Here is a 72,089-nt window from a genome sequence, read left to right as displayed (position 1 = left end):
AGATTATAAGGGAGGTAAAGCACTAAAGGAATATACCTTCACTCCATCAGTAAGACGGTAAAGGCGATAGTTCCGGACCGAATTTTGTTAGGGCAATGTTCCCAGTACTGTGTCCAAACCTATTCATTCAGCGATAGTTGTGGGGATTATTAAGTCTGATACTATGCAACAAAATGTTCATTTACTCTGAATCCTGTCCTTGGTCAGAGTTTGGAGGTGAGAGAAGGTGGACGCCGCTGAGGATTTCATGACGCAGCGACGTTATATTTAAAGAGGTTGAATATTAATCTGCGGACAATACAAAACATCCAGCGTCCATTTCCTTTAGACGGTAAAAGATTTCTTAAATGTGTGATTCTAATTATAGGTGATCTGTGAATTGTTCAACACTTAAATTTATGCCATGTTCTGCAAAAGTTTAAAATGTGAATGCATTGAGAACCTGAAATATTGCACAGGCACTGGACATTTTTGTTAAAAGAGAGGTAATTCGCGCGCGAATGAACGGAAGACAGTCGTGTGTTCGTTAGGTTTGTATTGACAGAATGTTTGAATTAATCCTCTATTTCACAACACGATATGACTACCTGAAAATGTCTGTTACGTTGACTGAAATACATTTCTAGGAACAGATGTGAATTTCAGAGGGTGGGTTTCTTTCCGAAACTCTTACTGTAGCTGGGCCACTGCCACCCTCATCTACCTTCTCTGTGCACTTTAGAGTATTTGATAAGGAATTTCACCTTGGCAATTAACTGTTTATTCTTCATACTGTTAATTGGAACTATTTTGAAGATAGAGAAGTGAAACTTTGTATTGTTATCTTACTTTACCCGCGTATTTAGATTATATTCTATTATTTGTCTGTATTTTTATTGATTTGAAGAGGGAGACGCGGATTTCACACCGGCCAAGTGGAATCAGGGTTAAAGGGATCGCAATATGAATGTTTCTATTCCGGGTACGACAATCCCACTGTTCAGGGAGGAGTTATTTTAAGGACAGATTCATGTATACTTGAAATTGGAATTGGAAATTCGCTTTTTTGGAGATTGGTTGATTTGGAGAGCACAAACAGATGCTGTTGAAGACTTTGAAATGTTGACTGTGAGGGCTTCATTGGAAAAATTTGCTTCAATATAATTCAAGCATCAGCCCTGTAACATGCAAGCGGGAGGTCGGATTATATAGCGTGCAGTTCCATTCTGAAATTCAGCAGTAATTCGTCAACAGTAATTCAATAAAATTTCAAAGTGCTGCAGAATGGTCAAATAACAGTCGGTCTTTCAGAAAACTGTAATAGCGGAGTGGAGACATAGTTGTAAAGTCTACTGAAGTGTATACCTTCCTTGCGGAACATCACCGGCCATTGTCGGCCAAGCAGAATTCCCTACTTTTATTATCTAATCTGCTTTCTGTTAATAAGCCAATTCTGAGTGTACGCAACCAGGTTTCGCTCGATCCAATTCCGTCTCAGTTTCTGAATGTGCCGACCAGGCATAACCCGGTCAAACACTTTACAAAATTAATACACACTGCATCAACTGTTCTGTCTTCATCTGTATATTATTTTCATTTTTTCAAGGAATTCAATCAGTCTCATTAGAGACGACCTGCTCCCACAACTCCATGCTGTCTGTTCCTATCCAGAATGCGTTTCACCAGATATTCATCAATCCCCTCTCTAATAATCCTCTCCAATTGCTTGCCCGCTACTGACGAAAGACTCACTGTCCTGTAATTCTCAGGAACATACCTATTGCATTTCTTGAACAATGAATTAACATTTACCTTCCTCCAATTCCCTGGTAGTATCGTTGTGGCGAGCAGAGACTCAAGTATCATGTCATAAAGTGCAATAATATCTTCGCCCGCTGTCTCTAATTGCCTAGGGTATATACCTTACGTCACTGGTGAATGGCTTTTTTTTAATGTTCTACAAGTTTCCAACGCAGAATTCTTAACGTAGGCATGTACGCGCCGTTTTACGCTGGATCCACATTCATCAAGGACGCGCTCACTGGTGAATACCGAAGCAAAGTGTCATTGAAGACCTGCACTGACTCTTTGCAAGCCAGACACATGATCACATTTATTTTATCTCTGATATGTTCCACCCTATCTCACGTCACCCTTCTGTTCTTTATGTACCTTAATGCAACTCTCCATGTCATTCTCATGTCCCTATCTAATCTAACTTTAGTTAATTTCCTTCCTGGCTACTTTGTGACTTTCCATAGCCTTGCCTGATCTTTTCTTCCTGTATCTTAAGTATCTTTCTTTCTTCTTCTTGACGTGGTGTTCCATATCTTTTGTCAACCAGGGTTACTATGCACTACATTCCGTTGCTCGCCTCAATAAGACAAGTCTATTCTGAACCCCAATCAACTGTTTCATTAACAATCACTTGTTGCTTATTTCAAGGAGACAGCATTTTCCAAATTCGAGTCCAAGTGCTTACCTAATAGCACCAATAAAATAAATTCCATACTGTCAGCCCCTACCCTAATGTAAGGTTATGGTAAATGTCGAACAGTTGACCCGCGAGGAGATCTGTGTCAATTTCTGGAACTAGATCCTGAATGGACTGTTCTCTAGTCCACCTGCCCGCTTATTGAGACATTCTGTCATGTAATCCCTTTTAACCTGAGGAGGTGCCAATGGCGATTAGGGAGGTTTAAGTTGCTGTGACAACAACCTTGTTACTATGGCACTTATCCAACATCTATCTCCCGATCAGGTCCTCGCTGTCTGTGATTTTTCTCTTTGTTTAGTTTTGGAGATAATGTGCGCAGTGTGAGGTCTCTACAGGATACTCCCAAAAAAGTGAATGCTCCCTTTCTACTTCCGAGTTCTAATCACAGTCTAGCGATAGACAGTCTGTCTTCTGTTTCTTCCCTTTCTTCAGCAGTGTCACTATCATACACTTCGTGTGTTTCAAAGGCACTCACTTTGCACTCTTTTACCCGACTCTGTCAGTTTTGAAACATCTGAACCCGGGCATGATCGGAAGCCATTCCTGCCCTTGTGTTTGTCAAGTTTCTGCGATAGTGTGGAGTAAATCAACCAATGTAACAATCACGCCAGCCCATTGAACGTTTGCCCAGTTTCCTACCTTATCTGCACGAAGTATACAACCTTCCGTGATTTTGCCATTTCAGGATGTCCAGGCAAACTATTGTTTGAATTCGTGAGCTACTCATTTGTAAAAGAGTTTTATTAGAAAACTCCGTTGAATTGCAATTGGACGTATAGCTTACTTACACAGACGGCCATTTAATGTAAACACGTTCTTCATTCCATTCTTCAGCTCTTTTCTGAATTTCCTCTGTGTCAGTGTATAGACACAAGTATTGGTGCACATACTCAGAATTTGAAACATGAACCCAAATTCTTGTAGTATATATACCGGGGAACTCAAATACCTGTCCTGATACATATAGTTTTCCGGTTGCCATTTCAGGGAATGGGCTACATAGGGCATCCAAAATAAAATGAAATTAGCTGATATAGCAAACAACAAAATCATTGATTTTCTGCGGGTTTCTATCTCGGTATCCCGCTGATTTTCACTGCTTTTCCGAAGTCCTCTGCGGACTCTATTTGCGGCAATGATATGTCTTACCGTTAACCCATTGAACACTAGAATTAAGCCGATTGGTAGCAATGGTGTTAAAATGCTATCCAGCAATTCGTATCCTCTCCACACGGGTGAAGTAATGTATTGATATGTGAGGGCGCAGCGCCACGGTATGTTGTCAATGATGACGTAAGGTTCAAAAATAAAGTAAAACGGGACACATCTCCCGCAGCTCACTATAACCACGGTCACGATAACCACCGTTGCTGTTCTCTCGGTGCAGTATCGCTCCCGCAGCTTTTGACAACATATTGCGATGAAGCGATCAAAGGTAAAACTGACCGTGAACCAAACAGAACAGTCTATCGTTACAACCCTGAATACAAGTGTCAGAGCGCATACAGGAGTGATAAGTAGAGATCTCGAATACATGTAGATGTTGTTAGTCTGCTCCACTAAAGAGTAAACGATAACCACCATCATATCAGCTGATGCCATTCCAACCAGGTAACGAGAGATACATTTGGAGAGTCCGCACTTTCCCCGAGATAGGATAGCAATCGCCGTTAAATTAACTACATTTGCAGAAAAAAACACAGAATTATCGTTAGCTGCAGCTGTCTGAATGTAGACCATTCCTCCAATGCTATGCAAGGCCTAGTATTTTTTTGGAAATCAAAGGCAGAAATCCACCGGTGCGGACTCCGTCGGTGCACACCGGCTGGAGGACAATGATGGACTGGAGTGGCAGTGGCTGGCGACCGTCCGACAGCTCAGAGTGAGGATCTGATTTCCACCGTGCACCAACTGCTGAACGGTAGATCCTCCACAAATAACAAAATTTCAATTATTAGAGGTGCAACAGCAGAAGGGTTTATTTGTAGTGAAATTAATGAGGTTCAAAACATAACTTATACTTTACTGATTATAGAAGAACCGACCTGCGTGTCGATATTCGACTGGACGGTCATTTGTAAAAGATGCCGATTTGCAAAAAGAACCGCTGCCGCTTAAGAAAGCCGAGCAAGATCAAACTATGAAATATTGGCAACAGCGTACTTGACAAAAGAGAAAAAAAAGTCATCATGTCGGAAAGATATGGAAACTGAAATTGAGTGTAGCATTCGTGCTGAGTAAAAGTTCGAATAGCGCAGCAGAGCAAAAGCAAGAAGACGGCACCGTACATATAGTGGCCAGCTCCAGTGTCTTACCGGGGACACCAACCGCTACAATTGCAGGATAGAAAATGGCCGCGATTTGGTAAATTGCCGGATATCCCATATTCCGTCAGAAGCAGCGTTCAGTTGGACGGAACGTTCTAACTGTTCATATGGACCGGTGATCGGTTGTACAGAGTTTTATGCAATTCAGATTAATTCCTCCGAGACAATTAGTGTGGTTATGACATCAGTCACATAAGGGACAACCAGCTACAAAACACTGATATTAAAATGTTTTTTTGTTCACTCAGAAACCGTGCCATAAATTCGTCTCCCAAGAGATGTTACAGGTTATTCACCTTACAGCAAAAGATAATACGAACGTTAGCAGTATAATTTCCGAGACACCAGGCTTCAGCTGCTGAAATGGGATATCAGCCGTTCCGTATGAAGCACAGAACATGAACTCGTGAATGGCTTGATCACTTTACTCCATTGCCCTGACGTGTGGTGCATGCCACAATTCCACCGCCATTTCTCAAGATACAAGATTCAAAAACTTTATTGTCATTCCAAACATACATCCGCATACATTCTGCAGGGCAGAATGTGACAGCGTTTTCCAGGGGCAAGTGTAATCATAACGTAACAAACGCAACAATAAATAGCAAACACAACAATAAATAGTTAAACACAACAGCCACATGTCGGTTAAAATCAAGTTATAAGTGTCCAGTGCAAGTTAAAAGTGTCCACAGCAGAGTCAGGTGGAGCAGCTATTTAGCAGTCTGACTGCCTGTGGGAGGAAGCTGTTTAGTAAACTTGTGGTTTTAGTTTTGATACTCTTGTAACGTTTGCCTGATGGCAGAACAAACAGTTTACGGAAGGGTGTGAGGGGTCTTTAATGATGTACCGTGTCTTCTGGAGGCATCGACTCCGAAAGAGGTCTTGGACAGAAGGTAGGGAGACCCCGATAACCTTCTCTGCTCCCCTAATCACCCTCTGAAAGGCTTTTTTTTTGTCAACAGCACTGCAGCTGGAGTAACAGGTTGTGATGCAAAAGGTCAGCACACTCTCACCCACACCTCTGCGTACCATATTCGGTTTGACCAAAAGTAGAAACTAAAATATATGATCTGTCAGCACGTTCCCAGGCTGGTCTATTATTTGTCACGAAGACTGAATTAAACACCACAGAATACAATGCATTATATCGGCACTGAATCCGAAAATCCAAAGTGCCGATTACGTCCCCATGAAACACTGACGTCGCCACCTGCTTTTGTTTCGTCAATTTTGGTTTTGTTTCGTAAGTTGTCTTTCAGTTTTCAGTCAGACACATCAAACTAAAACGACTGAATCCAACACGTTTTTAGCGTAAAAGGCCAGAGAGATGATGGTTGCTTCTTTGACTGTGACGAGTCTGCTCCAGGGATTGTTGTTGGGTCCGCTGTTCTTTATCATGCCTGTCATAGGATATTGCCCAAACACAAAGATTGCATACAGAATTGTTTTGGGTACATGCCTGTACAGTCACATAAAATGCATGGTCAGATATGCAATCAGATCAAAGTGTATTGATCAATCTGATGGCCTGGTGAAAGGGATTTCCAGGAGCCTGTTAATCCTGGCCTTCATGCTGCGGTACCGTTTGCCAGACGGAAGTACCTGATATAGTTTATGGTTGGCGTGGCTGAAGTCCTTGTTGATCTTTCGGGTCCATTTTGCGCATCTGCTGATGTACATATCCTACAGAGAGGAAGGTTCACATCCACAGATGCGCTGGGCTGTCTGCACCACTCTCTGCGATTGATGGTAGAAACATCGAAAACCTATAGCTCAGTACAGGCCCTTCGGCCCACAAATCTGGCCGAACATGTCCCTACCTAAGAACTACTTACGCTTTACCCATTGCCCTCTATTTTTCTAAGCCCCATGTATCCATCTAGGCATCTCATAAAAGACCTAATCGTTTCCATCTCCACGACCGCCAGTGGCAGCCCATTCCACGCACTCACCACTCTCTGCATAAAAAATAAAGCTGACAGCTGACTTCTCCTCTGTACCTACTTCCAAGTACCTTAAAACTGTGCCCTCTCGTGTTAGCCATTTCAGCCCTGGGGAAAAGCCTCTAACTATCCACACGATCAATGCCTCTCATTATCTTGTACACCTCTATCAGGTCACCTCTCATCCTTCGTCGCTCCAAGGAGAAAAGGCCGAATTCACTCAACGTATTCTCTTAAGGCATGCTCCCCAATCGAAGCAACATCCTTGTAAGTCTCCTCTTCAACCTTTCTATGGTTTCCACGTCCTTCCTGCAGTGAGACGAACATAATTGAGCACAGTCCTCCAAGTGGGGCCTCACCAGGATGCTATATAGCTGCAGCATGACCTCTCGGCTCTTAAACCCAATCCCACAGTTGATGATGGCTCTCTGAACCGCAGAGTCAACCTGCGTAGCAGCTCTTGAGTGTCCTATGGACTGGTACGCAAATATCCCTCCATTCTCAACACTGTCAAGAGTCTTCCCATTAATGCTATATTATCCCATCCTTATTGACATACCAAAATAAACCACCTCACACTTATCTGGGTTGAACTCGATCTGCCACTTCTCAGCCCTGTTTTGCATCCTATCGATGTCCCGCTGTAATCTCTGACAGCCTCCACAGCACCCCCAATCTTTCTGTCATCAGTAAGTTAACTAATCCATCCGTCAACTTCCTCATTCAGGTCGTTTATAAACATCTGGAAGAGAAGGGTTCTTAGCACAGACCGGTGAGCAACACCACTGATCACCGACCTCCATGCATCATATGACCCGAATACAACCACTCATTGCTTCTGTGGGCAAGTCAATTCTGAATGCACAAAGTAATAAGGTACACTTCGCAAGGCTTATTGGGAAAGTAAGCAGGCATTGGATCCAAGGGGGCCTTGCTTTGTGGATCCAGAACTGCCTTGCACCCAGAAAGTAAAGAGAGTTTGTCGATGGGTCATATTCTGCATGGAGGTCAGTCACAAGTGGAGACCCTCAGGGATCTGTTATGGGACCATTACTCTTCGTGATTTTTATAAATGACCGGATGAGGAAGTGGAGGAATGCGTTAGTAAATTTGCTGATGACTCAAAGGTTGGAGGTGTTGTGGATAGTGTGGAGGGTTAACAGAGGCTACAGCGGGACATTGATCGGATGCAAAACTGGACTGAGAAGTGGCAAATGGAGTTCAACCCAGATAAGTGTGAAGTGGCTCATTTTGGTAGGTCAAATATGATGGCAGAATATAGTATCAATGGTAAGACTCTTGGCAGTGTGGAGGATCAGAGGGCTCTTGAGGTCCTGGACCATAGGACGCTCGAAGCAGCTGCACAGGTTGACTCTAAGGTCAACAAGGCGTACGGTGCATTGGCCTTTATAAATCGTAGATTTGAATTTAGGAACCGAGAGGTAATGTTGCAAGCTATATAGGACCCCGGTCAGACCCCACCTTGAGTATTGTGCTCAGTTCTGGTCGCCTCACTACAGGAAGGACGTGGAACCCATAGAAAGGGTGCTGAACAGATTTACAAGGATGTTGCCTGGATTTGGGAGCATGCTGTATGAGAATAGGATGAGTGAACTCGCCTTTTCTCCTTGGAGTGAAGGAGGATGAGAGGTGGCCTGATAGAGAAGTACACGATGCTGAGAGGCATTGATCGTGTGGATGGTCGGACGCTTTTTCCCAGGGCTGAAATAGTTGCTGCAAGAGGACACAGGTTTAAGGTGCTGGGAAGTAGGTACAGAGGAGATGTCAGGGGTAAGTTTTTTACTCAGAGAGTGGTGAATGCGTGGAATGGGCTGCCGACAACGGTGGTGGAGGCGGATACGATACGGTCTTTTAGGAGGCTTTTAGGTAGGTACAAGGAGCTTAATAAAACAGAGGGCTATAGGTACGCCTAGTAATTTCTAAGGTAAGGACATGTTCTTACTTTGTGGGCCGAAGGACCCGTATTGTGCTGTAGGTTTTCTATGTTTCTATGTTTCTAATGTCCATTTGAATCCCATGCCTCCTTACTTTACTAAAGTTCTTATACACTACATCTACAGGTCCAGCTTGAACAATGTGTTTAATCACGTCTTCAAAAAATTCTATCAGGCTCGTAAGGCACGACCTGCCTTTCACAGAACCATGCTGATCATTACTAATCATATTATCTCTCTCCAAATGTTCATAAATCCTACCTCTCGAGACCTTCTCCGTCAACTTACCAAACTCTGAAAAAGACTCTATGGCCTATAATATCCTGGGCTATTCCTAATCCCTTTCTTGAATAATGGAACAACATCTGCAATCTTCCAATTGTCCGGAACAGCTCCCGTCCTCATTGATGAATCAAAGTTTATAGACAGAGGCTCAGCAATCTCCTCGCTCACTTCCCACTGTAGCCTGGGGTACATCACGTCCGGTCCTGGCAACTTATCCAACTTGACGCTTTCCAAACGCTGCAGCACATTTTCCTCCTTAATATCTGCATGCTGAAGCTTTTCAGTCCGCTGCAAGTCATTCGTAAAATGGGCAAGATCCTTTTCCGTAGTGAATACTGAAGCAAGGTATTCATGAAGTACGCCTGCTGTCTCCTGCGGTTCTATACACACTTTTCCAGTGTCACACTTCGTTGGTCCTAATCGCTTACGTGTTATCCTCTTGCTCTTCACATACTTGTGAAATGCCTCGAGGTTTTCCTTAATCCTGCCCGCCCCTTCCTAATTTCATTCTTAAATTTCTTCCTGCTATCCTCTTAATTTTCTAGATTTCTATCATTATCTAGTTTTTCACCTTGTGAAAGCTCTTCTTTTCTTCTGGACTAGATTTCCAACAGCCTTTTTTCACCATGGTTCCTGTACCCTAACATCCTTACCACGTTTCTTTGGAACATATCTACGGAGAACCCCACACAAATGTCCCCTGAACACTTGCTACATTTCTTCTGTACGTTTCCCTAAGAAGATTTGTTTCCAGTTTATGGTTCCAAGTTCCTGTCTGAGAGCCTCATATTTCCCCTTACTCTGATTAATCGTTTCCCTAACTTGTCCGTTCCTATCCCTCTCCAATGCCATTGTAAAGGGGATAACATTATGATCACTATCTCCAAAATGTTTTCCTCCTGCGAGATCTGACACCCGACCAGGTTCATTTCCCAATACCAGATGAAGTACAGCCTTTCCCCTTGTAGAGTTATCTACATATTATGTCAGGAAACCTTTCTGAACATACAGAGCAAACTCCATCTGATCTAATCGCCTCATTCTGGGGAGATGCCAATGAATATGTGGGAAATGAAAACCTCCCGCCACATCAAACCTGTTATTATTACACAAAATACACTGCAGATGCTGCGGTCAAAGCAATACGTACAACACGCTGGAGGAACTCATCAGGTCTTGCAGCATCCGTGGAAACCATCCGAAGTTCATCCAGCTCCAGCTCCAGTTCCCTAACATGGTTTGTCAGGAGTTGCACCTGGATGCACCTTTTACAGGTGTAGTTATCAGGGATAATTGTGCTCGGCCTGACTTCCCACATACTGCAAACGGAGCACTCAACTGCCCTAACTGCAGCCCCCATTACCTACTCTAAAACTAATTAGATTAATTAAAGATTACCTGGCCTTACCTCACCTGGAGTAAAGCTCGTCCTCAGCCTCTGCTCGCTTTTTTAATTCTTCCACTGATCTCAGAGACCGACTTTCACGCGCTTGCACAGTCGTGCCCCGTTCAAACCTCGCATCTGCCTGTTCTTGCCGCACCCTGATTGAGCCAAAGCTGTCCCACTCTGCCTCAGTCCATTCCGCTGTATATGGTGTTTTTTTTAAACCTTTTGCGCGCTACGTCACGCGCCTGCGCAATCTAACCTCTTTGCCCCGATCAGTTAAAAAAAACGGCTGCTCTCCGAGTTGCCTTTACCTCTTCCCTCTCCGCCTCTTGTTTCGATTTAAAAGACCGTTTAAAATTCCTCTCCTTTTTAAACCTTTAATATTACAGGATAAACAAGCGAGAACAACTTATTTAACAGATATAGCCATTCTAAAACCTGAGAATATACGGAACACAATAAGTGAAAATTATCAGAAATTAAAAAAGGACATAGAAAAAAATAGAGGCTGAACAGGATATACATTTTTAACATAATGTAGAAATTTAGCCCATTATAAGCTCTTCGACCCACAATGTTGTGCCGACCATGTAACACACTCGAGAAACTGCCTAGAATTACCCTGCAGCATAGCTCTCTATTTTTCGAAGCCAATCTCTGAGGCTCTTAAAAGTCTCTATTGCATGCGCTTCCACCACCGCCGCCGTCAGAGCATTCCACGAACCCACCATTCTCTGGGTGAAAATCTTACCCCTGACATCTACCCTGTACCTATGTCAAGCACCTTAAGACTATGACCCCTCTGTTAGACTTTTCCACCTTGGGAAAAAAATAGCCTCTGGCTATCCAAACGATCAAAGCACTGAATCATCTTATAAACTTTTATCTGATCGCGTCTCATTCTCTGTCTTTCCAATGAGAAAAGGCCAAGTACATAAAACCTATTCTCATAAGGTACACCCTCAAATCCAGGCAACATTCTTGTAAATCTCCTCTGCACTCTCTCTCTATAGTATCCACATCCTTCCTGCAGTGCGGTGACCAGAAATTACTATTTCCAATAGTGATATCTGCAAACGGTTTCATCCTAAAGTCACTATGCAACAGCATTAAACTATTCCGCTTACACAACAGTAATTATGTAAATCTGCAGAACGCCACGATACTAAACCACTAGAATAGTCCAAAAGCTCCCGGAAATTTATAAACAGGATGCATAGGTGCGTCTGAACCTCCGGTTTTACCAGCACCAAGTACAGAATTTCTAAAGTTGAAAGTAAATTTTATAGTTGCCACCACACACAACCCTGAGATCCATTGTTCTCAGAACATACTCAGGCAATATAAAGAGCAGTAACTTATAGCAGGATCAGCTAGAGGACCACCTACTGTGCAGGTGCAAAAGTAAATAAATAGCAATAACTAACAAAAACATCTTTAAAGTGAGAAGGTCAGTAATGGGAACATCTCAATCGATGAGCAGGTGAGTGTGGTTATCCCTTTATTTGCAAGATTCTGATGTTTGATGGGTAGTAATTGTTCTTGAACCTGGTGCTGCGAGTCCTCTGGTGCAGGTGAGATTCTCGTTCCGATGAACGACAAGAAATTTGGTGCTCTTAACGATCTGAACGGAGGAGCCGTCAATGTTCAGCGGAGAGTGGTCGCTAAGTGTTCTCCTGAAGTTAACAGTCATCTTTTTTTTTTGTTTTGTCAACATTCGGAGACAGGTTGTTAGCTCTGCACCAGTCCGTTAGCCGCTGCACCTCCTCTCTGTAAGCTGACTCGTTGTTATTGCTGATGAGACCCACCACGGCCGTGTCATCGGCGAACTTGATGATGTGGTTCGAGCTGTGTGTTGCAGCACAGTCATGGGTCAGCAGAATGAACAGCAGTGGACTGAGCACACAGCCCTGGGTGCGGGGGCGCTCTGTGTGATGGTGTTGGAGATGCTGCTCCTGATCCGGACTGACTGAGGTCTCCCAGTCAGGAAGTCCAGGATGGCAGCAGCTAGAAAGGAACGTGGGCTGTGTGGTGGAAATGCCTGATGATGAATGCTGTTTTCAGGCGGCAGCGTTTCATGCCGATGTACTCAATGTTTGGTAGGGTTTTTCCTCTGATACACTGGGCCGAAATCACAACACGTTCGAGTGCATTGGTGTTTACCTAGCACGCCGTGATGCAACCAGTCAATACACTATCTAGTGTACATCTGCAGAAATTTGTGAAATGTTTTCTTGCCTTGCAAACTTGTGCGGACACCGAAGGAAAAGTAGGAGCTGTCGTGCTGTCCTCGCAATTGCATTTACGTGACGTGTCCATGACAGCTTCTCTGAAATCGTAACACCCATGAATTTATATTTGCTAATACACTCTACGTCTGATCCTCCGATGAGAACAGGCTCATAGCTCCTTGGATTTGCTGACATTGACTGAGAGCTCCCATCACAAAGAAGAGAAAACATGCAGGTGCTGGAAATCCAAGCAACACGCACAAAATTCTGGAGGAACTCAGCACCCTTGAGAGAGAGCTTGTCGATCCAACACAACTCAGACAGATTTTCAATCTCCCTCCTGTTTATCGATTCATCTCCAATTTTGATACAGCCAACCGCAGCATGAACCGAGAGACTTCTATTGTTGTGAGTGCTCTCATTTATCAATGAAGCACGGGCTTAACGAAACACACTCATTTGTAAATTGCCGGGCGTTTTCGGACTTTTCTAGTAGTGTTTAGTATTGTGGTTTTCTGATGATTTGCATTCATATGGCTGTGCGGTTCCAATTGATTAATGCTATTGTGTAGCGCCTCTGGGACGATACCAGTTGTAGATATTACTATTGGAACAATGTATACCTTGTTTATGTTCCATCGTCGTTCAATTTCCTCTTTTAATTCAGCCTATTTCTGATGTTTTTCATTTACTGATTTCTGTATGTTTCTGTGTTTGGAATTGCTGTATCTATTAAGCAAGCTGTTCTTGCTTGTTTATCCTATAATATTATATACGGACTTTTATTATAGATTGTCCTATCTGTAACAACAGACTGGTTATAATGTAATCATAGGGCTCTATATTGAAAAGCAGGATTTTGGAGAATGACACGCCACTTGCTGCATAGAGCTTAAACTTTTCTGTGAAACACCTCCACCTCTGCTTCAAGGCGAGATAGACACATCTTCCGTTGATATCTGAAACGTTGCATTTTCAGCAAGTCCTGGTGAATTCCTTCTGCAGGAGCTCCACAACCATCACATCGTTTACTGATGGGGATCAGAAAGGTTAAGATACTCTGATCTGACCGATATTATATATTATTGCATCATGATCTTTCCCGTCAATGGAGGCAGGTATTCGGAATGTATTCAACACCACATTATCAATCCACATTCAGAACTCCACTGATATTTGAACTTCTATCTCCTTCTCTGTCTCTGCATCAGCGCCCTCGAGAACCCCGTCACTCTTTCTGAATATCCAAGCCCTACTCGTCATGTAAGGTAACCAGCACGTACATCAATATTCACTCCGACCTGCCCTTCGCCGTCCATCTCACAAACTGACCAATTTCATCCCAAAACTGATAACCGAGTATCCAGACACAGCGAAAGGTATTCTTATGAGCCATTCAGTTCAGTCCATTCAATACACCATTACATCGAGGAAGCACGTCAGGAAACAAAGTAATCAGGATAAACAACGTCGTGTTATATTTACAATGGAAGTGCTGTTCAGATTCTCACACAAGTAAATACGACTCTCTGCCTCAGTGACAACAACGCTACCAATCCAGTGCATCTGCAAAACAATTGATATTGTTGGTACAAATGTAATGAATGCTGATGCTCTGTCGGTTTAAGCATTTGCACCAATTTGATGGTCATGTGTACGGTGATTGAATTACATTGTTTCAAACTTGTTTGAAACTTCATGGCGGATGTTTCATCAATAACGATCACGAAACTCAGTGGCGAACCTGAAAATATTTCGCAACAACACTCACTGACTTCTCGCAACGTCAGTTCTTTGTCTTTGAGATTTTGCAATATCTTGTCAAATTAACGATACCACATCACAAGTGGGATTTAACCTGAATGACATCTTGTTTATTTTTACCCCAGCTGTTGGAAGACACGTCAGTCTTGTGTAGTATTGAATACTCAGTGTGCTGGAGCGAGTATAAATGATTGGCCGTGGAGATTCATCAGCTCAGAGTTTCTTCAGCGAGATCTCGGGCAGCTGGAAGACAGGCTGCATCTCACACAACATGCTTGAAACGTTTTACCGTGTGAGAAAGATATGGTACATGATCATTGCCACTATTGGTGTTCCTGGTAAGAACATCGGCGAACTAACGTTTGCAGTTTTATGTGCGCCGTCTTTGGACTCATTCTGTTACCGACAGCGTTGTGATGCCGGTGTATCAGTGAGTGCGGTGCAGACGTGGTGTCAATACCCTGTGTTCATTCAGAAGTTCCCTTGCAGTTTAATCCGTGACCTCGGCTGAATATAAATTGGCAGTTCCAACACGGGTAGTGTGGCACATCGGAGACAAGGATTAATTTCCCAGATTAATGGCAAGCAGTTTTGATTCATCATTGCAAAACCGCTGTTAAAGTGAATCCGATAATACAGAGCTCTGTGGGCTGGTTGATGTTATTCCGCATCAAGAGCGTAATATGCTTCAAAGTGAAATTTAAAGGTATTTCAATGTGTTTAAAGGACATTGTTGCAAGTTTGAAGGGAAGTCGTCAAGGGAATTGCCGGTGAGATTCCGGAAATCATTATAACTTGGACTTCACACCATCGGGAGGTCCGAAAATTCAAGTCAGTGTCTGTGTGCGTTTTGGTGATCCAGGGTTTGTTTCCACGTTCCGTTATCAGATAAGTGAAGCTGGAGTTAAGAGATGACACATCGGTTTCCGTTGGAGATGAGAAGGGGTAAAGTACATTTGATTTCCCGCTCTAGAGCAAGGAGCATTTAGAGTAACCCTACAGTAATTTGCACACTCTCAAAGCGACAGATGTTCTGAAGTACAGTTTTTGAAAATCAGATTTTTTCAGCACTGTGCAAAATATCTGCAACGTTCATCGAGTCAGTGAGAATATGTAAATGGTAAGAATAGGACCATTTTGATCCGATAAATTAACGTAGTGTGAAAGGTCCCCGACGAAGAGTAGTTGCAGAATTCAAAAGAAACGAGAGAGTCAGGGACCCTGTTGGCGAGTTACAAATAGGAGCATAAGAGGAGACGAAGATAACGTAACGGGAGAAATAGATTTGCTTTGAAATTTGTAAATAGGCTGTGGTAGGGAGATCGGCGTTAGAGGTAAGCGGATAATAGGTGAACGCAGCAATTATCATGGCTGAGAGCATCGCTGACCCCACCAAGGATTACATTTGAGACGAGGACCTGATTGTGGAAGACTTCTCCACAGTACTCTCGGTGATCAGCTGAAAATGCCTCCTTCCCAAATCCTGCTCCTCTTCCAGTACTGAGCACCGTGCCGTTTTACACCGTTTACAATTCCAGAAATGATTGGTTTGCCAAGCTTAATTGTTCTCAATTTCCAACTTATCTCTTCCCTGACATCCAGGGAACGGCGAGAGAGTTATTCCCTCATTCTTTTGGTTTCTCCCCAGTGAATTTAGCGGCGATTGCGATCCTGTCCCGGGGAAAGTGCGGCCTCTCCACCTGCACGACTCGCTGCCTTGTGGCCATGGCAACGGCGGATCTACTAACCATCATATTTCAGGTCATATTGTGGCGGATCAGTTATTACTACTTCCCCAGGACTTTCATAGACATCACCCCCGTATGCAGTGTGATTTCTGCACTGGGACTGGCAGCTACAGACTGCTCTGTCTGGTTCACCGTCACTTTTACATTTGATCGGTCCGTCGCCATCTGTTGTCACAAACTGAAAACAAGTTATTGTACCAGAAAAACTGCAGCTGTGGTTCTGACTACGACCGGCGTTCTGTTCTGTTTTAAAAATGTGCCCTACTTTTTCATATATCATCCTGCTAAAGTGATTGACAATATACCCTGGGACTGTATTCGAAACCCAAGCTACTACACGGATCCCGCGTGGGTGGGATACAGATGGTTTTCCACGATCCTAACGCCATTACTCCCGTTCGTGTTAATACTCCTGCTCAACGCTCTGACTGTCAGACATATTTTAGTGACTAGTCGCGTCCGTAAGGGGCTGACGGGTCAGAGCGAGGCGGAGAACCGCAGTGACCCGGAGATGGAGAGCAGGAGGAGGTCTGTGATCTTACTTCTCACCATCTCCGGAAGCTTCATCATCCTGTGGTCGGTGATGTCGCTAAATTTATTTACTACACCATTGCCGGATTGAACCAAAATATTTACAACTATTCGGAATACATATTTGGACACACTGCAGACATGCTGGTGATATTAAGTTGCTGCACAAACACGTTTATTTATGGGGTGACTCCGTCCAAGTTCAGGGAGCAGTTTATCAGCGCAGCGAAGTTTCCTTTCGGGACAGTTTTTAAAAATATATAATTAATAAACAAAATATTTAAGCTCTTCTCGGAGGCAGTCGCAGTGCTTTCTATCTCGACATTGCCGAACAGCGGTCATCGTAGAACGTGGGAGAAGGGAGAATAAACACGGTTTAGTGTCCGAGAGAGAAACAGCTCCGGAACAGCTCGGCAGCGGAAGCTCTCGACAATCACCACCGACCAATTATTAAACTCACTTTAACTTTCATACTTAATATCTTTCGCCATATTGCAACTCTCGTCACAGCCACACACTTTTCGATAATAAATCTCACACTCCAGCGTAAATCTCCACCATTTAAGTGACCTAAAATTCCGTTTCCTCTCGGTGACGGAGAAAAAATTGGAGCAACGAGCGGAAATACAATCGTCAAGACCAGAACGAGTGGAATTCACACTGAGCACCCCGGGGATCAGATCGGGTATGGTTCATGCTCTGAGTGATCAGGAATTCACACTGAGCACCCCGGGGATCAGATCGGGTATGGTTCATGCTCTGAGTGATCAGGAATTCACATTGAACACCCCGGGGATCAGATCGGGTATGGTCCATGCTCTGGGTGATCAGGAATTCGCACTGAGCACCCCGGGGATCAGATCGGGTATGGTCCATGCTCTGAGTGATCAGGAATTCACACTGAGCACCCCGGGGATCAGATCGGTTACGGTCCATGCTCTGAGTGATCAGGAATTCACACTGAGCACCCCGGGGATCAGATCGGGTATGGTCCATGCTCTGGGTGATCAGGAATTCGCATTGAGCACCCCGGGGATCATATCGGGTATGGTCCATGCTCTGAGTGATCAGGAATTCACACTGAACACCCCGGGGATCAGATCGGGTATGGTCCATGGTCTGAGTGATCAGGAATTCACACTGAGCACCCCGGGGATCAGATCGGGAATGGTCCATGCTCTGAGTGATCAGGAATTCACACTGAGCACACCGGGGATCAGATCGGGTATGGTCCATGGTCTGAGTGATCAGGAATTCACACTGAGCACCCCGGGGATCAGATCGGGAATGGTCCATGCTCTGAGTGATCAGGAATTCACACTGAGCACCCCGGGGATCAGATCGGGTATGGTCCACGCTCTGAGTGATCAGGAATTCACACTGAGCACTCCGGGGATCATATCGGGTATGGTCCATGCTCTGAGTGATCAGGAATTCACACTGAACACTCCGGGGATCAGATCGGGTATGGTCCATGGTCTGAGAGGTCAGGAATTCACACTGAACACACCGGGGATCAGATCGGGTATGGTCTATGTTCTGAGAGATCAGGTATTCACACTGAGCACCCCGGGGATCAGATCGGGTGTGGTCCACGCTCTGAGTGATCAGGAATTCACACTGAGCACCCCGGGGATCAGATCGGGTATGATCCAAGCTCTGAGTGATCAGGAATTCACACTGAACACCCCGGGGATCAGATCCGGTATGGTCCACGCTCTGAGTGATCAGGAATTCACACTGAGCACCCCGGGGATCAGATCCGGTATGATCCACGCTCTGAGTGATCAGGAATTCACACTGAGCACCCCGGGGATCAGATCGGGTATGGTCCATGCTCTGAGTGATCAGGAATTCACATTGAACACCCCGGGGATCAGATCGGGTATGGTCCATGCTCTGAATGATCAGGAATTCACACTGAGCACCCCGGGGATCAGATCGGGTATGGTCCATGCTCTGAGAGATCAGGAATTCACACTGAGCACCCCGGGGATCAGATCGGGTATGGTCCACGCTCTGAGTGATCAGGAATTCACACTGAGGTCCCCGGGGATCAGATCGGGTATGATCCATGCTCTGAGTGATCAGGAATTCACACTGAGGTCCCCGGGGATCAGATCGGGTATGGTCCATGCTCTGAGTGATCAGGAATTCACACTGAGCACCCCGGGGATCAGATCGGGTATGGTCCATGCTCTGAGTGATCAGGAATTCACACTGAGCACCCCGGGGATCAGATCGGGTATGGACCATGCTCTGAGAGATCAGGAATTCACACTGAGCACCCCGGGGATCAGATCGGGTATGGTCCATGCTCTGGGTGATCAGGAATTCACACTGAGCACCCCGGGGATCAGATCGGGAATGGTCCACGCTCTGAGTGATCAGGAATTTACACTGAGCACCCCGGGGATCATATCGGGTATGGTCCACGCTCTGAGTGATCAGGAATTCACACTGAGCACCCCGGGGATCAGATCGGGTATGGTCCATGCTCTGAGTGATCAGGAATTCACACAGAGCACCCCGGGGATCAGATCGGGTTTGGTCCATGCTCTGAGTGATCAGGAATTCACAGTGAACACCCCGGGGATCAGATCGGGTATGGTCCAAGCTCTGAATGATCAGGAATTCACACAGAGCACCCCGGGGATCAGATCGGGTATGGTCCATGCTCTGAATGATCAGGAATTCACACAGAGCACCCCGGGTATCAGTTCGGGTATGGTCCATGCCCTGAGTGATCAGGAATTCACACTGAGAACCCCGGGGATCAGATCGGGTATGGTCCATGATCTGAGTGATCAGGAATTCACACTGAGCACCCCGGGGATCAGATCGGGTATGGTCCACGCTCTGACAGATCCGGAATTCACACTGAGCACCCCGGGGATCAGATCGGAAATGGTCCATGCCCTGAGTGGTCAGGAATTCACACTGAGCACCCCGGGGATCAGATCGGGTATGGTCCATGCTCTGAGAGATCAGCAATTCACACTGAGAACCCCGGGTATCAGTTCGGGTATGGTCCACGCTCTGAGAGATCAGGAATTCACACTGAGCACACCGGGGATCAGATCGGGTATGCTCATGCTCTCAGAGATCAGCCAGCACAAGTACGAGACTTTGCTGATCGCATTCAACGAGTTATGTGCAGACAAACCCCGGCCTATACATAGATCTGAGTGCACCTGTGTCCGCTGTTTTGTTCTCAACTTTGTCATATCTTTATTTATGAAAAGAATCGTATCATCTGCAACCTGACTAATCAGAAAATTATAATTTGCACAGGAAATCCCTTTTGGAAGACTAGACCTGATGGAATGGGTGAGCAGCCGATCACATAAAAGGAATAAAGAAGGTGTGATAGTACAACCTTGTGTCACCCCCCCCCCCATTCAAATCAATCTTTCGTGAAGTTCCCAACTTGAACTTTACAGAACTATTAGCGTTTGTGTGCAAAGCCTTAACAGCCTTACAAGATAATGGACCAAATCCAAATTTACCAAGAGCAGAGAAGATAACTTGATGATCAGTAGTATCAGAAGCTTTGTAGAATTACAAAATCAGTATAAAACTATCATTTGGAACAAGATGGGAATAATCAACAAGATCTAAGGCTCATCTGACATTTTTAGAAATATAACGACCCTTCATGAAATCTGACTGTGTTTAATAATAAATGGTAAAAGTGCTTTCAGTCTTAGCAAAGATTTGGGCCAGAATTTTATAATCACTATTGAGAAGGCAAATAGGACGCCCATTGTCGATGAATATTTTTTCTTTTCTTGGTTTCTGAATTAAAGTAATAAGGCCATGTGTTAAAAAAGTGGGAAGAAATTCTTTATCAATACATACTTTAAAAAAATAGTAAAAAAGGTGCTAGGGTGTCAGAAAACATCTTATGGAATTCTGCAGTCAGACCTTCCACACCCGGCGTTCTTATTCTGTTTTAAAATTTGAAATGGCAGCCTTATCCTCTCGCAAGGTAATAAGAGCATCACACCGGTTTTTCTGATCATTGGACAAGTTCCTAAGAATATTAATATCATTCATGAAATGTAGTGTAGATGCTTCACAATATTCTGACATACAGTTTACTATAAAATGCAGAGCAATATTTTGCTATTTTTAGAGTTCTTTGTAATTACACCATCAATATTAAGCTGATGAATGGAATTGAATAGGGCTCGCTGCTTTTCTAAACAGAATAAATAAGCTGTACTTTCTTCATCCTCTTCCAACCACTGTTTTCTAGATCTCACATATGCACCTTCTGCCTTTATAAAATAAAGATGGTTTAACTTATCCTTTAAAAAAGCCAGCTCCTCTTTATCTTTCCCTGAAAGGTTATCATGATACAATTCACATAAATTTGCAGCCTTTGATATCAATGATTGTTCTTCCAGTTTTTTTTTTCTTTACTAAATCACTATTGTATTTCTTAAATAAATTGGCAGATTCAAATTTTAAAAGTTCCCAATTTTTAGAGAAATTATTCTCTACCATCGCTTTATGCAAAAAAGTAGATTGCCAGCTTTTTAATGTGAAAAGAGCTAAAAGTTCCCCAAAGTGGAATTATTTAATTTCCAATAATATTTAAAATTGGATTCTTCTGAAGATAATGCAATTTGTATATGGATAGCTTTATGATCTGTTAAAGGTGAGGGAAAAAATAAAAGTAACATTATTATTTCTTAAGGTATCGGATAGTAACCGGTAATCTAGCCTAGTCATGCATGTAATAGATTTATTAGTCCAAGTATAATTTCTAACTTCAGGGAAGTGCTCTTTCCAAAATATCTGTGATATTAAACTTCTGAATAAAGCTAGCAAATTTATTATAAGTGGAGTGTTGCCTTGGTGGCCATCGATCAATATTTTCATCTAATAACATATTAAAGCCTCCTCACATAACAATAAATAGATCAGGAAATTTGGAGAGTCAATAATGAAAACGTTTTTCCAAAATCTCAAGTAATCTATCATTATCATTTCTAATATTATAACCATAAATATTAGCAATAAGAAACATTTTACCACAATATAAAACAATATGAACCAAAAAATGTCCATTCGTATCCGCCTTAGAGTGCAAAACATCTCCTTTAATGTTAAACATTAGACTAAGAACACCTGCAGAATGTTTAGAACCTTGTGAAAAACAAACATTGTTCCCCCACTGGGATTTCCATAGTTTAATGTCTTCAGTCACAGAGTGTGACTCTTGGATTAAAAGGAAATCCACATGCGTTTGCTGCTTTAAAAACAAGAATAAAGCCTTACGCTTAACATGTGACTAAGACCCCTGGCATTAAGAGAAAAGAAGTGAAAAGACTGCCTTATGAGAGACTATATGTATACACAAAAATAATTCTTCATCTCTGATAATAAAAGTTACAAACAACTACCCCAGTCCTATATAAACAAAAGCCAGACACGAATATTGGTAGAAGTATTAGACCAGTTATCATACCAACATGTTACCGTTCTGCTCGTATCTTCTTCCCATTAATGAAAGCTCGGATCGCAGCAAAGTCAATAGACAACAGACAGTAGGTGCAGGAGTAGGCCATTCGGCCCTTTCTAGCCAGCACCCCCACTCACTGTGATCATGGCTGATCATACACAATCAGTACCCCGTTCCTGCCATCTCCCCATATCCCTTGACCCCGCTATCAGCGCGCTTCCCAACTTTTCTAGCAGGCTACACCAGCGGCCACAGCTTCTGTCGGTCCAACTTATCAGCTGCAGTCCGAAATAGATGTATAGTGCAAGATCGGGGAGATGGATTCATTTAGTGAATTCATGACAGGCAGTTTGATTTAACCATAGAAACCCGCTGTCAAAGTAGACTCCGATATTCTAGCGCTCGGTATTTTTACGGGATACTTGCTGTTATTCCGCATCAATAACGTAACATGTATTGCATTCCAATTTAAAGATATCGCGCCGTTTTTTTAAAAAAAAGGAATTGCTGCATGTTTGAGTGGAATGCAGAAAGCGAGACAGAGGGCAGGACGGTAGTTGGACTCCGAACCGTCGGGCGTTTGGACAATTCAAATAAGGGTTTTTGTGTGCGTTTAGGAGTACCAGGGTTTATTTCTACGTCCTGTTATCCATGAAATGAAGCGGGATTTAATAGAAAACCCAGCGGTGTCCGTTGGAGGTCAGGCGGGGTAAGATTCCTACGATACTCTGCTCTGGAACAATCGCCACTGTATCATTTAGAGTAATGCCGCGGTCATTTGGAGACACAGAAGTTTTGAAATACCTATATTGTCTTCCCTTTACACTAATGTGCAAAACACATAAATCGTTCAGCGGGTCAGTCAAAATACTTAAAGGGATAATTGGAACTTTTAATCTGATAATTTGATATAGTGTGAAGCAACCTGGCCAAGAGCAGACGCAGAATTTAAAAGGTGTGAGGCAAGCGAGTTCCTTGTGGGTGGGTGACAACCGGGAAGTCGAGAAGGAAACAAATGCATGCGCTTGAATGGACAAAGGCCGAGTGAGCAGACCTTCGCTGCATGGAGAGAGTGCCAGAAATTAGGTGACGTGAATGCGACAATCACCATCGCTGAGAAGAGTTCCAGGCTTGATGGTGGGCGATTTATATTGATTTTTCCAGAGCACTCTCGGCGATGAGTTTACAAGCCTCGTTCCCAAACACGCCATTGCTTCTACTGCCGAGTACCTTATCCTTTCCCCTAGCATGCATGGGTTCCAGAAATAAGTTGGAAGCAAAGTTAGATTGTTCATTATTCCCAACATATCTCCTCCCTGAAACCTACAGACAGTAAAATGACTCGGACTTTCTTTTCGCAGTTATCCCAGTGAGTTTAGGGAAATTAATAATTATGCAACCTACGATTTTGCGTTTATTAATTGTAATAAGCCTAGGTAATTGTGTACATATTTTCCAATTTGATACTAAAGGTTCTTTTCTGTTGAACAGTGCCCAAAAATACACTGTGAATCATTGTTGTAAATTAATAAAACATGAAAAATTCCAAGGGTGATGAATAATTTTTATATGCATTATGTGTGTGCCTGTTTAGATAAGCTATACATAAAGATATATATACACCCTCTCCTGTGCACACTTCTACCAAGCGTCACTACCCAGCAGCCATTTCCTATAAAGAATAGGCCATTTTAAATCACATTTCTCTCTCTCTCTCTCTCTCTCTCTCTCTCTCTCTCTCTCTCTCTCTCTCTCTCTCTCTCTCTCTCTCTCTCTCTCTCTCTCTCTCTCTCCCTCTCTCTCCCCCTCTCTCCCCTCTCTTCCTCTCTCTCCCTCTCTCCCTCTCCCCCTCTCCCTCTCCCCTCCCACTCTCCCCTCCCACTCTCCCCTCCCACTCTCCCCCTCTCCCTCTCCCTCCCTCTCTCCCCCACTCTCCCCCTCTCCCCCTCCCCCCCCCCCGAGACGTTGCACGTTAAAACTCTCAGTATGGTGACGGGCTTGGCCTCATTGGGAATGCAGAGGATCGCAGTAAATGGGAAAGTGCAGGATCCATTGGGGGATCAGATGATAGTAGTGAATGGGAAGGGATGGGCGTCATTGGGAGGCAGACGGCGGAAGTAATTGGGAACGGGTCCTGTCCCAATTGTATGTCGGACTACGGGGGCGAATGGTAAGGATGTGGTGTTGTTTTCAGTGCGGATCATGGAAACGAATGGGGAAGAGTGGTGGAGAACGGGAAGGGATGGGGGCCTATATTGCAACAGTATCCCCATCTTTGTTTTAATTCTGGGCCACTTGTCGTTCCTAGAAATCAAAGGTGATAGTTAGCAGCTATGGTTTTCATTTCTACCTGAGCGTCCCTTTTCACCCCTGCCCCTCCCCTCACTACTTCCCTCGTTCTGGATCACCTGCGACCCTCACATTCTCCGTGCGACATTCCGATCCCGCCATTCCTCCCACGGCGTCTGTGCAACAGCTTCGCTGTCTACTTCTCTCCCAGTCGCTGTGACCTCTTCTACAGAGATTCATTCCGTCTGTGTGCGTGGGGATGGGGGGCGTATCCCTGAGCATTAGTTTCAAGCTAAATTGCCGAATGCAATGAGAGTCTCTTTTCTAATAGGTTTCTGGTCGAATACTAAGAAGAGCGCCGGGTAGGGGGGAGTGGGGCGGAGCAAGGAGAGCGCGCGGGGCAGTGCAAAGACTACGCGAGGGGGCAAGTATGGGGTCTCAATGGTAGAGATGAGAGCTATGAAGGGAGCTTCGATGTTTGTCTGCCCCAGGAATGTTTGATGAGATAGTGTGGTAAAAAGCTTCACTTTGTGCTTGATCCAGGGATTGTTTGACGGAAAGGTTCGAAGGAGCTTCACCGTGTGTCTGACCCCGGGAGTCACCGATAAGGCGGTGCAGAGGGAGAGTCACCCCTTGTTTAATGCCGGTGTTTCATCCCGCATTCCTCTCGTACTCGGGACATTAGTCGACACATTTCTAATCTCTTTTGTCTTCTTTTAACTCCGTTCTGCTGGGTCAAAAATGTGCGCATGTGGGCGAGGCAGGAGAAAACCGTACCTGGTGGAAATTCCCATGTATGGGGAGCAAGAATAGCGCTGTGTCGGCGTTTATCCTGGGTGGGGGGCGAGATCTTGGGCACCAGCCTGTGTGAAACCGAGATCCCATTGCCTGATGATGAAATGCTGTTGTGTCAACGTGAGGATATCAGACCCACTGTTGCAGTGCACAATGTGCGCGGGGCCATATTAACCTCAAATAAGAATCAACCCTGACAACCAGACAGAACTTGTAGCCGTTTATTGTTTATATCATGACAAATATAATATAAATAGCATGTGACCAGCCAAGTGCTGGAATGAATGAGCTGCTCCCGATTCACCCACAGCCACACACAATTAACTGATCACGATTATTAGATTCAGTAATCAGTCGCGTTCTCACCGTCACGTGAATCGGAAAACCAATCGTTTTTAAAACACACATCAGAGCCGTGCCCGATATCGTGGCAGATCCAGGGTCACTGCAGAGGTATTTATCAATTTGACATCGGCTAGCCGGCAGTATGCACCGTCCTCTGCAAAGTCAGCAGAAGGATTCCCTCCCTGGATAATCACAGCTGGACTCTCAGACAAGTCCCGACAACGGGCTCTTCCTGTCTGTGCAATTCCCCAGGGTCCCTCTGGATACACTTGGGCCCGGACATTCAGCGGAAGCAGCGCTGCTGGACAAGAGGCTGCGGGATCACCTCTGACGTCACACAGTTCAGGGCCGCTACCCGGTCCGTCAGAAGTAAACCTTGCGCTTGGCCATTAATGGGGACGGAGGCCATTAAGTGTGAGGGCGGGAAATCAGTCAAATTGTCCCCATCCCGCGGGTGGAGATGCTGACACTTTCAGATGTTCACGGATCGCTCTCAGTCAGGAACACTCTCAGTTCGGGTCTGGGTTCCTGCAGAGATCTCAGTTCTTTCTCCCCGGTCGGACTGAAATCATTTCTCCACAGCCTGAATGAGATGGAAGAATAAAGATGAGTTAAACAGTTTACACAACAGTGTCAGTAACAGGGGTCTAGGGTTAATGCTTCAACAACACTCACAGACAGCTATCACCAAAAACCCCCCGAAACGGATGATATTTTAACACATTGGATATTAACACAAATACTCGCCGGAATCGCTTCAGACCCGGGAGGCTCAGTATGAGGCGGCGGAGAGCGGGAACAGAACGGTCTGTCAGCGAATTTAATGCCAGGTACAGCTCCGTCAGTGATGGGATTGCACAGAGAGCGGAGACGACATCTTCGGCACCAGAATCGGTGAGACCGGCATTGTCCAACCTGGAGATGAGAGAGAGTGAGAGTGAAGGACACTGAGAGACAGGAGACGGTACAAATCCCCAGTGTTTATCAGTAACACAATTACTGATCACATTAATGTTCAGTGTCAGTCACCCAGTGACTGTAAACACAATCTCCCACAGTCTGGTACTTACCACAGTTTCTGTATTTTACACGCCCGTTTCCTCAGAGCCGCAGACACCAGTTTCACTCCTGAATCTCCCAGTTTATTATCATTCAGGTTCAGCACCGTCACTGACCGGTTTATGCCGAGTGCGGAGGCAAAATCCTCGGCACCAGAATCTGTAAGACCGACATCCCACAGCCTGGAGATGAGAGAGAGTGAGGGTGAAGTACACAGAGAGACAGGAGACGGTACAAATCCCCAGTGTTTATCAGTGACACAATTACTGATCACATTATTGTTCAGTAACAGAGAACCTGTGACTATAAACAATCTTCCACAGTCTGGTACTTACCACAGTTTCTGTATTTTACACTCCGGGATCCTCAGTGCCGCAGAAACCAGTTTCATTCCTGAATCGCCCAGTTCATTCGTTCCAAGTCTAAACACAAATAGAACAATTTATGAATAAATTTGACGAACCAAATGATTCAAACCGTGGGTCTGTGGGAGTTTCTCTCACTCGGATATTTCAGGAAACATTAAATCCTTCAGTAAATCACAGATTGGAATTCCCCTCTCTGTCAATGTCCCTTACTGCTCAGTCCAGGGTAAGATCTATGTCGGTAATTGAGACTGTCGGTGTGATCTTGTAAACATCCCAATTTCTCATTCACTGACGGTGAGAAATTGAGTTCCTGAAGAAACAGCGTTGGAAGGGCAGGGGTGAAAGATTGAAAAGTGTGGAGGAGTTGTGAATGGGAAAATGACCACGGGAGATTGGGGAACAGATGAAAAGCGAGACAGGAAAAAGATCCCACCTGAGGATTTATGAACAATTGGAGATGTATAACATGATTAGGAGTAGTCAGCATGGCTTTGTAAAGGGCAGGTCGTGCCTTACCAACCTGACTGAATTTTTGAGGATGTGACTGAATATTTTGATGAAGGTAGAGCAGTAGATATAGTATGTATGGATTTCAGTAAGGCTTTTGATAAAGTACTCCATGCAAGGCTTATTGAGAAAGTATTGAGGCATGGGATCCAAGGGGACATTGCTTTGTGGATCCAGAACTGGCTTGCTCACAGAAGGAAAAGTTTGCTTGTTGACGGGTCATTTTCTGCATGGAGTTCAGTCACCAGTGGAGTGCCTCAGGGATCTGTTCTGGGACCCCTACTCTTCGCGATTTTTATAAATGACCTGGATTAGGAAGTGGAGGGATGCGTTAGTAAGTTTGCGGATGACACAAAGGTTGGAGGTGTTGTGGATAGTGTGGAGGGCTGTCAGAGGTTACAGCGGGACATTGATAGGATGCAGAACTGGGCTGAGAAGAGCCAGATGGAGTTCAACCCAGATAAGTGTGAAGTTGTTCATTTTGGTAGGTCAAATAAGATGACAGAATATAGTATTCATGGTAAGGTTCTTGGCAGTGTGGAAAATTGTAGAGATCTTGGGGTCCGAGTCCATAGGACGTTCAAAGCACCTGCGCAGGTTGACTCTGCAGTGAAGAAGTCGAATGGTGTATTGGCCTTCATCAATCGTGGAATTGAATTTCGGAGCCGAGAGGTAATGTTGCATCTATATAGGATTCTTGTCAGATCCCACTGGGATTACTGCGGTCATTTCTGGCTACCTCAATACAGGAAACCATAGAAAGGGTGCAGAGGAGATTTACAAGGTTGTTGCCTGAATTGGCAAGCATGCCTTATGAGAATAGCCTGAGTAACGAATAGCGAATCGTGAAGGAAGATGCGAGGTGAACTGATAGAGGTGTACAAGATGGTAAGAGACATTTATCGTGTGGATAGTCAGTTTTTCCTCCAGGGCTGAAATTGTTGCCACGAGAGGAGATATCGGTGTAAGTTTTTTTTTACTCGGAGTAGAAAGTGCGTGAAATGGGCCGGCGGCAACGGTGGTGGAGGCAGATACGATAGGGGCTTTTGAGAGGCTTTGGGATAGCTACGTGGAGCATAGAAAAATAGTGGGCTAAAGGTAAGCCTAACAATTTCTAAGGCAGTGAAGTTTTCGTCAAAACTTTGTGGGCAGAGGGGCCAGTATTGTGCCGCAGGTTTTATATGTTTCTATGAGGAAGGGAGATGGGGAGGGGTGATCCGACATGAGGAATAGGGTTGAGGGACGGAGATCCCAAAGGATGAAGAGGGAATGTGTGAGAGAGGCCCCATTGAGGGACGCGGGATGGGGAAGAATGATCCCGAAGGGTGGAAGAAGTTTGGGGAAGAAAGATCCCACAGTGGAAATAGGGATAGGGAAATAGATCCCCATTGGTGCAAGGGGTTGAAGAGGTCGATCGGGTGGGAAGAGTTAATCTGAACTGAGTCCCGCTGTCGGGAGAAGAATGCCCACATGGGAGCTGCATATATGGCAGTGAGCACAGTCACACGCGGGATAGGGCAGGCGGAGGGCTGTCTCAGAGGTATCTCTATAGCTGTCATTCTGCTGAAGGTCTCTTGTCCCTCACTGGGAAGGGGGTGTGAGGCTCTGACCCACCAGCTGCAATCAGTCTCGTTCTGGGTGTCAGTAACAATGAGAAAGAATACTGTCAATGGACAATGACAGCGAGAAAGAGTCAGTGATTTACTACAATCAAACCAATAGCTGTTGTTAATGGATCTGATGAAGTTTCCAACATCGATTTACAAGGAACTATGGAACCCTCTTGTCTTTGGGAAATTACTGGCCGATGTCCTGGTTATTTGCGACAATTCTCCACAATCGGATTTACTACAGTTTAACACTACAAGACCATAAGAACATGAGAGCAGAATTAGGCCCTCTGGCTCAGAACCTCCTCATCCCCAGTTCCCGGCCTTCTCCCCGCAACCTTTGATGCCATGCCCAATTAAGAACCTATCAATCTTTGCCTTAAATACCCCCAACAACCTGCTCTTCAAAGCTGCCTGTGGCAACAAATTGCACAAATTCACCACCCTTTGGCTACAGAAATTTCGCCGTATCTCTGTTCTGAAATGGCGCCCTCTTTTCTAGACTCTGCAGCCATGAGAAACATCTAGTCCATCTCGGCCTCTCAACATTCAAAAGGTTTCAATCAGATTCCTCCTCATCCTTCTCAGTTCCAGAGAGTACAAACCCAGAGCGATTAAACGTCTCAGTATAACCCTTTCGTTCCTGGAATCATCGTTGTGAACCTCTTCTGGACCTTCTCCTTTTCTCAGATGAGGGGACGAAACCTGGTCACAATACTCAAAGTGAGACCGCGCCAGTGCCTTGAAGGCTCAGCATCACATCTTTGTTATTGTATTCTAGACATCTTGGAATTAATGTAAACATGGTGTTTGCCTTTCTGACCATCGACTCAACCTGCAAGTTACACTTCAGGGTGTGCTGCACAAGAACTCCCAAGTCCCTCTGCCTCTCAGGTTCATGGATGTTCTCCCTGTTTAGAAAATATTCCGCATATTTATTTCTACTTCCAAAATGCACGATCATGCATTTTCCTATATTGTATTCCATTTGCCACTTTGTTGACACTTTCTCCTAATCTGTCCAACAGGAACCCGGAGAGAATCTGGGAAGGCTTCAGATCGCAGTTGACCAAAACCCCATCTGTAAATATAACCACAAATACTTTCACATTCAAACAACACAATAGATGAGTTTCCCAGTTGAGAATGAGAGATAAATCAAGTTACTCCAAGTTCTGGCATTTGTGCAGCCCGGGTCCCAGCCGTTCGATTCCTTCACACTGAATGTGGCAGCGAACCAGGTCGAGGTGTTTTATTGTATCACAAAATCCGATGACATGAGACAGGACCGCGCAGTCAACCGGGGTCAGCGTCACTCCACGGAGTGAAAGTGTTTCCAATGATTCCAGTGGGGCCTGAGCCAGTCCAGGATTATTTGACTCAAACAGGTAGTGCAATGAGTTCAGGAGCCTCCTTTTACCAGCTTCACTCCTCGTGTTTCCACTCTGGCGTTTAAACTCCTCCCTCACCCAGTCAATCACCCGGCAGGTTGTTTCATGAGGAAATCGACCCAGAAACTCCTCCAGGCACCGAGCTGTCATTGGGGAGGAGAGACCAGCAACAAAACGGAGAAATACCTCAAATCGCCCATCGATCGCGTTGTGGGCTTCAGTGAGGAATTTCAGGATATCCCCGGGATGTGGATTCAGGAATTGTGCGACTGCAGCTACAAACTCTTGGATGGTGAGGTGTGGGAATGTGTACACCACACTCTGAGCAGAATCCTCTCTCTCCAAGAGCTCCATCAGGAATCCGGACAGGAACTGGGAAGGCTGCAGATTGTAGTTGATCAAATCCGCATCTGTAAACACAATCTTCCTCTCGGACACCCCTCTGAAGGCCATCTGACCAACCCTGAGTAACACATCACGGGGGTTCTCAATCTCACGACTGTGGTTTTTCAGGATGTTGTAAATATAGTAGGAATACAGTTGGGTGATGGTCTTGGGAACTCGATGCAGATCCCTGACCTTCTTTGTGAAGAAGGGGCCCAGTGCCAGAGCGAGGATCCAGCAGTAGGAGGGGTTGTAGCTCATGGTGTACAGGATCTCGTTCTCCTTCACGTGTTTAAAAACAGCTGCTGCCACTGTCTGATCTTCAAAATGTCTGATGAAATATTCCTTCCGCTCCTCACCAACAAATCCCAGGATTTCAGCAGCGACACTGATGTTTGCTTCTTCCAATAAATGTAACGCAGTGGGACGGGTGGTCACCAGCACTGAACACCCTGGGAGCAGCTTGCCCTGGATTAAACTGCACACAATGTCAGACACCTTGCACTTGAACTTAGGATCTGTGCATGAGTCCTGAGATTCTGTACATCCCCGACTATCAGTAAAATCGATCTTGTGTTTGAATTCATCCAAGCCATCAAATATAAAAAGCAATTTCTGTGGGTTCTCCCAGACCTCTCTCAGCAAATTCCCAAAGTAGGGATATTGATCCAGAATCAGTTTCCTCAGGTTTATTCTACAGTTAATGGAGTTAAAATCCCGGAATTTGAAACTGAAAACAAATTGAAATTGTTGGTATATTATCCCCGTGGCCCAGTCATAAACAATCTTTTGTACCATTGTTGTTTTCCCGATCCCTGGTACTCCGGCCACCGCTGCCGAACTCCCAGATTTGGAGTTACTCCGGGAGAAGCTGCTCTGGAATAATTGATCAGTCCGGATTTTTTCCAGCTCTCCGCGGAGATGTTTATCTCTCAATTGTTCATGCTCTCTGCCTCTTGCCAGCAGCTCATGTTCCACCAGTCTCCGACCTCGAACAGTAGAAATGACCGTGAGCTCAGCGTATCGATCAACCAGCTGGAAAACCTTCACCTTCTCCCTCATCAGGATCGTGTTCACTCTCAGTGTTTCAGTTCGTTCCCGCAGGGTCTCCTTGTGTTTCTGTTGAACATCTTTAATGGGAATAGAGAACATCGTCAAAATGTTAAATTTCCTAGCCAACAAAGAACCTTATAACTGCATTTCAAAATTCATTGTTTGAGATTACATGAATTAATTCAATGTTTCCATGGCGATTAGGACAGAAAGTAGAATTCTGATCACAGGCACTGGAACTGATAGTAATGTATGTCCCAGAGAAGACCCAATGCTCATAATCTGGTACTAATTACTGCTGAAGGTGTACATTTCCCTGATTTTGCTCTTGCAATCCTGACTGAGCTTCAAAGCAAGTTTACCATTACAGTAAATATGTAAAACTCACAACATGTAAAACATTGTATTCAATATTGACAGCTGATGTTAATGCTGATGTCGTATGCATAGACTGTATTTAGCAAAGTTGCACATTGGGGATTCACAGGTGTTCACCGCTCTTACATTAAAACAGAAGCAAAATATGCGTGAAATACTCAGGGCAGCATCTGTGGAGTGAATCACAGGGAAGTTTTGAATCGAAAATCCATATGAATTACAAGTCAGAAAATCAGTCGTTTTCAGTTGCAGAGACGGAGGAAGAGAAGAAAGATGGAAGAGAATATGCGGAAATGGGAATGTCAACAATTGATGTACGTCATGTTTGCGGTGAAGTCTTGGCAACTGCTATTGATCGGTCTGGCGACAGGCATCTGAGGCGGTCTATATTGACAACTATCAAACTCTAAATCGGTTTATTATTGTCGCATGCACCAAGATATAATGTTAAAGATTTTTGTCTGTCATTCATAGCGATCAGTTCATCACAGCTGTGTATTGAGGCTGTAAAAGGAAGAACGAAACGGAATAGTTCAAGGAAACAGTGTTGCAGTTGGCAATAAAATGCAGTGCAGGCAGACAATAAGGCACAAAACAGAAGAATAATTGGCAGGACAGCTTTTCTTTTTTTGAACTAAGCTCCTGAGCTACAGAGTTAAACAATTAAAAGTAGTGTTGTGGAAAACACTTGAAAGCATGTATACAACTCGAGCGCCTAAAACATTTGCATTTGATGTGTGAGGGATGCTGACTCAGCTGTCACTTTTAAACACCAGCTCCAAACGTTTATTTTTCACACTAACAAAACTTTTCCTTTTATTTTCTTGTTTGTAGTTTATTCCATTGTAATTCTGTTTCAACTACAAAGTGTGTCTGAAAAGTGCTTAAAATTAATAATGATTATAATAATAACATTATTATTATTTATGTCATTTTTGTTATCATTGCTGTTAATATTATTTTTATTTTCGTGGTTCAACCTAGTAAAATCTGGGGTGCGGGCATAGCCAATTAGGCTCACTTATCAATCGCAAAGAACCTTTGGACTATTTTAGTGATGTTTACTATTGGCGCTTTCTGGAGATATACATAGTTATTGCTATGCATGCCTGATTGTTTAACACTATGTTGTCGTGACTTTGGACGGTACTAGATAAAATTATTGGCATCTGGACTGTGTATACACTGTTCATGTTCCATAGTCTTTCAATTTCTCCTTTTAACTCAGCACATTTATAGCGTTTCTCACTCATTGATTTCCGTCTGCTCTTTGTTGTTATTATTGTCATTATTATTATTATCATCATAATTTGTTGTTGTTGTTGCTGATAATAATACTGCGGCAACATTGTGTAATCTGTTGGATTGTTTCTGGTTTTTCTGGCATTTCCGACATTTATCATTTTGAACTTGACGGTCTTTAATCTATTACTTAATAAACTTATTTGTGTTAACCACCTGGTTCTGTATTGCCACAACGATCCCCTCTGTTTCTCAGAAAATGCCTCCAACTCTGAGACAGGCCTTCAGTACTTCCTTGTCGATAACTCGTATGTTCAGATCGTGGGAATGTTTCCATGGAGATTCATTGATTAACTCTCACTTCGATAGAGATAATTTATTCACCTTTATGGGTGTGCTTTCATTTACGTTCAGTGATGTGTACCTCTTAACAGAATTGCACGCACTTGTATGGAGTGCTTCACAAAATATCCTGATGATATTGAACCGGATTCTGATTCTCATTTTTTTTATCTAATTGTGTTTTTCTGTCGGTTCCTCTTCCGCCTCATACTGTCCTAGCCCGTGTTAATCTACGTTAGTACGTGTGCGCATGGTGGTTTCTAAATGTTATTACTTCTGTTCTTATTTTACTTCTGAAATGTTTCAGATCGATTTTGGACATGGATATTCTGTCTACATAGACAGACAGACAGATAGACATACTTTATTGATCCCAAGGGAAATTGGGGTTCGTTACAGTCGCACCAACCAAGAATAGTGTAGAAATATAGCAATATAAACCCATAAATAATTAAAGAATAATAGCTAAGTTATGCCAAGTGGAAAAATAAGTCCAGGACCAGCTATTGGCTCAGGGTGACTGACACTCCGAGGGAGGAATTGTAAAGTTTGATGGCCACAGGCAGCAATGACTTCCTGTGATGCTTAGTGTTACATCTCAGTGGAATGAGTCTCTGGCTGAATGTACTCCTGTGCCTAAAACAGCATCCTCTTTTCAGACACCACCGTCAGAGAGTCCAGCTCCATCCCCACTACATTACTGGCCTTACGAATGAGTTTGTTGATTCTGTTGGTGTCTGCTACCCTCAGTCTGCAGTCCCAGCACACAACAACAGTACTGGCCACCACAGACTCGCACTATTAACATAATGCGTTAATAAGGGTACAGCTGAAGTGTTTACTGGATTCGTTATACTTTCACCGTTGAGCTCTCTTTGGCAGATTTTCTTCAGCGTTGAAGTAAATTCTGTCGCAAGATTTCCCTTTGCCACACGTCAATCTCTGCTTGTTGATATCCGAAATATTTACATATTTCATATTCACCGATCGGTTTTGTTGTATCCTGAAGCTCGGTATTATGTGCTAACAGCTCCGCTGCACTTTCCCTTATGTTTAATATTCTCCACCTGTCTAGTCCAAAGTTTATGTTTGTATCTTCGGGAAATAATTCTACTATTTACAGTGCCGAACACGAGGATCCTTCATCAAAGAAAGGGGATTTCCTTCCTCCCATTTAACGGGGCCCTAACCTGCATCTCTACCAAGTCGCTCTCAACTGGCCTCACCCCATCCTGACACTGTCACATCAGGGATAGACGTCTTCTTGTCCTCACCTACCACATCAGTAGCCTTCACATCCATCACATAATTCTCTGTATGATCCGCTGTCTCGAACGTGTTACCAGCTCTAAGCACGTTTTTCCCTACACCAGGCCCCGCCACCAATTTCCACTTTCTGCAGAGATTGCGCCCTATGCGAATTCCCTGTCCACTCCTCCTTCCTCACTGATTAACCTCCCGGTAATTACCCTTACAATGGAACAAGTGACACACCTCCTGCTGCCTCTCCTCTCTCATTAACATTCTGGGTCCCAACTAGTTCCTCCAGCTGAGGCGCCCCTTTGCTGCGAGTCTTTTGGGGTATCCAATGCTCCTGATGTTTCACCAAGCACCTAAGTCCGTCCACGAGAAAAAGCGGGATCTCCCTGTAGTCAACCATTTCAATTCCGCTTCCCATTCCCGTCCTCCTCTACTGCTACGCTGAAACCATGCCTTATGGTGGAGGAGCAAAACCTTAGTTTACGTCGGCTGGCCTTCGTCCTGAAGGCATGAATACCTATTTTTCAAACTTCCGGTAAGTGCCTCCCTCCATTCCTTCACTATTCCCCAGTCCTGTTTCCCTATCTCACCGTATCTCCTGACCCGTCCATCATATCCCTCTGGTGCTCCTCCCTATTCCCATTCTTCTGTCCTCTCCCATCAGGTTTTCCCTTCTCCAGTTCAGCAACACAAGTTCCTAGCTTTTCACTTCATCATCTCTTCCTCTCCCATTTTCATCTACCATCTGCCAACTTCTTCCTCCGGTTCTCCCAACTTGTTATCCTACTTTTCCCACTTCTTTTCTAGTCCTGATGAAGGGTCTCGACCGAAAAGCCAGCTGTTTACTCGCTTCCATAGATGCTGCTATTATTGGAATTAATTCTTTCAGCTTTACTGAAGAAGGAGCGTATAATTTCAAATCATCCATGCCTGGCACGTTTGTCAAGGGGTAACTTACCTATTTATTTTTTAACCTGAGACCCTATTTTTGTCCTGCTCAGTAAAGAGAGCGGGATTAAAGTTTGACAAAATTATTGTGGGTTTAGTTGGTCGCTTTGGAACATATTTTGGCGTATTTTGACGCCGGTGTTTGTTCTGTCTTAATTGATAACGTGATTACAGTACGCCAATGCCTCAGCCGATAAGATCGAAATTTCACACGTATTATCTCTACCTTACACATATTCCATTAAGCATAAATGTGAGATGGAACCAATTTTTTTCCTAGTCAATATAACAACATGAATTTTTGTGCTTCTCCTCTGAGATTGATTTACAGTTATATCATCTATTGTCAGATGTTCTTTAAATCCTTTCATACCCTTTCAGCATCCTTATTGCTCAATCTGTAGGTATATTGCAGTTATCTAGTGAGTGTTTATTATTGCCAAGATGCATGATGTTATAATTTCACATACAACATGATTTTATTATATTGAACAGCCCATTATGAAATAATATGTGGCTCTTCGTTAGTGTAAGGAATGCAGAATAAAAGATGCTCTTGAGACAGGTAGACATATTTTCAGACTTTTCTATCTTTAGACTCATGAGAGTACGTGGAAAACGAATGTTTGATCTGCGTTTGGATTAAATAGCACTGTTTCAGGCGGGGTGAATGCAGGGTCTTGGTAACTTGTTCGAGTTCTTCTATGAGGCGATAAAGTCGGTATTGTCGATTGCGATTGTGTTAGTGCGTTTGACAATGTCAAGCCTGGGAGTCTCATTCAGAAAATAACATGCTTGAGAACTGTGTAGAATTGGCTTATTGTATTCATTATTTTCTTCTCTGTGGAAGACGGATACTAATGTTAATTATAATTTATTCTGGCAGGATTCCTTGTTCCTTGACCAGTGATGCTCCACGGCGATCCACTGTGGGATCCGATGCATGTACGCATGCGCACACGCATACACGCACCTGTATCGATATGGATAGACAGATAGAGTGGATAGGAAGACAAGTCACGTGCTTGTCTGTATTAGTTCAGGATCTCAGTTGGGAAGTTGTTTTGCAGCTGTACAAAACTCAGGTCAAGCAGAGAATCCGCCTTTCAATGTCAGGCTCGTGTGGTGCAGTTTGTAGTTCAGACTGTAGGACGACTTAGAGCGATTCAGAGAATGGACAAGGAAGTGGCAGGTGAAATACAGCGTAGGAAGGTGTACAGTCATGCAATTTGGTAAAAGGAATGAGGTGTAAACTATTTAAAAAACTGGGATCAAGTTCAGATATTTTAACGAATGCTGTACTGCTATTGGAGCGGAGGTTCACAAAAATTATCCCGGGAATGAAAGTCTTACCGTATGAAGAGCGTTTTGTTGCTGGAGTTCAGACTAATGTGGTGTGGGAGTTGGGAAATGGTGGGGTTTGGAATGAAGTGGTTCTCATTGAAACCTATCGAATCTTAAAGGCCCATATAGAGTGGGTATGCAGAGGGTGTGTCCTGTAGTGGAGGAGTCTGGGACCAAAGGAGAAAGCCGCAGAATTTCACAGATCCACCTCCTTGTCCCTTTTTATGAGAGAAGAGGAGGTGAATTTGTGTGAAATTCTTCTCATAGAGCGCCTCTGAAGGACAAGTCGTTTGGGTATATTTAAAATGCAGTTTGATAGGTTCCTAACTGGTGAAGGCTTCAAAATGTACTGGAAGAGGACAGGACAGTGGGTATTAGAGGATTTGCGGAACAATTTTGATGAGCCGCTTGCGCTGATCCCGCTACTGGGTCTTAAGTTCTTAGCCCGCATCTGGAGTCTTGCATTCAGTCCTTTAGTCGGACCTTTGAAAGGGTTGGAGATGGCGCAGGATTGATTCATCAGGATGCTGCCTGGACTCAAGTATCTTGTTTACTCTGGACGTTGAGGAGAGACACAATGGAGGAGTATAAGGTTTATGGCGGCCAACTTAGAGTAGACAGTCAGTACGTTTTTACCCAGGATTGAAATATCTAATACCAGAGGTCACTTAGATAAGTTGAGAAGGGATAAATTCAAAGAAAATGTGGGTGGGGTTATTTTTCAAACCACAGACTCGTGAATCGAATATACTGTCTGGAGATGACTGTGATAGGCCTATTAAATATGCTCCAAGATGTACACATAAATGCGCAGGAAATAGAAGGATATGTTCAATGATATCAAAGAAAATACCAAAAGTTATATGAATAGTAAAATAAGGAGTCGATGGATATCAGTCTGCTGGAAAATGATAAAGGAGATGTAGTAACAGGAACCAACAATAATGTGGGCAAACTCAACAGATAATTTCTGTCGGCGTTAACATGGAAGAGTCCAGCAGTCTGCCTAATTATCAAGCATATCAGGTGCAGAATTGAGTGCTATTATGAAGACATGGTGTTTTCGAATCTAAAAGGTCTACCGTCAGGTAAGTGACCTGCATCGGATGATCCAATCTACCAAGAGCCGCCTGGGGAGTGTAGGGATTCCCAGTGCGTTGGATCAGGAGTAATGGCTTCACGAATTCGTACAACTGGATTAGTGGAAAAATAGATTGCAACATTTTGGTTCCAACGAGAGATTCTCTGAATTGTAACTGTATGCAGGGATCCGCAAATAAATTATGCCGAATTTTGATTACCAAATGGGAGTTCCAGATGGATTACCAGATGGAATTCAATCCGGACAAGTGTGAGGTGATGCATTTTGGAAGGACAAACCAGAAGACTGAGTACAGGATTAATGGTCAGTTACTTAAGAGTGTGGATGACAAAAGGGACCTTGGTGTTCAAATCCATACATCCCTCAAGGTCGCTGCACAGGTTGATAGGGTATTTAAGTAGACCTAGGCGATGCTAGGCATCATTAACAGGGGGACTGAGTTCAAGAGTAGAGGGGTCATGTTACAACTCTGCAAATCACTGTCGAAACCATCTTAGAATATTGTGTTTAATTCTGGTCACCTCATTTTAGGAAGCTATGGAGAGGGTGCAGAGAAGATTTACCAGGATGATGCCTGGTTTGCAGAACAAGTCTTACGACGCACGGTTAGCAGAGCTGGAACTTTTCTCTTTGGTGCGTAGAAGAATGAGAGGGGACTTGACAGAGATCTACAAGCTTATGAGAGGCATAGATAGGGTGGATAGTCAGTACTGTTTCCTAGGGCACCAACAGCAAACACCAGAGGACATATGAACACAATTAAGGGAGGGAAGTGCAGGGGAGACATCAGGGGTAAGTTTTTTTTTACACAGAGGGCTGTGAGTGCCTGGAATGACTTGCCAGGGATGGTGGCGGAGGCTATAACATTAGGGATATTTAATAGTCTCTTGGACAGCACATGGATGAAAGAAAATGGATAGTTATCGGGTGGTGTGGATTTAGTACTTTTTTTTAAGGATTATATAGGTCGGCACAACATGGAGGGCTGAAGGGCCTGTACTCTGCTGTAGTGTTCTATGGTTCTACGGTTGTAAGTTCTGCCAAGGCACAGTCTAACTTTTGAGATGTGGTTTGAACTGTGCATTTATCACTCACCTCTCAGTTGTACAGGTAACTCAGATAACCCTTGGGTGATGTCCATGTATTTCTGCGGATCAAGCCCTGGTTAAATCAAAAGAAAAATGAGAACTATGCTAATATAAGAAAAACTCCTTCGTTCAATGATACTTTGTATTCAGTGCGTGAATTTAACATACCGAACTTCTGTATTTCCTTTAGTATTTTATCCAACTTCGGTAACTCGGTCCTCATTTTCACAAAGGAGTCCCATATCGCCCTTTGGATCCGGCATCCTTTGCCCATCACCAAACTGAGGAAGAGTGCGGAACTCTCCGCTCGCGTTCCCTTCTCTGTCAATTCATTGACATTCTATAATATAGAAACAATGGCTTTATTGCGTGGTAGACAGAAAAAACATGGGAAATGTGGAGGAAAATATGTGGTCATTGTCCCGTTGGCTTTAGAACAGCGGCAGTTACTGGGCTGACGCCTCATCCTCTCAGTAAATCTCTGTATTGTCATTAACAGGGAAACAAAAACTGAAGGAAATTCCAAATCAATATTGTCTATGAATTGGGATTAAATGACACCCAGCAGTAGATGCAACTTGATTAATTTGCTCGACTGTCAATGTGCAATATTACATCAACAAGATGTGACAGCCAGGACAGAAGGCTGGGTAGACCGAGAGAGAAAAATCTGGACGGCGGGCATCACTGAAAGAAGATCATATTTGGGTACATACATCCAAGGATGAATATGGTATCAAAAGAACATTTAGTTAGGTGGAGCGATAAGTTGGACTCCGTTGATAATCAAATCCTAGAAAGAGGTGACATTGAATAGGATGATGTAGAACCCTGTGAGTAGAGTTATGAAACGGGAAAGATAAAATGACTCTGATGGAAATTATGTACTGTGGTCCGAACAGTAGATAAGATGTGAGCTACAAATTACAATGGGAGATAGAAATGACATGCAAATAAAAAATCAGTATTAAAATAATTATGAAGTATTTCCTTATGCAGGTAGTTTTGAAAATCAGGTTGGTGCTGTATCCCAATAGAGAAAATTTGTAGAATGCCTAGGAGGTGTCTTTAGACAGCAGCATGCGGGTGAGCCCTGTACATGTAAGAAGCTTTGTATTGGGACAGATTTGACTTTGGAGTTTAAGGTAAAAGAACCCTGAAGTGTCATTGATCATAATATGATAGATCTCATCGTGCAGATTGAGGTGGAGATATTACAGATATTAATGAATCTCATTGAGAGCAGTGTGACTGGCGTGCGTAACAAATGTAATTATCTCATGCGACTTTTGGCTGTATAGGTCAGATCTAGGACTTTACCATGACTGCTTCTGAGGTCCATGGAGAGGGACCTGAAATTGAGTGCGCCAGTCTCTCTGTAATTAGATATTCAGCTTGTCAGCAGCTTTCTATTTCCCCTTTTTTCCGTTTTCTGCCCTTTTAGGAAGGAATCGTGATTCCTGTGGTCATGAAATTTCAGCTTTCTGCGTGGTAGCTTGTGTCTAACCAACGCCATACAGTATTTCGAGGCAGTTATTAGAAAGGCTGCTTAAGACGAGATGTTGTCTACATGGACCTCAGCACGGCATTTGAGACGCCAGCGAGTGGTAGCATATGGTTGCATCTCTGATTGACGGCCTCTGACTAGTGGTGTGCCGTAGGGATCGTGCTTGGTCCGTTGTTTCTCATCTGTATCAACGAACTGGATAATAACGTGGTTAACTGAATGAGCGACTTTGAGGATGACACATTGATTGAGGGTGGGTGCAGTGGACTGCGAGGAATTCTATCATTGCTTGCAGCGGGATATGTGCTGAAAATGGGCAGATGCAAATTAATGACAAAATTGCGATGAGTTGCACTTCGGTAGAACCATCTATGCTAGGTCTTGCACAGTGACTGGTAGGACTACGAAGAGTGTGATGGTACAAAGGAAATTAGGAATACATCTCCATAATTCATTGAAAGTGGCAGCTCATAAAGAATCGATAAGAATGTTTTTGGCACATTAGCCTCCATAAATGAAAATATTGTGTACAGTAGCTGGGATGTCGGCTTGAAGTTGTGTAAGAAGTTGGTGATGCCAAGTATGGGATTTTGTGTGCAGTTGTGATCACTTCCGACAGGAAAGGTGTAAATATGGTTGTAAGAGTACAGAAACAATTTACAAGGACTTTGCTTGGTGACACCGTGATCAGACTTATAAGGAAAGATTGAATAGATTACGACTTTATTCCTTGGTACGTAGAAGATTGAGCGGAGATTTGATAGAGGCACGCAGAATCATGAAGGGGAGAGATCGGGTAAATACCTGCAGTTTTTCTTCACTTAGATTGGGGGCACTACAACAAGAAGTCATCGTTTAATGTGAAAGGTGAAAATCTTAAGGAGAACATGAAGGGTATGTTCTTCATTGTGGGATTTGTAAGTGTGTGGAAAAAGCCTAAAGTGCAAGTACCGCATGCAAGTTCGATTACAATTATTGAGAGAGGTTTTGATAGATACATGAAAGGCAGGGATACAGAGGGCTACAGTCCTTGTAAAGTCCGAAGAGAGCAGGCTGTTTAAATTGTCCAGCGTGAACTAGATGGGCCAAAGAGCCTATTTTTATGCTGTACTTTCCTGTAACACTAGAACACTAAGCCAGGCATTTGTTTAGGATCTCATTTGGAAACCAGAGCAGGTGTGTTTAACAAGTTTCACTCTCTCAGTAATTGCAGTGGTGCCAATAGGCCCACTTTACAATCTGAGATATTCATCAGATGAGTTTGACTGACTGTTCCGATAAGGTGTAAAATTCAACAGCCTTGGCATGTAGTCACTGCTCTTATATCACACAAGTACAGCAGGTGTGAATAGGAAAGCCGACGTTCAGCCTATATTTCCCAGTGCTTCCCACCTGAACAAGCTTTTACAGCAGTAGCCCGATATGCTGGAGAAAATTCAGATATGAGAGTCTCCATTAACAAATTGAGCTCCTAAAATATGCAGGAGATTAATTTTGTTCACAATGTGCTGAGAAATCTGCAGTTCTGTGACAATACACTAGATACACTCACCTCATTTTCTTGTGCACTGAAATGTCCCTCCATTTTCAACATCCTGCTGAGTCTTTCAACCCTTTCTTCAATCGCTTGTTCCAGTCTGTCCCTGTAGAACTTTGTCAGTTGGTACAGTTGATATTCGTCCCCCTGCGCCAGGCGGTCAGAGATTGTAGTCTCTGGCTCTACGAATATAAAAAGGAGAAGGTAGACAACAACTCAAGTATCCCTCGTCTCAGTGCTCTCAAGCCGTTATCTCTCATCGTGTCTCCAATCTCAGAGTTCACCTGCATTCAGCTGCAAACACATATTTCGCCCCAAGCTCCAGCAGGAGCCTTAAAAACCTACCCAACAGTGCTCTCATCATTACATTATCTAAAACGAGCTCAACCCACCCCAGCGCTCCACCCACTTCAATTTAGGATGGGCAGCTAATGCTGGGGCTGTCAATGATACGCTCTTCCCATAGACTCCCAGGTAAATACATTTCCTTTAACACTCCTCTGGAAATGCTCTCTTCACCCATACAGCTGCATTTCCTCTTAATGCACACACTGGAAGTCATCGGAAGTCATTTCCTGTACTGGGTAACAAGTGCCCGATTACAACACATGTAACACAAATACACAATTCACCCCTGTCCTCTGACCAAACCCCACAACAAGGCCTTGTATTTTCGCTCCTCGCTACCGGATTCTGCGAACAAATCACCCTCATATTTTACCCACCCGCTCTTTCTTGGGGACTTGACAATTCCATGTTTGATGAGCTTCCGAGCTGACAGGCAGTTGCCTCACTGGTGCCGGTTCCAGGGTCCTGCTCAGTGTCTCTGACGTCACTGTCTCTGGGCTGACTTTGCTCCTCCTCCAGTGCGGCCGGACCGCTTTCTATTGGTGCCTGCCTTGGTACCTTGCTTCCCGTAACCCGATCATCTTCCCTCGAAGAGCTGCCTGGAAAAAGTCTCTTGAGTACATTTCGCACCCACTTTAAGGGCTTTCCTGAAAAAAAATGATGAATTGCAGATTATAACAGAGTGATTTACAGCTGATCAGAACAAGGATTCACAATTGGTGATTATAAAGGAGCCGAGACTGCTGGGTGACCATCCCGATAAGCCGGTGGTTGGACACATCCACTTCCAGAAAAAGAACAGAAAATAACCACTGTAATACTGATCATTGGCTACACAGTAGTTGAACACTGATGACCAGGGTATCTTAATGGAACAGTGTCGGGTGATACCGGGAGATATCACTGGGATTATCCCCCACAAGCAAAAACCTCCTGTGACCCAAATTCCCCAGTCCACTGCGTCACACAGATCAGACATTGTATTATACCCTATTCCGTTCCCTGGGTCACACTTTCTCCGCCAACTGTGGCATAAACTATCTCTGGGTCACACACTGACCACTGCGTTGAGGCCCGCACTGTCGAGTCCCCTGGGTCACAGTCAGTCCATTACCTTGAGATCGATGGTGCCCAGTCACCTGGGTCCCGTTCCGTCCCCTGAATGGTGATCGTCATGTAACTGCTATAAGAGTCATTGGCAAATCTCGCTGAGAGAGTCTTAGAGAACTTTAGAGAACTTCGTGAAGTTCCAGTTACTAAACTATTCGAAGGATGAATTTAGGTCGAAAGAGTCCAGTGGATAATGATAACTGTCACTGGACGTGGCATGTTGGGTTTTGTGTTATATAGATAGTCTTGAATCGTTTGCCATGGACCATGGCAGTTTGAAGTGTGACCGTACACATGTACATAAAATAAACAAGAAAGTATATAGGTTAGATACTTTGCAGGATGAGGGAGTCTAAAAACTGGAGCGACAGACAATACATTTTTTCACGTGGAAGGCGATGGGTATAATTTCCCATGCAACGCAAATAAAGTTTCACTGTTGAGAAGCTGTGTGCTGGGAAGAAGATGGAAGTAGGCTACGAGGGAAAGTTGGACAAAGCAACAGAGAAATGGGGCAAGCTTAAAGATAAGTAGGTCAGTATGAATTTGGTGGGCCGAAGCGCCCGTTTCCATGCTATCATTTCTGTTTTATTCCTGCTGGAAACACGGAGTTGAACACAATCCCAATGCCGACAAGAGGCAAAGACAGATGGTCACTGATTATACCAGGTTTTTCATCAGAGCTCCTTGGAATTTAAAGTCATGTAGCAGATCAGCTCAACAGCGAAATCTTGGGAAAATTTTGATACCTGCAGTGTCCAGAATTATGGGACCATACTCTCAAAACCTACTTCATCATCCTCAAGGAGGCACTGCCATCTTGTCAACAAATTACAAATCCTACTCATTTTTACATCGTCAGGTGCAAACACTCACACTGCACCATAATAGGGATCTGTAAAATTTACTCAGCTTTCCTCCACTGCGTTTCAGTTTTAAAGTCCACCATGCATTACTATTGAGGGCTGCAATCATTTCTCCACTACCATCGTCAGGGTTAAAAGTAAACTTATTACGAACGGTCGTGCAATATGTGCTTATTCACAATAGAACAAAGATACACAATCAAATCCATGAAAGATTATCAGAAAAGACTGACAGGCAATCACTACTCAAATGACAACTTTGCAAATGGAGCAAATAATCAAACAGAAGAATCGGTAGATTAATCAATAAATAACGGAAGTGTGAACAACGGTCGTTGATGCCTGGTAAGTTGTGTTCAATGTTCAGTTTAGTGTTGAGGTAAGTGAAGTTATCCACACTGTTTCAGGATCCAGTTGGATAAATGGTTCGAACTGTTTCTGATCCTGACAGTGTGAGACCAATGGTTCTTATACCTCCTTCCAGGTGGCAGCATTGAGGAGAGCTTACGGACCGAATGGTGGAGAAAGCTTTTCCTTTCATGGACTGAGCTGTATCCAACACTTCTTGTCGGCTTTTCAATTCATGGGCATTGGAGTTTACATAACAGACCTGATGTCACCTGTCAGGAAACTCTCTGCTGTGCCGCTTTAGAAATTTGTCTGAACTTTTCATGTCACCACGGGCACACATTATGCCTTCACTTGCTCATACGCTTGTTTCAACCACCCAGACAGCAAACACTGCCAATACCCTCTATCGCCGGTGATGGGAATTTCGAAGGGGAACTAAACTTTACTGTTCCCTTCCCAAGATAGTAACAGATAAATCGAGGCCTCAGCACAGGGAAGGTGGTCGTTTGACTTCCCGTCCTCTCCTTAGAGCTCAAGCTCTCCACTTTTCGATATCCTCATGAATGCTTTCTGTAGGCTTCCCAATTTAATGGACCCCCTCCCGTGTCATAAGTGCCGTGTGCAAACAGTTTCAGGGCACTGTGCGTCTGTAACCCTGGTTCCCCCTGTTCGACAACACTATTCCGGGATCTACTAATTATATGCATGTCCTGTCCTGGTTTACTTTTACGAAGTTGCCCTTCCGAAACATGAAATGCTGTGCTATCACGCAATCTATGAAATATAATAATGCTCAGCAACTTTTATCAATGAACGCTTGAAGTCACTTCCACCTCAGGAACTGTAAAGAGGTGAAACAGACCCTGACTTTTCCCTGAACTGTTACATCACTCATAAGACCGCCGTCACATTGATGTCTGTGTTTCACAACCACGTGTATTTGAACCTCCTGTTCCTTTCATTCAAGTGAAGCTTTGCCTGGTGAGCGGAGTGATTCCACCATTACCGGCGTCAGGTCCCTGCGCTGTAATTGTTGGATCGACCCGTTAGTCAAGGCCTCTTTACCCGTGCGGTCAATTATCCTGTTTGGTGGCATTTTTTTCCTCTGCCCAGTGTGTTTTTCTACATCTGAACTATTAGGCACCAACATGGAAGGATTTTACTAATAAATATCCCAGTGACCATACCTGTGTCCATTCTGACTGTGACTGATGATTGTTGATTGTCGTCTTCTTGAACACTCAGGCCCCGGTGCACGGAACCTCCACCTGCTGGAGATGCTCTGTATTACAAAGAAACAAACAGTGAGTTAGACAGAGTATGATTCATTTGCAAATATGACAGTATCTCCATCTCTTATATCAGAGCAGCAGTGGACCAAACGACCAAACATCCCCAGTTAACATTAACTTTCACATCATATCTGTATTATTGCACATGATATCCGGTGATCCTCCTGATGGAGTCACACAGTAATAGACCAGGGATAGAGACCGTTCAGTGCAACGAGATCATGCAAACTACTGTGAACACCAAGATGGTCCAATATCCTGCGATGGGCCCATATCTCTCCAGACTCCTTCACATCATCTATCCGTCCCATCTTCCCTTTTCATGATACTATTCCACCTGCCTCATCCACTCTGGCAGTTCACTCCACATAATCACCAACCTCTGAGTGAAAACGATGCTGATCTCCGTTTGAAAATTTTCCCTCACATCCAAAATGTTTCCCTAGTTTCCATCAACAGTGACGTCGGGAAAAGACTGTTAACAAGTCAGGTGAAGTCAAGTCAACTTTTATTGTCATTTCGACCATAACTGCTGGTACAGTGGATAGTAAAAATGAGATAACGTTTTACAGGACCATGGTTTACATGACACAGTCCAATAAAACTAGATTGAACTACATAATCAAAAAGAAAAAACTAGATACTGCTCGACGGCCCATTTCCCTAACTGATCAAGATCCGTTATAATGTACGATTATCTTCATTCCGCGCAGTGACTCTGTAAACTGCAAGCCTACTGGCCATTCGTTGTGCATTCCTATCAACATCATTGTTATAAAGTAGCGAATGACCAAGTTCCGAAAACTTACCACTCTTTGCTTCCCACCTTCAAGTTAATTTTGAATCCAAGTCAGTCTGTCTCCCTGGACTGAATCGGACCCACTGTTTCACACCAAGCTGCCGCCTGGCACCTCGCCAAAGGCTTTGCCAAAGCTCGAAGTTCAACATCGCCTGTCCTAACTTCATTTACAATTTTAGACAATGCTACGGTGACTCCTAATACTGAATTTTTGTTTATGGCATCATACTAATCAGATTTTATAGGGTATTGTCAGGAATTCCAAATGCTAATGCTGGTAAAATTAGAATTTATGTGCTTGCAATCGAAAGTACAAAGTGAATAACTTGATTGAAGGAAACACCATCAAACCGGACAATAAGCTTCCAAACTATTTACTTTACTCGCCACCACATCGCCTGTCACCCGTCACGCTGTGCTTCTCTCTTCCCTCCGACATCTTTGAAATCTAATTCCCATCCCCTTTTTCTCTCTCATCCTGCCCAATGTTCACGGCCCGAACATTTTTCTCATAGATGAATCCTCGTCTGCTGAATTCCTCCAGCATTTTACGCGTGTAGCTTGTATTTCCAACATCCGCAAATTCTCCCTTGTTTGTATCCTTACTCTGGGCTGCGGAGACAATTCCTGTCCCAACAGATCAAGTCGGTCAGTATCGATTCTGACCGTGAGAAAACACACCCTGGAATAGATCAAACAACACACACAAAATGCTGGTGGAACACAGCAGGCCAGGCAGCATCTAGAGGGAGAAGCACTGTCGACGTTTCGGGCCGAGACCCTTCGTCAGGATCTGATGTGTGTTGTTTGAATTTCCAGCATTTTACATTTTGTATGTGTTTTTTGAATTTCCAGCATTTGCAGATTTACTCGTGTTTGCTGTTATAGATCCGTTTAATTTGCGATGAAATGCTCTTACACTCTGCCCAATATCATCCCTACACGTGATCTCTGACACAGGCAAGTTCTGAATCAGGTGTAGCCTCACTTTCCACATGTGAATTCCAAAAATAACCTAATTTTTGTGTGGCAGAGATGATAATAGAAAATGAATGTTTCGCAATGAAAACGCTTTTGCATCTTGCAATTGAACAAAATGAAAACATGATCTACTGCTTTCCCGTCACTCATGACCAATGGACTCTTCTGGGGCTTGCAGCCTGCGGCGCCCGACTAATTACAGACCTCCAGCAAAAATATACACCTTCGACCTGTACTGCCTGTCTTCTAAGGACAAGCCAACTCGGAATCCTGGTGCCCAATTTACTATTGATCCCATGCATCACAATTTTCTAGATGAGCCTCCCATGAGGGAACTTTTCAGAACTATAAGCCAAGCTCCAACTCTCCCAGGACTCCTTACAATCGGTAATGTGCCGCAGTGTCTCGGCTATTCCCAGTTCTAAATCTGAGAATCCCGTATACCCAGGACAGACCTGGAAACTGATAAATATTTGACTGGGTGGGATGCCGGGCTGTGGTTCACCAGAGGGTGGGAATATATTTCAACGCGTCTCCAGCAGTTAAATTGAGAACACGTGATCATTATCTTACTATTGAGTGGGATCTGGAGCAGCGCAATTAGCTGCCATATTTCCCGTAGTGCGAAAGCAAAAAAAAAAAGTTCAATAATATAGAATTGAAAATGAAGCAGTGTAAGCTCAGTGCAGGAGTATTTTATGCGTTACACACATATTGGATCTTTGTTTATCTTCAGCTGGTGCTTAACTTTCAGGATCAATCAATGGGCGAAGCCAGAGAGTGGTTGTAGATGTTTGTCTCTCTGAATGGTGGTTTGTGACTAGCGGTGCGCTGCGGAGAAAAGGGTTTAGTGTTTTATTGTTTATGATATTAACAATTTAGATTATACATGAAAAGTTGGTGAAGCTGGAACACCATCTTTGCGTATTATACTAAATTTGAAAATTTGCGGGTGCAGTAGAACGTGTGGAAATCTACGAAAATTACAAATAGCTGAGAAATTGTCTTGACAACTTGAAGAACGAATTTAATGCAGACCAGAGTGAGGTGATGCAATTTCGCAGTAAAAAAAAATATTGGTAATGATTGGTAAGGGTCTGCGATGTATGTCAAAACAAACTGACATAGGAACACAGATCCATATTCCCGTGAAAGTGGCACAAGAGTTAGAAAGGGTTGTAACGTGCTGTTTGGGCCTATTGACTTTAATAAATTAAGGTATTGAGAAGCGGATTTGGGAGTGAATGCTACAGTTGTAAAAGACACAGAGAATCCAAATTTTTAGAATTGTGTGCAGTTCCGTTCTACTTTGAGGAACAATCTCAATAACCGTGAAATACTGCAAGGAGAATTACGCGGTGTGGACAGTGTTTCTCCAGGACCAGTCGCCTCACTACAGAATTGCCAACCTGGACTGAAGCCCATATACTGCCAGTTCCATATTCTTAGAGACGTCTTCCTAATATTATAACCCACACACCGACTCCCCTGGGACGCTTTGGTGTTTGTAGGATTACCAATCTGCACTGTAGCCCGTTTCCTGACAGTTCTATATTCTCAGAGAGTCCATCACAATATTATAACACAAACACACTGAGTCCCCTGGGACGTATTAGTCGTGGGTTGTGGAATTCCTGCCATTTCCGATTCACAAACTAAGGCAAACCTGATGACCCTATGCCTTGGCCGGGACTCATCAGTCTGTAGATTGTGAGAGGATGCGGATACAGTTCAGCTAGTCTTCAGCAGCTAAACTGATCATATTTGATCACTGTTGTGGGATCATTGGCTGCCATGTTTCCAACAGTGTAAAATTATAAAGTAGAAAATGCTAGGAACGCAGTACATTAGACTACATCTCTGAAAGGAGAAATGGTGGAAGACCCAGTTCCAGAACTGAGACTGTCCAAGATGATACCGATCAGCTGATGTTTCCGGAATTTTCTCTTTTTACTTTAAATATCCTGCAACAGCAGTTTTCCCCTTTTTCATGTTAATGCACAGACAGTAAATGATTGCAGAATGTCTGGAACTTCCCAAAATTTGTAAATGCCATTCCCACTTCCATCAATTTGTTAGTTCAGAGTTCATTCCGACCCTGGTGTAACACACTCCATACAGCCAATGCTCACAGCATCCTTTCCTCCCACTGTCACTCTGTTACATTTGCTCCCGAGGCCACTGTCTCTACGCTGAGAGGCGGCGACCACAGAGCGATAAAAAGTGCAACATTTGCTGCAGCCCTGACGGGCGGTTACCCTGGAAACGGGGGAAGTGGCTCACTGAACATAACCGAACAACGGAAGTAACAGGTTCAACATCAGATGCTATGAGTTTCATCAGAACAAAGATTAACACTGCAACCATTTTGTAACAGTAAAACTAAAATTGTAATGGCTGGATTTAATCTGCCTTGTGTTGTATTCAACTAAATCTCTGGTAGTTCCAGCTCACTAAAGCGATTCCTGGATAACTCAATGAGCTGAAAGTTGCAAGACAATACCACACAAAAAAAAACAGAAATGTTAGAAGAAACATTGCTGATAGATAGCACTGAGGCGATGGGATACAGACTGGACAGAGGTTGATCAAAATAACACGGAATGAGCAGAATGAACCAAGTTGAATGCTCCCCAGCGTGATGAGGTGGACCCTTGACCTCACAATGCACATTGCATCATATGTCTACCTGCACCACACTTTCACCTCAACGTACTGTTGTAATGTATTGATATTCATGGATGGTACTGAAGACAGGATTTTCACTAAACCTCAGTTTATGACAATAATAAACGATACTCCTCTTTAATTGTGTTCGAATTATTAGGCAGACTAAACGTTTGCTTTGAAACTTCTGGAGGGAGACGTCGCTGAGTTGCACAAATAAGCGAGGATTCGTGATAAATGGAAAAGGCTTAATTCTCGCATTAATAGGGTTTCCACTTGGAAACATTGCCTGCACTTCGACAGGTCGTAACAGTGTAATGGAGTCAAGAGAACAATTGTCCATCCACACCGTGAGGACGTGAGAGATCTGGATCTCACTGTCCTGTCTGAACGGGAGAAAGATGAAGCTACCTATACAGGTGGGGGAGTGTCCCGAGAGTGCGATTACTCTGTTTAACCCTCTGCCTGCAAGAAAACAACGGGCCGAATTGCCGCTTCCGGTGTACTGGAATTATGTAAAACAATTATCGACCCCAGGCATCGATCCAAATGAAGATTTTAAGCCAATAATTTCAAATCTTAAGGACCAGGTGATAGAGGTAAAATCCCCTGGGTACAACTGAACGCATGGGTGTATTCGCGGCATCAGCAGCTCCACCCGTTCCTCGGACCAGAACACCAGGAGCTGAGAGGCGGCTATCTCAGGAGGTTCGGTGCGAAGGCAGCCTGTCCGGGTAAGGTTGCGAGACTCTCTGCCCGACATCAGAACCACGCATTCGGGACCGGATTCAATACTCACCGGAGGGGATTTGATATCTTTGCGCGCAGGCAAATATCCGTCTCCCGGCTCCCGCCGACGATCCGCTTCTGCACAGAACGGAAAGAAAATACCGCCCATCCGGAGGCTGAGCATGCGCAGTACAATTGCCTCGTCGATACAACGGGGGCGGGGCCGCGGGAATAAACCGGCGGATGCTGCAGATCTGCGGTAAAATATGATCACGTGATCGATGGGTTGGTCAATTTCAGTCAGGTTTAACATCACCGACAGGCGTGATAAAATTTGTTGCCTTCACGGCTGCGGTACAATAATAAACAGAAAAAACGAAGTGAATTACAATAATTATATACATTATGTAGGTTCATTCACTATAGTACAAAATAAAACTAAACAATAAAAATATCTAGGCAGGCTTAACCGAAGTGCAATCGTTTTTGAGAAGACCAGATAAATGGAAAAGGCTTAATTCTCCATTAATTGCGGTTACATATCGGGACACATTGGCTACACTTTGGCAGGTCATAACAGGTGAATGGGGTAAAAAGAAACTCCCACCCATACCGAGAGAACGTGAGAGATCTGGATCTCACAGTCTTGTCTGAGCGGACGAATGATGAACTAGCACTTGTACGTGGAGCATTGCCCCACAGATGCTGCAGATCTGCTGTAAATTGGGAGTTCGTAACCGAATCACGTGACAGGTAGAGGGTCTCCCACGTACACCGGTGACTCTGCTCCTCGCCGCTCACAGGCCTCCGACGCTTCTTTCCGTATTTTCCCATTCCTTCATACTTTTCTTGCCTACAATTCTTCCCCATTCCCCTCTCCCGGGTCACAGAGTTACGGATCCCATCCCCATCCCAGTCGAGCAGACAATTCACAGCCCATCTGTAAATATGCAGCTTTCATTGACATCACTTCTATAAAAGAGAACAAAGAAGATTCACAAGAATGCTGCCTGGACGACCTGAGTTATAAGGGAAGACTGAATTCGTTAGGACTTTATTCCTTGGAATTTAGAAGATTGAGAGGAGAGTTGATAGAGGTATTCAAAATGATGCAAGATATTACTTGGGTAAACGCAAGCAGACTTTTTTGCATTGAGGTTTGGTGGGACAACAACTAGAGGTTATGTGATAAGACTGAAAAGTTTAAGGGGAACATGAGGGATTCTCCTTCACTCCCAGCGTCGCGAGAGTGTGCAAAGAGCTGCCAGTGCAGCTTACGCACGCGAGCTCAATTTCCACTTTCACGAGAAGTTTGGGTTAGTAAATGGATGGTAGGGGTCGGTAGGGCTGTGGACCTGTCGCAGGTCGATGGAAGTAGGCAGGTCAAACGTTTGGGCACAGACTAGATGGGTCGAAGCCCTTGTTCTGAGATGCACTTTTTTATGACTCCACTGAAGCAAAAATAATTCATGCTGTAATTTCAGTCGTATAGCCAATAACTCTTATAATAAAGACAATGTACCTTTGACTTTGCTCTTTACCCACCGCACCCCAGTACTCCACCATGTAGACACAACTAGTCTTTCAGTTTCCTCTACAGAAGCTGATGATCTCACATTTCGCATATTGGGCTCCAGCTGGTGTGTTGTTCGCACGCACCCCATTTGCCTCCGTTACTCCGAAACTTCATGACAAGAAACACAGAAAATAGAATTGTACAGCACAGGAACAGGCCTTTCAGCCTACAATGTTTTGCTCTACCATTAAGTTACCAATCAAATAGCCAAACTAATCCCTTCTGCCTGAACAATGTCCATATCCTTCCTTTTCCCTCAGACCGAAACGTCTCTTAAAAGACCCCGATGTATCTGCCTTTAACAATGGCCCAGGTAGCACAGTCCAGCGACCCATGTGCCTCACATAATCTTATAAACCTCCTTTAACTGTCAGCCCAGCCTGCACCGCTCCATAGAAAACTAGCAAAGTTTGTCCAGCCTCTAGTAATAGATCTAACCCAGGCAATATCTTAGTGAACGTCTCGTGCACCGTCTCTAGAGCCATCAACAGGACAGATTACAAAGGAGGAGATGCTTGCTACCCTGTGGACAATCAGGGTGGATCAATCCCCACAGCCTGACAACGCGCTCTATTGAACCCTTCAGGAGGCAAGTGGATAAATTGCCAGCGCCCCGGCACATATTTAAAACATCCATAGAGACAGGAGTGTTACCAGAGGATTGAAGGATAGGCAAACTTGTTCTTCTGTTTAAACATAATCCACGAAACTATAACCTGATGAGCCTGTCATTAGTATTCAGATAGTTATTGGAAAGTATTCTAAAGGACTGGATGTATAATTATTTTGATAGACATGCACTGATTATGGCTTTGTGAGTGGTAGGTCATGTCTAACTACAGAGATTTTGCTGAAGCTATAGACAATAGGAAATAAGTGCAGGAGTAGGCTACTTGGCCCTTCGAGCGGGCACCTCCATTCAATGTGATCATGGTTGATCATCCATAATCAGTACCCCGTTCCTGCCCTCTCCCCATATCCCTTGACTCCGCTAATTTTAACAGCTCTATCTAACTCTTTCTTGAAAGCATCCAGAGAATTGGCCTCCGCTGCCTTCTGAGATGGAGCATTTCATAGATCCACAACTCTCTGGGTGAAAAAGTTTTTCCTCAACTCTGTTCTAAATGGCCTACCTCTTATTCTTAAACTGTGGCCTCTGGTTCTGGACTCCCCCAACATCGGGAACATGTTTCCTGCCTCTAGCGTGTCCAATCCCTTAACAACCTTATATATTTCAATCGGATCCCCTCTCATCCTTCTAAATTCCAGTATTTTCAAGTCCAGTCGCTCCAATCTTTCAACATATGACAGTCCCGCCATCCCGGGAATCAACCTCGTGAACCTACGCTGCACTACCTCAATAGCAAGAATGTCCTCCCTCAAATTTGGAGACCAAAAATTAACAGAATACTCCAAGTGTGGTCTCACCAGGGCCCTGTAAAACTGCATAATAACCTTTTTGCTCCTATACTTAACTCACCTTGTTATGAAGGCCAACATGCCATTAGCTTTCTTCACTGCCTGCTGTACCTGCATGCTTACTTTCAGTGGCATTCTGATGAAAAAGGACGCCTAGATCTTGTTGTACCTCCCCTTTTCCTAACTTGACACCATTCAGATAGCAATCTGCCTTCCTTTTCTTGCCACCAAAATGGATAGCCTCACATTTATCCACATTAACCTGCATCTGCCATACATCTGCCCACTCACCAAACCTGTCCAAGTCACTCTGCATTCTCCCAACATCCTGCTCATATTTCACATTGTAACCCAATTTGGTGTCGTCTGCAAATTTGCTAATGTTACTTTTAATCCCTTCATCTAAATTTTAATCCCTTCATCTAAATCATTAATGTATATTGTAAATAGCTGCAGTCCCAGCGCCAAGCCTTGCGGTACCCCACTAGTCACTACCTGCCATTCTGAAAAGGACCCTTTAATCCCTACTCTTTGTTTCCTGTCAGCCAACCAATTTTCTATCCATGTTAGTACTCTACCCCCAATTCCATGTGCTCTACTTTTGCCCACTAATCTCCTATGTGGGACCTTATCAAATGTTTTCTGAAAGTCCAGGTACACTACATCCACTGGCTCTCGCTTGTTCGTTTTCATAGTTACATCCTCAAAAAATTCCAGAAGATTAGTCAAGCATGATTTCCCCTTCGTACATCCATGCTGACTCGCACTGATCCTGCTATTGCTATCCAGAACAACAGGAAAGTGGATGAAGGCAAGGCAATGTATATTGTTTACATGGGTTTTACTAATGCATTTGGAAAGGTCGCGCATGGGAGACTGATCCAGTAGGGTGAATTACTCGCATTCAGGATGAGGTATTAAATTGGATTAGACATTGGCTTTGTGGGAGAAGCCAGAGAGTGGTAGTAGAGGGTTGCCTCACTGACTGGAGGCCTGTAACTAGTAAACACAAAGTACACTTCAGATGCTGTGGTCAAATCAACACGTACAAACAAGCTGGAAGAACTCAACAGGTCGGACAGCATCCGTTGAAATGAACAGTCAACGTTTGGGCCAAGACCCTTCGTCAGGACTGAAGAAGGAGGTGGCAGGGGCCCCATAAAGAAAGTTGGGGGAGAGAGGTGATCGGAGGAGGGAGGAACCTCTCCCATTGGTATGAACATCGAATTCTCCAACTTCCGGTAATTCCCTCCCTCTCCCTTCCACCAACTTTCACTCTATCTCCTCTTCTAGCTGCCTATCACCTCTCTCATGATTCTGCCTTCTGCTACTACCCATAGTGCTTTCCAGCTTACATTCCTTCTTCATCTCTCCTGCCTATACCCTCCTGTTTCCCCTCCCCCACCCCTTGATCTTTCCTCTGATTGGTTTTCCACCCTGTCCCCACCTTCTTTATGGGGCCCCTGCCCCTTCCTTCTTCAGTCCTGACGAAGGGTCTCGGCCCAAAACGTTGACAGTTCATTTCAAAGGACGCTGCCCGACCTGCTGAGTTCATCCTGCTTGTTTGTACGTGTTGGCCTGTAACTAGTAGTGGGCCACAGAGATCGATCTGGGTCTTTTGATGTTTTCCATGTATCTCGGTGGTTTGGATGATAATGTGGTTAACTGGATCATCAAATCCGTGATTGTAACCAGGTTTGTGGTGCAGTGGGCAGTGAAGAAGGCTATCATGGCTTGCAGACGGATCTGCTTCTGCTGCAAAAAAAAAGCTAAAAAATGGCCAATGGAATTTAATGCAGAAAATGCGCGGCTTTACAATGTAGTTCTTCCACAGTGAACGGCAGGGCACTAAGGAATATAGCACCATAATGGGATATGGCAGCAGCAATGCTCCATTATTACTACTTTAAAGATTTACTAGAATGTTACCTGGGTTTCAGCACCTAAGTTACAGGGAAATGTTGAACAAGTTAGGTCTTTATTCTTTGGAGCGTAGAAGGTTGAGGGGGGACTTGATAGAGGTATTTAAAATTATGAGGTGATAGATCGAGTTGACGTTGATAGGCATTTTCCATTTAGAGTAGGCGATATTCAAACAAGAGGACATGATTTGACAGTTAGGGGGCAAAAGTTTAAGGGTAACATGAGGGGGGGGGGAATTTCTTTATTCAGAGAGTGGTATCTCTGTGGAACGAGCATCCAGTAGAAGTGGTAGAGGCATGTTCGGTATTGTCATTTAAAGTAAAATTGGATAGGTATCTGGACAAGAAATGAATGGTGGGGAGGTTATGTGCTGAGTGCAGACCAGTGGGACTAGGTGAGAGTAAGCGTTCGGCACGGACCAGAAGTGCCGAGATGGCATACCTCCGTGCTGTAATTGTTATATGGTTTTATATGGTTAATTCATGGGAAGTGGCGGCAGAAGCAGATAGGATCGCACAGAAAGCTTTAGTCCTATTGGCCTTCATAAATCAATTTACTAAGTACAGTGGACGGATGTTATGCTGAAGTTGTAAGACATTGGTAAGGCCTGATATTATCTGCAGTTTTTTGTTCACCTACCTTCAAGATAGATGCAAATGAGGCTTAAAGTGGACAGGGGAAATGGACAAGGATGTTGCAGGGGCTGGATGAACAAGTGAGGACTACATTCTTCAGAACATAGAAGAATGAGGGGAGACTGATAGAGGTAAACAAAATTATGAGCTCAAACAAGTCATTGACTCTGGTACGTTTTCTCTCTCACTGTACCTAGTGTAGTAAATGCCGGTTCTGTGTTCTTCGTGCTGGTTGTTGGAGTCCTGGGATCCAGCTGCAGCTCCTTGAAGACTGTGTGAGGGATCTGGAGCAGCACCTAGATGATCTTCAGCGTATCCGGGAGAATTGAAATGAATTGGCTTTATTACTTAGATCCTTCGTGGATATGAGGACTAAAAATCTTTACGTTACGTTTCCGTCGAAATGAGCAATCTGCAATTTAATTTAAAATAAATAGTATATTCAACACGATAGTCAACACAACATAAAAATACATTTGAGTCAGCATAAATTAAGCAGTCTGATGGCCTCGTGGAAGAAGCTGTTCCGGAGCCCTTTCGTCCCGGATTTTATGCTGCTGTACCATTTCAGGATGGTAGCAGATGGAAAAGTTTGTGGTCATGGTGACCCGGGTCCCCAATGATTCTTGGGGCCCTTTTTAACACACCTGTCTTTGTAAATGTCCTAAACTGTGGGAAGTTCACAACTACAGATATACTAGGCTGTCCGCGCCACTCTCTGCAGAGTCCTGCGAATTGAGGGAGGTACGGTTCCCATACCAGGCAGTGATGCATCCAGTCAGGATGCTCTCAATTGTGGCCCTGTAGAAAATCCTTAGAATATAGGTCCCCATTTCAATCTTTTCAATGGTCTGAGCTGGAAGAGCCACTGTGGTTCTTTTGTCACCACACAGCCAGTATGTACAGACCATTTGAGATACTCAGTGATGTTTATACCGAGGTACATGAGGCTCTTACCCTCTCAACCCCAGATCCAATGATATCAATAGGAGTTAGCATGTATCCATTTCTCCTGTAATCCACAACCAGCTCTTTTGTTTTTGTGAAATTGAGGGAGAGGTTGTTTTCTTGCACCACTGTTTCAGGGTGATAACCTCTTCCCTGTAGGCCACTTCGTTACTGTTTGAGATTAGGCCTATCAATGTAGTGTCGTCAGCAAATTTAATTAGCAGATTGGAGCTGTGGGCGGCAACACAGTCATGGGTGTACACGGGTTAATGGAGGAGGATTAGAACACAGCCCTGAGGAGCACCGGTGTTGAGGGGGGCCCACTGTTACCACCTGCCGGCGATCTGACAGGAAGACCAGGATCCAGCTACGCAAGGCAGGGTCAAGGCCGAGGTCTCTGAGCTTACTGTCCAGCCTGGAGGGAATTATGGTGTTAAATGCTGCAGTGCAAGAACAGTCGGTTGTGTCGGAAGGAAAATGGTTGAGGAGTCCAGTGTGGGTGGTAGCATGCTGCGGATGTAGTCATGGCCAAGCTCTCAAAGCATTGGCTTATCATTGAGGTGAGTGCGACAGGAGGCCAGTCGTTCAGACATGTTACCTTGGAGAATGTTTTGAAGCAGGATGCCACTCTACACTGGGAGCAGTAGAGTTGAAAAATGAACACACCTGCCAATGGATTCAGTGATGAAACCCAGGCTTAATGCTGTTGTCCCACTGAAATCTTAAGAAACATCAATCGAGCTTTTTTTTAAATGCGAGCGCACCCCACATGTGACGTCACACATGGGTTCCCCACACGGGGATCTGCCCTCATGTACGCGGTGCCTTACGTCACCCACGCACTACTGTGCTCGAGCTTGGTCGGTTTAACGGCTGAGCTACTATTCACGTGAACCACAACAGTCAATAGAGGGTTTATGAGCTGCACTAATACCATTGGTGCACAGCGATATCGATCACAGTTTGCACCACCCAATATTGGAGGCGGAACCACCAGGACTCCGATACTCCTGGTCGCGCACCGAACACCCGTCAAAGTGGAACAAATCAGAAAGTGAATATCCCGGTTTTTGGTTTATTTCCATTTCCCTCCGAGAGAAAAACTAAATCTGTAGCTGGCGTAACTGTGAAATAACGGCTGTTCACAATTTTCCGCAGACCTGCAAGCCACTGCTCCACGTGAACGTGTAGCTTCACCTTTCGGCCTTCCAGACAGGCAGTGAGATCCAGATCTGTCTCGTCCTCTCGTTGTGGATGGACAATATGGCTTTTTTCTGCAATATGGCAGTATGTTTCATTCCACTGTTTTGACCTCCCAAAGTGCAGCCAATATTGCGTAGGTAGATTACTTATTTATGTAAGGATTTAGATTTTCCCATTTATCTGAGCTTCTCATGTAAGTTTTCTCAGTTTTCCTTCAGAATTTCCAAATCAACAACCCAGTTAGTCGAATTTCCATCTGAAGTTCCAAAGCAGAGGCTCAGTCGTGTCCAGTAATTCCAGACAATTTAAATCGGGAATTTGTTTATAATTATCACGAACTGAGCTACAGTTAAAATATTGGCAAACATCACACTGTCTGTAAAAAAGCTGAAGATGAACAGAGGATGGCTTCTACAACAGGATAATGATCCTAAGCACACCTCAGAAGCCACAATAGTCTACCTCAAGAGGCATAAGCTGGAAGTTTTGCCATGGCCCTCAAAATCCCCCGACCTAAACATCATCGGAAATCTGTGTAGAGAGCTCAATAGAACAGTACATGCAGGACGGCTCAAGAATCTAACAGAACTAGAAGCCTTTTGCAAGGAAGAATGGAGGGAAGTCCCCCAACAAGAATTGAAAGACTCTTAACTGGCTAAAAAAAAGCGTTTACAGGCTATGATACTGGATAATGGGGTGTTACTATGTGCTGCCATGCAGGGTGCCCAAACTGTTGCTTCGGGCCCTATTCCTTTTTTATTATTCTGAAACTGTAAAAGATTGAAATAAAAGAGTAATCCTGCTTAAAATATTAAAGAAATGTGTAACCTTTAACTTCGTGCCTTTTGGAAATCAGGTAATCTTTCACTGGCTTAGCTATTCACAGTAAGAGAAATTTTGACCAGGGGTACCCACACGTTTTCATGCTACTGTAGTCATCACGAACTGAGCTGCAGTTAAAACTTGTCTAACATACCACAGGTCAATACATTACAACAGTACATTGAGCTGATTTATGACAAAACAATAAGTGTAACAAAGCATTATGGCCGCTGAATAGGTACAGTGCAGATAGACACTTGACGCAGGGTCATGTCGAGTTACATTGTGAGGTAGAGTCCATTTTATCATTCATTTGGCTTATAATCGCAGTCATGGAGCTCGGTTGTGCGCGGTTTAAGGCCTTTGTATCTCTTCCCTAATGGGCCCTGGATTTGCGGCGAGAATGTCCAGCTTGTGAGGATCTTTGAGTACATGGCCTGCTTTTCCGACGCTGGGAGATGTGTAGCAGGAATCCATGCAGGGAACGCTTGTTTCTCTGATATTCTCAGCGTAGACCGAAGTTCTCTGCAGTTCCTTGCAGTCATGGGCAGAGTAGTAGCCAGACGAAGGCGTGAAGTATCGACAAGAAGCTCAGAGACCTCGGCCTTCACCCTGCCCTGTGTAGCTGGATCCTGGACTTCCTGTTGATCACCGACAAGTAGTACGTGTGGGCTTCCTCACCTCTGCCCCTCTGACCCACAGGTGTCCCTCAGTGTTGCCTCTTTAGCCGCCTCCTTTACTCTCTGTGCACCCATAACTTGTGTCACCACCCACAGCTCCAATCTGCTAATTAAATTTGGGGATGATACTACACTGATCGACCGAATCCCAAACAATAACGAGGCAGCGTATAGAGAAGAAGTCATCACCCCGACACGGTGGTGTCAAGAAAATAACCTCCCCCCTCATTGTCACCAAAACAAAGGAGCTGGTTGTGGACGACACGAAGAATGGAGACAGGCTAACCCCTCTTGACATCAATGGATCTGGGGTTGAGAGGGTGAACAGCTTCAAGTTCCTCGGCAGAAATATCACCGATGATCTCACATTGTATGTACGTACTGGCTGTGTTGTGAAAAGAGCACAGCAGCGCCTCTTTCACCTCAGATGGTTGAAGAAATTGGTAGGGCACCCCAAATTCTCAGGAATATCTACAGTTGCACAATTGACAGCATCCTGACTGGCTGCATCACTGGTATGAGAACAGTAATTTCCTCTATTCCAGGACTCTGCAGAAAGTGGTGCGGACAGCCCAGCGCATCACTACATATAAACATCCCACTATTTGGACTTCTGCAGAGACTGATGTGTAAAAATGGCCGAGTCACACCAACCACAAACTGTTCCAGCTGCTGCCATCTGGGAAATGGTATCACTGCAGAAAAGCCAGGCCAAAAGGCTCCGGGATAGCTTCTTGCACCAGGCAATCAGACTGATTAATTCAAGCTGATACAATTATATTTCTATTTTATGTTGACTGACCTGTTGTAAATAGTATAAATTAGTTATAGTAAATCGTATAAACAATTTATTATAAATTACTATAAATTGCACGTTGCACATTTAGACGGAGACGAAACGTAAATATTTTTACTCCGCATGTATAAAGTCAATTCAATTCAATGCAGTCTCCTGCCCATCTGGGTCAACTTCTGCCCAGCCTGTATCTCACGACCTTAAAGATTTATATCAACCATCTTGATCAATCTTAGTTCACAGTGTCTGCCGCCACCTCAATTATATGTATCAACGATCTTGTTCAACCTCTGTCCAGTCTGTATCCCACCACCCCAATGATATATATCAACCATCTTGTTCAACCTCTGTCCAGACTGTATCCCACCACCTCAATGACATATATCAACCATCTTGTTCAACCTCTGTCCAACCTGTATCCCACCACCTCAATGATATATATCAACCATCTTGTTCAACCTCTGTCCAGACTGTATCCCACCACCTCAATGATATATATCAACCATCTTGTTCAACGTCGGTCCAGTCTGTATCCCACCACCTCAATGATATATATCAACCATCTTGTTCAACCTCTGTCCAGTCTGTATCCCACCACCCCAATGATATATATCAACCATCTTGTTCAACGTCGGTCCAGTCTGTATCCCACCACCTCAATGATATATATCAACCATCTTGTTCAACCTCTGTCCAGTCTGTATCCCACCACCTCAATGATATATATCAACCATCTTGTTCAACCTCTGTCCAGTCTGTATCCCACCCCCCCCCCCCAATGATATATATCAACCATCTTGTTCAACCTCTGTCCAGTCTGTATCCCACCCCCCCAATGATATATATCAACCATCTTGTTCAACCTCTGTCCAACCTGTATCCCACCAACTCAAACATATATATCAACCATCTTGTTCAACCTTCGTCCATTCTGTACCCCGCCGCCTCAAAGATATATAACAACCATCTTGTTCAATTTCTGTCCAGTCTGTATCTCACCAATGATGATATATCAACAATCTTTCTGCTACATTGTTTTCATTGTGAAGTATTTTGTCTCACTGGGTTATTCCTGAAATCGCTTTTTTGTTATCTGAACTACCAGAGGATTTATTTAATGTAGCATGAGCGGGAGAAAAGACACCATTACAATTTTATTTTCAACTTTCAACATTTGCCATGAGGAAACTTGCTGCATCTTTATCAGTCATTTTTGAAGAGTCACATTCTCCGTTGTTAGGGTAACAGCCCTTATGACCTGCAGGGATTGGCGAACATCTTTATCGCTCTGGTCAATATCCCTCAGGCAGAGTCAGTGGCCTCGGGATCAGATGTAACAGATTGATAGTGGGGTGGGATGGATGCTGTGAGTATTGAATGTGTCGACTGTACTAACCCTGTGTTGGAATGAAAAGAAAACTAATGAATGTGGGACTTACATTTGCGTACATTTGTTCAGGCCGTCACAAACATCTTGTAATCGGTCAATAGTTGTGCTTCATTTAAAGTAAAAAAGAGAAAATGCTGGAACCGTTCAGTTGATCAGTTCTGATACTGGGTTTTCAACAGTTTCTCTTTACACACATCCAATCTGATGTTCCGAGTTTCCAGCACTTTACTTTCAATTTTATATTAAACGTGTTTTATTCCTGTTAGCCTGCAGGAAATGTGATGTCCAATTTTGCTGGGCAAGATCTCATTTAACCATATAACCATATAACAATCACAGCACGGAAACAGGACTTCTCGGCCCTCCTAGTCCGTGCCGATCTCTTAATCTCACCTAGTCCCACCTACCCGCACTCAGCCCATAACCCTCCACTCCTTTCCTGTCCATATACCTATCCAATTTTACCTTAAATGGCATAACTGAACTGGCCTCTACTACTTCTACAGGAAGCTCATTCCACACAGCTATCACTCTCTGAGTAAAGAAATACCGTCTCGTGTTTCCCTTAAACTTTTACCCCCTAACTCGCAAATCATGTCCTCTCGTTTGAATCTCCCCTCCTCTCAATCGAAACAGACTATTCACGTCAACTCTATCTATCCCTCTCAAAATTTTAAATACCTCGATCAAATCCCCCCTCAACCTTCTACGCTCCAAAGAATAGAGACCTATAGGATAATGTTCTCTATAGGACCTATAGAGAACAATAGGATAATGATAAAATGTGTTCAGTTTAGCTGGTGGAGACAATGTGAAAGATTATACCCGCCTGCTGGTGCCCCGCGCCCAGGTTTTCCAGCCCGCTCTCTGGCTCAGTCAGAGGTTCATCAGGTTCCCGTTCTGCCACAGGTTGATGTCGGAGTGTTGGTGTTTGAACTCTGAATGGCCGAGACACTGCAGCACATTACTGGCGACAAGGACTCCTGGGCGAGCTGCTGAGTGAGCCGTTCCCTGGGAAACACTGGGCCTATGTAGCTATCAGTATCTCTGACCCAGTCAGGTTCCCGTTCTGCCACAGGTTGATGTCGGAGTGTTGCTGTTTGAACTCTGAATGGCCGAGACACTGCAGCACATTACTGGCGACAAGGAGTCCTGGGCGAGCTGCTGAGTGAGCCGTTACCTGGGAAACACTGGGCCTATGTAGCTATCAGTATCTCTGACCCAGTCAGGTTCCCGTTCTGCCACAGGTTGATGTCGGAGTGTTGCTGTTTGAACTCTGAATGGCCGAGACACTGCAGCACATTACTGGCGACAAGGAGTCCTGGGCGAGCTGCTGAGTGAGCTGTGACCTGGGAAACACTGGGCATTTAGACCTGTCAGTATCGGGGATTTGGCCCAGGTCAGTACTTCCACAGATGGGGGCTGGATGATCCTCCTTTCACAGTGAATCAGAAGGCTCGGGGCGTTGGGCATTGGTTGTGGGGAAATTTCTGATTACACCACTCGCTGTGAGATGTGCGGACCATGTGTGAGGATTCGGGGGTCGGTGAGTGGCAGATTCAGCTGTGTGACCCTGAGATATCACAGTTTTAGATCCAAGTCTGGGGTCTGAGAGGACAGCCTCGGAATAAACAAGCTTCCCTTTAAAACTGAGAGAAACTTCTTCAGCCAAAGAGTGATCGATCTGTGGAGTCTGTTGCAACAGATGGTGATTGGGGCTGTCACTGGGTATATTCACGGCAGAGGTTAATATATTATTGATCGCTAACTATTGTCATGTTTTGTTAGTCAGAACTGTGAGTATTATTGTAAACAGCACGTTAAAAGCCGACTTTACAATTTTAGATTCTTCGATTCAAAATGGCTGCAGTGTTAAACTTTATCATAATTAAACTCACAGCATACGATGTTGAGTTTGTTATTTTCCTTTTCGGTTATTTTTAGTGAGCCACTTCCTCTGTTTCCAGGGTAACGGCCCACTAGAGCTGCAAGAAGAGTTGCACATTTTTTTTTTTATCGCTCTGTGTTCACCGCCTCTCAGTGCAGAGACAGTGGCCTCAGGAGCAAATGCAACAGTATGATAGTGGGAGGAAAGGATACTGTGAGTATTGACTGTATAGAATAAACTGAGAAGATAGAAGTAGAGAAACATAGAGAACCCACAGCATAATACACTGGCCCTTCGCCCAGCAGTGCTCTCCCAAACATGAACCTACTTTAGAAATTTCCTAAGGTTACCCATCAGCCCTCTTCTTTTTATCTCCATGTACGTATCCAAAAGTCTCTTAAAAGGCCCTGTTATATCCGCCTCCACCACCGTCACCGGCAGCCCATTCCACGCACTCACCACTCTCTGAGTAAAAAACTTACCCCTTACATTGCCTCTGTACCTTCTCGCAAGCATCTTAAAATTGTGCCCTCTCGTGTAAACCATTTCAGCCCTGAGAAAAAGCCTCTGACTATCCACACGATCTATGCCAGTCATCATTCTATGCACCTCTATTAGGTCACCTCTCATCCTCCGTCGCTCCAAGAAGAAAAGGCCGAGTTCACTCACCCTATTCCCATAAGACATGCTCCACAATCCAGAGAAATCCTTGTAAATATCCTCTGCACCCTTTCTATGGCTTCCACATCCTTCCCGCAGTGAGGCGACCAGAACTGCACTCCAAGCACAGAACTCCAAGTGGGGTCTGACCAGGGTCCTATATAACAGTAAGATTACCTCTTGGCACTTGAACTCAATCACAAGTTTGATGAAGGCCAATACACCGTATGCCTTCTGAACCACACAGTCAGGCTGCGCAGCATTTTTGAGTGTCATATGGACTCAGACCCCAAGATCCCTCAGATTCTCCTCACTGCTAAGAGTCTTACCATTCATACTATATTCTGCCATCATATTTACCTTCTAAAGTGAACCACCTCACACTTATCTGGGTCGAACTCCCATCTTCCACTTCTCAGCCCAGTTTCGCTTCCAATCGGGGTCTCGCTATAACCTCGACAGCCCTCCAAACGATCCATAATACCCCTAACCTTTGTGTCATCAGTAAATGTACTAACCTATCCCTCCACTTCCTCATCCAGGTCCTTTATAAAACTTACGAAGAGAAGTAGTGCCAGAACGTATCCCTGAGGAACAGCCCTAGTCAGCGACGTCCAGGCAGAATATGAACCATCTACAAACAATTTTGCGTTCTGTGAGCAAGACATTTCTGAATCCACAAAGCAATGTCCGCTTGGATCCCATGCCTCCTTAATTTCTCAATAAGCCTTGCATGGGTTCCTCATCAAGTGCCTTGCTGAAATCCGTATACACTACATCTACTGCTCTACCTCTATAAATGTGTTTAGTCACATCCTCAGAAAATTCAATAAGGCCGGTAAGGCACAACCTGCCTTTGACAAAGCCAAGCTGTCTATTCGTAATAATTCCATGCCTCTCCAACTGTTCATAAATTCATGAAAAAGAGCATGTGAAGTTGAATTCCTTATTTCCTATTTTCAGTTAGTTCTGCTGAGCCAGTTCCTCCATCACCAGGGTGACAGCCCACCAAAGCTATAGAGTATTGAACATATTTATCGCTCTCTGGTCACCGCCCCTCACTGACCTCAGGAACCGGTGTGGGTGCCCGGATGCCTTGAACATTCACTGTATGGAATATATAACGTTTCTGTTGCAGTAAATGGATAACTAATGAATTTAGGGATTGCATTCATGCAAATCTGTTTAGGATGTCACAAACAGGGTTCAACAGGGATCACTCCCTCCACAATTCCCTTGTTCATTCATCTCTCCTCACTAATCTTCTTCCAGATACTTATCCCTGCATAAGCCTAAGTGCTACACCTGCCGTACCCCTCTTCCCTCACCTCCATTCAGAGACACAAAGCAGTCCTTCCGGGTGAGGCAACACTTCATCTCGAATCTATTGCTGGGGACATTTATTGTGTCCCGTGCTCCCATGCGGCCTCCTTTACATTGGTGAGACCCACCATCAATTGGGAGACCTTCATCGAGCATCTCTGTATCATCTGCCACAAGGGGGAATTTGCAGTGGCCGGACATTTTAATTCTGATTCCCATTCCGACGTTTCGATCAACTGCCTCCTCTTGTGTCAAGATGAGACCGCTCTTAGGGTGGAGGAGCAACACCTTAGTGATCGTCTTCACATAAAACAAACACAAAGGCCGGCAGATGTGTGGAGACGGAAGGGATCGAGGCAATGTGGATCGGACAGAAACATGTGGCTGAGATGGGAGAGCAGCCGCCATCTTGTTGATGGTTAAAGGGGCTGAATGGCCTCCTCCTGCTGTTTTTCACTTGGTGTTTCAGTGTTCCTGTCCAGTGACGCTCCGGAAGAATGTGAATAGAAAAAAGTGTTTATAAACATAGAATTGATTTCAAATAGCCTGCACAATTCCTTTTCAGGTGGGAATTGTACGTCAAACCGGGATGGGAATCGAACCCTTAACTCTGAGAACTGGGAGATGGAGCCATGGGGACGGGGAAGATTTTAGGGAAAATAAAAATGTAGCTGGTGTAAATATGGAATAATGTGGGGAATGCGGCAGGTAGGTCGGACAGTGTGTGAGGGACGAGGAGCAGAGTCACCGGTTCTTCGCTCTCATTTCAAACGCAGATATGCAGCATCTCAGGTTTTCGCTTCCGAGGCCCCGCCCCCGCTCTCACAGTCTCCGGATGGGCGGAGGTTTTCTTTCCGTTCTCTGTTGAAGCTGATCGTCGGCGTGGAGCCGGTGGACGGATCTCGCTGCTCTCCGGACAAATTGATGATGTTCTCATCGGTGAGTATTGAGGCCGGTCACTGGGGTTGAACGCAACCGACAATTTCCCATCGGTGAGTACTGAAGCCGATCCCGGGGGCGGGGAACCTCACGTTGGGCAGAGAGTCCCGTTAACTTCGTCGAAATGGCGGCCTCGCCCCGCTTCCTGGACACAACGTGTCGTGGTCGGTCCGGGTTATGGGACCTTCACACCGAACCGCCTGAGGTGAGCCGCCGCTCAGCCCCCGGTGTTCTGGTCCCAGGAGCGGGATGAGGTGGTGATGCCGAGACTGAACCCATCCATTAAGATGTACCGGGGAACTTTACCTCCATCACCCGGCCCGGTATCGGATCCAAACTTCACCTGGATCGACGACTGGGATCGATAATTGTTTTAAATATTTCCTGCAAACTGAAAGCGGCCGTTCGGCCCATTGTATTCTTGCAGACTCGAGGGTTAAACAGAGTAATCGCACTCTCGGGAGACTCCTCCACGTGTATGAGTAGTTCCATCTTTCCCCGTTCAGACAGGACAGTGAGATCCAGATCTCTCACGTCCTCTCGGGGTATTGGGAAGTTTATTTCCATCTTCTTTCCATTGCTCCGACTTGCCGAAATGCTGACCGTGTTTTTCCCGATATCTGGCCCCATTAATGCGAGAATTAAGTCTTGTCCATTTATCTGGGTTTCCCGGAAATGTGTACACTCCCTCCAGAATTTCCAAAGGAGAAACCCAGGCTGTCTGATATTTCCACACGATTGAAATAGGGAATCTTTATTTTGTACAGAGGTAGAGTGAAAATCGTGTCTCCGGTATTCTCCACACAGATCAATACATTGCAGCAGTACACTGAGGTAAAACAAATCATTCTGGTTACAGAGTAAGTGCAGTGCAGGTAGATATGTGGTGCAAGGTCACATCGATTTAGACTGTGAGGTCAGGAGTCCACTCATCACTCTGATCGCTTCTAACAGCAGAATGGACACCATCCTTGAGCCCGGTGGTCTGTTTCTGTTTTATTTTATCTTCGCCCCGATGGAGTATGAGAAGTGAGAATGTTCAGGGTTGTGGGGATCTTTCAATATGTTGGCTGCTTTACTGAGGCAGTGGGAAGTGTAGACAGAGTCCATGGAGGGGAGGTTGGTTTCTATGATGTACTCAGCTGTGTCCACAGTTCTCCGCTATTTCATTCAGTTAAAGGAAGAGCAGTATCCGTATGAAGATGTGAAGAATCGGGATGGGATACTTCCTGCGGTGCATTGATAAAGTGTGTAGAGTAGAAAAGGGCATATACCAAAGTTCTTATTGTTTGTTCTGGTTTTGTTATATTGGAATCTATTATCTACCAGTGCGTACTATTATTTCAGGATCTGTGCATTGCGAGGGACCATCAGAGATCGCCCTTGATCCCCTTCTCCCATCAGGCTCCTTCTGCTCATCCCCTGCCGATCTGGTTCAACCTCTGTCCAGCCTCTGTCCCACCAACTCAGTGATATATATCAACCATCTTGTTCAACCTCTGTCCAGTCTGTTTCCCACCACCTCAATGATATATATCAACCATCTTGTTCAACCTCTGTCCAGCCTGTATCCCACCACCTCAATGATAGATATCAACCACCTTGTTCAACCTCTGTCTCCCATCACCTCAATGATATATATCAACCATCTTGTACAACCTCAGCCCAGCCTGTATCCCATTGCTGCAATGATATATTTCAACAATATCTTTCAAACTTTGTCTTCATTGTGAAGTATTGTTTTTCATCTTTTCCAGAATTGGTTTTTCGCTAGCTAGGACTACCAGAGGTTTAATTGAACACAACATGTGGCAGGGTAAAAGCAGCCATTTCAATTTTAGTTTCACCGTTACACAATGGCTCCAGTGTTAATCTTTGTCATAATTGAACTCACAGCATCTGATGTTGAGTTTGTTATTTCCTTTTTCGGTTATTTTTGGTGAGCCACTTCCTCTGTTTCCAGGGTAACGGCCCACTTTAGCTGCAAGAAGAGTTGCACATTTTTCATCGCGCTGTGGTCACCGCCTCTCAGCGTAGAGTCAGTGGCCTCGGGAGCAAATGTAACAGAATGATAGTGGGAGGAAGGGATGCTGTGAGTATTGGCTGTGTGGGATGTACTACACCAGGATAGGAATGAATTCAGAACTAACATATTAGTTGGGGTGTGATGTTATTTACAGTTTAGGGTGGCAATCAGTTTACTATCTGTGCATTAAAATGAAGAGGGAGAAAATACCCCAGTTGCAGGAAATTTAAAGTGAAGCGCAGAAAATACTGGAAACGCTCAGCAGATCGGCAGCATCTTGGACAGTCTCAGTTCTGGAACTGGGTCTTCCACCATTTCTCCTTTCAGAGATGTAGTCTGATGTACTGAGTTCCCATCATTTTCTACTTTATAACTTTACATTTTGTTCCTGCTACAAGATCCCACACAGCGATGACACAGAGATCAAATGTGCTCGGTTTATCTGCTGGGTTCCGGCTGAAGTGTATCCGCATCCTCTATACAGACCGGGGAACCAGCCTTAGCACCGGCCCCGGCAGAGGGTCATTAGGTTCCAATTTCATCGTACTTTGTCAATCGGAAATGGCAGGAACACCACGGTAAATCACCGGCACCAAAGCATCTTTGTATGGGTGATGATATTGGGCTGGTGACTCTGAGGATACGGAACTGGCAGTATACGGTCTTCAGTCCAGGTTGGTAATTCTGCAGCTGGGATCGGAATTTTCTGAGTCTGTAGTGAAGATGAAATCCCGGGCGGTTGGACGTTGGTTATGGGGAAGTCAGCATCTACACTGCCCAATAGGAGATCATATCTGGCAAGTATTTTGGAGATTATTTAAGAGTTAACTAGGGAGTTGGGTGAAGTTGGTCAGTGATGTTGCATCTGAACTTTGGTAAAGTCTGTAACAAGATCCCGCATGTCAGCTGATCGGGAAGGTTCGGTCACGTGGGATTCACGGGGAGCTGGCGAGGTGGATTCACACCGGGCTCGAGAACAAGAAGCAGGGGGTGTTGACTGAAGATGAATTTAGCGAATGGAGGCCTGTGACAAGTGGGGCGTGCGTGTCAGTGTCGAGACCTCGTTAATGTGTTATTCGTGCCATTGATTTGTATATGAATATATATATATATATGTATATGGCACGATATCAAGTTTGATACTAAATTCGGGAGTCTAGTTGATATTGCAACAGGTTACAATAAATTTCAAAGATTGAGAATAAGAGGTCAGTTATTTAAAACAGAGTTGAGGAAGAGCTTCTTCTCCCAGAGAGTTGTGGAGGTGTGGAATTCACTGCCTCGGAAGACGGTGGAGGCCAATTCTCTGGATGCTTTCAAGAAGGAGCTAGATAGATATCTGATGGATAGGGATATGGGGACAAGGCAGGGACTGGGTATTGATAGTGACTGATCAGCCATGATCTCAGAATGGCGGTGCAGACTCGAGGGGCCGAATGGTCTACTTCTGAACCTATTGTCTATTGTCTATTGTCTATTATCTTGGTTAGTTATGGAGATGGTCTGAGAAATGGCGAATGGTTTTCAACTCGAACAAGAGAGGGTTGGAGCATTTGGACAGTCAGTCCAGGGTGGGGCTGGTATAGTGAATGGGAGGGCACGGAGTTTTGTGGAACAGATTGAGTAACAAAAAAAAATCATTAATATGCAACACAGACTACAGTGCAGATAGAGAACAATACCTGACTCCTACACAGAACTCAGCTCTGATACAGGGTCCTCCACCTGAAATATTAACATACTCTCTGTCTTGTTGAATAATTCCAGCATTTTTGTTTTATTATGTTAAAGATGTTTTGTCAACTTGCTGTTTTGTATGTATGGCGTGTCTACATTGTGTTTAACAAAGGGGCGATGTTACAAGCTGCTAATAGCCGGGTAAACACTCAAGTACACGTACAAACAGGCCGGATGAACTCAGCGGGTCGGGTAGCGTCCGTGGAAAGGAACAGTCAACGTTTTGGGCCGAGAGCCCTCGTCAGGACAGGGACAGGGGCCCCATAAAGAAGGTGGGGGGAGGGTGAGAAGGAGAAGGCTGATAGGTGC

General features: G+C 44.4%; 1 protein-coding gene across 1 annotated transcript; it reads right to left on the bottom strand.

Annotated features, from left to right (window-relative positions):
• Nucleotides 1-25,414: 25,414 nt before the first annotated feature.
• On the bottom strand, nt 25,415-67,297 carry LOC132388462 (NACHT, LRR and PYD domains-containing protein 3-like). Its single transcript, XM_059960806.1, has 12 exons — nt 67,084-67,297; nt 51,886-52,069; nt 46,535-46,629; nt 43,398-43,667; nt 42,688-42,854; nt 39,797-39,968; nt 39,636-39,701; nt 30,264-32,001; nt 26,947-27,033; nt 26,623-26,793; nt 26,300-26,467; nt 25,415-26,135 (listed from the first exon to the last, which is right to left on the bottom strand). The coding sequence occupies exons 1-12, from the start codon at nt 67,295-67,297 to the stop codon at nt 26,033-26,035; spliced, it is 3,435 nt and encodes a 1,144-aa protein (XP_059816789.1). The 3' UTR covers nt 25,415-26,032.
• Between the last annotated feature and the right edge of the window lie 4,792 nt (nt 67,298-72,089).

Source organism: Hypanus sabinus, unplaced genomic scaffold (genome assembly GCF_030144855.1).
Source record: "Hypanus sabinus isolate sHypSab1 unplaced genomic scaffold, sHypSab1.hap1 scaffold_330, whole genome shotgun sequence".
Taxonomy (NCBI): Eukaryota; Metazoa; Chordata; class Chondrichthyes; order Myliobatiformes; family Dasyatidae; genus Hypanus; species Hypanus sabinus.
This window is presented reverse-complemented; position numbering and strand designations above follow the sequence as displayed.

What these genes read in the sequence shown, in the direction of transcription:
- LOC132388462 (XM_059960806.1), bottom strand. Translation starts at nt 67,297, where the DNA reads ATGGGAATCAGAATTAAAATGTCCGGCCACTGCAAATTCCCCCTTGTG. An exon ending in AAGTCCCCAAGAAAGAGCGG is followed by an intron (nt 42,855 to 43,397) that starts GTGGGTAAAATA and finishes TTATATTCGTAG; the next exon opens with AGCCAGAGACTACAATCTCT. An exon ending in CCGGGTCTGAAGCGATTCCG is followed by an intron (nt 26,136 to 26,299) that starts GCGAGTATTTGT and finishes CATCTCATTCAG; the next exon opens with GCTGTGGAGAAATGATTTCA.